This window comes from Chiloscyllium plagiosum, unplaced genomic scaffold (assembly GCF_037043375.1).
Source record: "Chiloscyllium plagiosum isolate Xiang-an unplaced genomic scaffold, Cpla_swu_hap1 HiC_scaffold_45, whole genome shotgun sequence".
NCBI classification, from domain to species: domain Eukaryota; kingdom Metazoa; phylum Chordata; class Chondrichthyes; order Orectolobiformes; family Hemiscylliidae; genus Chiloscyllium; species Chiloscyllium plagiosum.
In genome coordinates, this window is record NW_028270183.1 from 90,779,221 (window position 1) to 90,851,309 (window position 72,089).

Sequence of the window (72,089 nt, forward strand, 5' to 3'; positions counted from 1 at the left end):
GAGAGTTCTCGGCCTTTTCTCGTTGGAACGGCGAAGGATGAGGGGTGACTTGATAGAGGTTTATAAGATGATCAGAGGAATAGATAGAGTAGACAGTCAGAAACTTTTCCCCCGGGTACAACAGAGTGTTACAAGGGGACATAAATTTAAGGTGAAGGGTGGAAGGTATAGGGGAGATGTCAGGGGTGGGTTCTTTACCCAGAGAGTGGTGGGGGCATGGAATGCGCTGCCCGTGGGAGTGGTAGAGTCAGAATCATTGGCGACCTTTAAGCGGCATTTGGATAGGTACATGGATGGGTACTTAACCTAGGTTAGAAGTTCGGCACAACATCGTGGGCCGAAGGGTCTGCTCTGTGCTGTATTGTTCTATGTTCTATGTTCTATGTTCTCAGCCAAGGCTCTTTCTTGCCCCCCTTTTCACACTACTGATTTCCTTCTTCCGTAGACTCCTGTGTCCCTTATATACCTCCAGGGATTCCCTTGATCCCTGTTGCCTCTATATGAGCCACGCCCCAAGTTAGAACTTGAATCTATGGACCAGTTTTGTTCCTCTCCATATCTATTTGAAACTTAATTGAACTATGGTTACTGGTCCCAAGGTGCTCCTCCACTCTTAACTCAGTCATCTGTCCTGCCCAATTTCCTAAGAGTATTTCGAGTTTTGCTCCTTCCCGAGTAGGCACGCTATATACTGCTTGAGGAAACTTTCCTGACGCATTTTACAGTTCTACCCGTTCAAATCACTTAACACTCTGGCAGTCCCAGCCTATGTTAGCAAAATTAAACTCCCCAATTATGATAACCCTATTGCTCCTCAGGTCTCCCCTCTCTCCCTGCATATTTGTTCCACTCATTCCTGTTGACTATTTGGGGGCCTATAGTACAACCACAATCACTACACCATCCCGTTCCTATTTCTTAGCTCCACCCACAGAGCCTCACTGGATGATCCTTCAGTTATTTCATCTCTGATTACTGCTGTGGTACTCCCCTTAAACAGAAATGCAATTTCCTCTCCCCTCCTCCCATCGTCCCTGTCCAGTCTAAAGTACCTGTAACCTGGTCCATTGAGGTGCCAGTCCTATCCCTCCCTTAGCATTTTTTTCAGTAATAGCTGTACTATACCAGTCCTGCGTACCTATCCATGCGCTGAGTTCGTCGGCCTTACCTGTCAGCCCTCTTGCATTGAAATAAATGCAATTTAATCCAAAAGGCATTACTTTCTCTGTCGTATTCGAGCCGAACCTATTTCTTCAACTTACTATTTCTGATTGCTGCATCTCCTTCCAACCTCACACTTGCCTCCCTGCTCTTGAGGATACCACCCCCCTGCCAATCTCATTTAAACACTCTCTTGTAGCACGAGTAAAGCTGGCCGCCAAGATATTGGTGCTTCGTCCATTGCATGTGGCACGGTCACGGATGGGAATAAAAAATTACAGCGCAGTGCAAGCCTTTTGACCCTCGATGTAATCTCCCTCTTAGGAGATTTGCACTGTTAATTTTTTTAATGTTTCTCTTAGCTCTCGGTAATCACTCTGCATGACCTCATTCCTATCTCTACAGGTATCATTTGTGCTAACGTGCATAATGACTTCTGGCTGCCCACCCTCCCCCTAGAGAATATTCTGCACCTACTCAGAGACAGCCTGGACCCTAGAACCTGAGAGGTCTCACACCATCCTGGATTCCCGTTTGAGGCCATAGAAGCTCCAATCTGTTCCTCTAGCAATCAACTCTCCTATCTCTAAAACCCTGCTTACTTTTACCCTTTCCTGCTGTGTCCCAGAGCCAATGGTAGTGCCACTAACATCGCTAAATGCTGCTTTCCGCTGAACAGTCAATGCCCCCAACAGTATCCAAAATGGTATACTTCCTTTCAAGGGGAATGGCAACAAGTGATTCCTGTACTCTCTGCCTATTCCCTTCATCAGTCGTGATGGTCACCCAGCTACTCTTTGCTTGGAACATGACAGGGAGCAAGGAAAGTCTGTTTAATTAAATTGTTAACATTTAAATGCAACAGACCTTACAAGTAAGCGTGATGAACTCTGGGTGTGGATCTTTACGTGGGACTGGGATATGATAGTCATTACAGAAACATGGATAGGGGCAGATCTTGGGTGTGACCACCGCACTAAAGCACTTATCTTTCTCCAGCTCCCGAACACAATCACCAAGGAGCTGATGCTGGATGCATTGCCCACACGTGTAGTCATCAGGGACGTTGGCAATCTCCCTGAGCTCCCATATCCCGCAGGAGGAACGTGCGACTCCCCCAAATGCCGTCTGGACTGCTGCAAGACTAAAGATAAAAGTACCTAGAGCTTGCTTGTACATTTTGCTGACCTGTTGCTCACTGAAACTTATCAAACCAAAGCCTTACTACTTACTCTGCTACCGACAGATTGGTAAATGTATCGATACAACAAAGGTTGTTGGAGTTGTGGATAATTTGGAGGGCTGTTGTAGTTTGCAATGGGACATTGATATGATCCAGAACTGGGCTGATAAGTGGCAGATGGATTTTAACCTTGAAATGTGTGAAGCGATTCATTTTGGAAGGTCGAATTTGAATGCAGAATAAAGGCAGGATTCTTACTTTGTGGAGGAACAGGGGGATCTTGTGTCATAGCTCCATCAGAGTTGCCACCCAGGTTGATAAGATTGTTAGGAAGGTAGATGATGTTTTGATTAGCAGGGGATTGAGTAGTATAAAGTGTTGGTTGGACGTCAAGGGCCAAAAGGTTAGTACTGTACTCTAATGTTTTATGTTTCTGTTTCACCCAGCTTGTGGATTCTTATTAATTTTTGAATGTGTCATGGAGTAGTGTGTATGAGAACATTAAGCTTTTTAGGGGCGTTAGGCCAAGATCACCAGTTATGGTGTGCATTGTTACAGTCACCTGAAAGACAGTTCAATATGTGTGTGTCGAACTACACCAGACAGAATCTGTCAAGTTCAGTTATTAACGTGATTCATGACTTGCCACTTCTTGCTGTTTTCTTCAGATACATTCTGCTGGGTGACCCATGTATTAATCTCTGGCCATCCACAGAGATGTACAATTTTAGTTTGATACTGGTGAATGTAAAGGTGCCATTTCTTAGATACGGTTTTAGAGGTTTCTTTGTGAGACACGATGTGGTGCAGAAGACTGCAAACTTGTTAACGTCTTCACCCAGTGTCTGCTTCAGGTTTCAGATGCATGGAGTCTGGGAGACAGGCCAGATATCATCACCATAAGTGACTTGTGTGATGTGATTCTGACACTCCATACCCATTCATCTGCCCCCTGGGCCGGGCTCAGTCTGAAGATGAATTTGTAAGGCATGGTTGTTGGCCAGTCATTGATCTAATTTGGACAGCATTTGTACCTACACAGAGATTAGTGATAGCCTGATGGCTAGTTTCTCCCCGACCCAAGGTGGAATCCAAATAATTTGTTGCGAAATAATGTTTCAATGACTGCCCTGACCCAGATGAATGACAGCACTCCATCCACTCCAGGAATTCCTAAAAATAATCAAAAACACCAAAATAGAGGAAGACGAAACAACGATCTCATTCGACAGAACAGCAAAGTTCACCTCCATCAACATCGACCTAGCAAAGGAAACACTTACCACACTTTTAAAAGAGACCACCACAAATACCCCAACAACCATCAATCACATTACCAACGAAAACATCATGAAGCTAGTGGACCTGTGCCTCACCACCCACTTCACCTTCAACAACATACACTACAAACAAACCAACGGCACACCCATGGGTTCTCCGCCATTAGGATTCATAGCAGAAGCAGTAATGCAAAGACTAGAACAAACAGCCCTACCAACCATCAAACCAAAAATCTGCGTCCGCTATGTAGATGACACCTTTGTCATCACAAAATGAAACAAGATAGAAGAGACATTTAGCATCATCAACAACACCCTCACAGGCATAAAGTTCACCAAGGAGGAAGAAACTGACAACAAACTCGCATTCTTGGACGTCACCGTCGAAAGAAAGGACAACAGAGATCTACAAACCTGCATATACAGAAAACCGACAAACACTGACCAAATACTTAACTACACCAGCAACCATCCCAACACACACAAACGAAGCTGTATCAGAACACTATTCCAACGAGCCACCACACACTGCAGCACAGACAAACTTCGGAAAACAGAGGAGAACCACCGATACAACGTATTCGAGAAGAACGGATATTCAAAAAATACAGTGCACAGATTCGTGAAGAACAAACCACGACAAGCAGACCAAACACAGCCAGAAACCCTAACCACCTTACCATACATCAACGAAGTTTCAGAAATGACAGCCAGACGACTAAGACCCCTCGGAATCCAAGTAGCACACAAACCCACCAACACTCTCAAACCAAAACTAACAAACTTAAAAGACCCAGTGCAACCCATGGACAAAACCAACGTCATCTACAAAACTCCATGCAAGGACTGCCACAAACACTACGTAGGACAAACAGGAAGAAAGTTATCCACCAGGATACACGAACACCAGCTAGCCACAAAAAGATACGAGCTTCTCTCCCTGGTAGCCCTACACACGGATGAAAAAAAAAACACCAATTCGACTGGGAGAACACATCTGTCCTGGGACAGGCTAAGCAAAGACATGCCAGAGAATTCCTAGAAGCCTGGCACTTCAACCACAACGCCATAAACAAACACATAGATCTCGATGCCATCTATCAACCCCTCAGTAAACGAACAGGAAATGGAATCGCCACAATCCCTAGGAAACCCATCCAGGACAAACATGTAAATAGAAAGCAGAAGACAACAGCTTCGCTTCACTTGGAGGTCGCCACTGATGATGTTACCTTGCCAGGTAATGAAACGTCTGGATATCAAACCTACAGCTCAGCGAGCAAACCTACACCCAGGGAGGAAGCTCTCTGGATAGATTTAAGAGCAGACCATTGTCTTACTCAGTATCACAGACTACTGTGACTGAATTCCAATCTTTCAAAATCCATTTTCAACGTAAGTTATGATTGCAAGCTGATGAGTTTACTGATCTGAAAAATAATCAGATATTTGCTAAGTTCATGAATTGGGCAAAACTGTGAAATATGATTATTCATTGTTCAACCAAACAATAATTGCATCATCTCTGGAAACAAATGGGTTGATGTTATATTTATGGAACTAAAATACAAAATCCTGTCAAAATTATAAGATACAAAAATAAAGAATGTATATTTATTTAATATCGAACAAAGAACGTGATATCGGACTATATTGGTGATCACAATTACATATGCATTGTCAGTATTCAAATAAATACATCGTCGCTCCAACATTTGGAACGTGGTTGGCTTCTGAATGATTATGTTTTCAGAGAGAGAAAACGATTGAACATCATAGAGAAATAGCTTTCTTATACATTTATATATAATCAATCAGTTTAATTTCTCACCGAAACGTGTGAGTTTCAGCTATTTACCAACAGTTAAGAAATGACAATAATTCAACATGCACTGTGAATATTGATTAAATAAATGATTTGTGTTATTAAATTGAAGTGAACAATAATTTGAAACCTTGCCATTTTTAGAATGAATGGTATTTATCCAACTCCGAGGTCTTGTGCTGACAATCTTGAAACTGGGACACTTAGATGCTGTAATGCCAGCTAAGAGAAATTGAGTATTCTTATTTTACCCTGTATTTCTTTCAAAGTTCTGTGCACTACAATAAGTTCACTTCTTTCTCTCTTCTGATCAATGAAGAGTAAATCTAATTTCTCGCATCTTTAACTACATCCTTATTCCAGTTATCTTTCTGATTATTTAAGGTTACTGGTATTCTTCTGCAAAGTAATGAAGGGTGTGTGTTTGTGTGTGCGTGTCTGTGTGCGTGTCTGTGTGTGTGTCTGTGTGTGTGTCTGTGTGTGTGTGTCTGTGTGCATGTGTGCGAGAGAGAGAGAAAGAGAGAACACTCCACTGTAATGTCTGAATTACACCCAGTGCCTCATGTAAAAGAGGTAAGGATTAGGAAGGCAGTATAGATTAAAATGTGGTTAAAGAGCTAGTTCATTTTTGAAGGTTTCAGATTTTTGGATCATTGGGATCTATCCCAGGACAGGTGGGAGCTTTAATAAATGAACAGGTTGCACGTTAACTGGAGGAGCATCAACATCCTGGTGGGGAAGTTTGCTAGTGCAAATTAGGTAGATTCAAACTCATAAACCAGGAGGCTGGGAAACAAAGCAGCAGGTGAGAAAATAAATAGACGGTAGAGGTGAGTAGGACATCAGGTACGGTCAGTCTCATGTCCATGCTGCGAGAAGGCATCAAAAAGTCCAAAATGTGAGTTGGAGGTTGGAATAAATGAAACTTAACAAATGAAGATGGGACGTGTTGGTGTTGTTAACGAGTGAGGTGTGTGAAATCAGGAAGCTCGTACTCGAGAAAATATTAAAGGGGAAAGACAAATCAAAATAACTTATTTAAAAACTTTGTGCATAAAAGCACACAGTATTTGGAATAAAATTGATGACCTGACAGTAAGTACAGAGACAAATGGGTATGACCTAGTAAGGATGACTGAAACATGGTTACAGGAAGATCAGGATTCGACAGTGAACGATCCATGGGTACTCAATGTTCCGAATGGATAGACATAAAGGCAATGGAGGTGGAATTGATGAATTGATTATAGACGATATCAAGTATATGTTAAGAAATGGTATTGGCACGAGGTAACAACATGAAAATCAGTCCAGGTGCAAATAAAAAGCAAGGGAAGAAACCTCTTTGGAAGAGTAATTTTCAGCCACCGTCTCCCCAAAGTACTTCTGAGATCGGAAATAATGAGGGCTCCTGACAAGGTAACAACGGTGGGATAAACGTGCATATTGAATCAATTAATCAATTAATCAACTAGGCCAGGGATCGGCTCCAAGTACAAATCGTAGAGTATATGAAGGATTGTTTTTGAGAGCACATATCATGGAACCAACCAGAGAGCAGGCTACTTTAGATTTGATATTAGGAAGGAATGAAAAACGATCTTGCAGTTAAGGATCCTCTTGGAAGGAGTGAACACAACATGATGCAGTTTCAGGTTCAGATTGAAGGAGAGAGGACAGAGTCACATTCGAGAGCCTTATTGTTGGGCAATGATATTTACAGTGGCCTAAGGAAAGGTTTGGTGTGGGGTGGGGGTGGATGCGAACAGTCAAAGGCAGGGAAGGTGAAAAAATTACCAAATACTTAAGGGGATACTAAATACCTCTCAATTAATGTATGTTCGTGAGAGAAGAGGAATTGCATTACAGAGAAACAATATCCATGTCTAGGTAAGGTAGTCAATGACAGCATGAGGGCAAAAACTACGGTAAATCATACTGCACAAATTAGTCATGCTCGGAGGGATTGGGTAAGGCAGTAGCCTAATGCCTTATAGCTGAACTGTTCATCGAGAGACACAGATAATGTTCTGGGAACCTGGGTCGAATCGTGTCATGGCAGATGGTGGAATTTGAATTCAAATTTGGGATGAACAGACTGATGGTGAACATGAATAGATTGTCAGGAGAAGCTCACAAGTTTCACCAATGTTCTATTGGAAGGAAACTACCAAATTACCTGGTCTGACGTACATGTGACTCCTGACCCACAGTAATGTAGATCACTCCTAACTGCCCTCTGGGCAATCACGGATGGACAATAAATGCTGGCCAACGTAGCATTGCTCTCTTCCTGTGAATGAATGAAAACAAAAAAAAAATAAGTTTCCTCAAAGGGTTAACACACAACATTAAAAGAAGCTATGACAGGAAACGAACAGAAACATAAACACTGATACCAGAAGGTTTCACTAGTAAATAAAAAGGAAATGCGTAGTAAAACTAAGTGCTGGCTTTTTTCAGGATGAAACTGACATGTTAAAAATGAGAAACTCAAAAATGGCAGAGGCACAAAAGCAATGCTTTCTGTTTTCACAAACTACCCTAAAACTGTAGCTCCTACAGAGGATCTTGTTGGGATTACTGTTGTTTTTCATTTTTATAAATGACCTAGATGACGGCATAGAATGATGTGTTAGTAATATTATGGATAATATTAAGGTGGTTGAAGTGTGGATAGTGCTGAAGGATGTTGCAAGTTACAGAAGGGCATAGATAAGCTGGGAGGTGGCAACCTGAGTTTAATGTGAAAAGTGTGAGGTGGTTCGCTTTGGAAGGATCAACAGGAATGAACAATACTAAGCTAATGGTAAGATTCTTGGCAGTGTCGATGAGCAGAGAGATCTCAGTGTCAATGTACATAGATCGCTGAAAGTTGCCACCCTCTTTAATAGACTTGTTAAAAAGGTGTACTGCATGTTAGCTTTTATTGGTAGAGGGTTTGAATTTTGAAGCCACACGATCATACTGCAGATGCACAAAACTCCATTGTGGCTGCACTTGGAGTACTACGCATAGTTCTGCTTGCTGCATTATTGGAAGGACTCAGAGGCTTGGAAAGGGTTCAAAAGAGATTTACGAGGATGTTGCCTGATCTGGATGGAAGATCTTATAAGAAAAGTCTGAGTTATTTCGGCTGTTTTCGTTCGAGAGAAGAAGGTTGAGAGGTAACCGAATTGATCTATATAAGATAAACAGAAGGTGAGATGGGGTGGAGAGTTTTATGAAGCTTCAAGTGTATTATATCATTAAGAGAGTTGAAAGGTTCGCCAAGGGCCAAGGGCTTAGCATGCACACAGAGTAGTGGGCAAATTAAAATGCAATAATTGGTAAAACAGCTAGCAGTATCTGGGTTACTATGAGACAAAAACAAATTCAAATTCAGCCACTCAGTTTAAATTCTGCCCAACATACCAAATGCCAATCAAGTTTGTATTTAGTATTTTGACAATATTAAAGCCAATGAAATGATCCAATGTTTTGGTGTATAAATATCAAACAATTTGAACTATTAGCCAGAGCGACAAAGACCAGCAAGCCGCCAATATGTCCAGCAGAAAGATCTGCTCTCTGACAGGTACCTTTCTGAAACAAAGACCTGGGAAGCAGAATTCTCAAGAACAAGAAAAGAAGACAGGAATATGGAGAAAATTCGACAGCTGCCTGGCTTTGAAATAAGATTTTTTTTAAAAAAACTTAATCAGCAATTTTTGATCGGACTATTATTATCGAGGTGGAGGTAAAAGATAGCTTTAAGGTAAAATAGTTGTAAATAGTTGTTAGATAATATTCTCTGTTAGACTTAAGGAATAAAGTTGTTAATTTTTACTTTAAATATTAATTTCGGGATAGCTCTTTGCCTCTGGAATTTTAACAGATTACAGCACGGGGTGAATCCTTTACGTGTTGCCGGTTTAAATTAGCAGAGGGGTGTACCCCGGGTCGTAACAACAGTCAGAGTCTTTTTCCTCGGATGGTGATAGTTATCATGATAGATATAGTTTTAAATTTGAGGGGTGTGATAGTTATAGGATAGATGTCAGAGGTAGTTTCTTTACTCAGAGAGTAGTAGGGGCATACAGCGGCCGCCCTGCAACCATAGTGCACTCACCAGCTTCAAAGGAATTTAAATGTTCATTTGATAAACATATGGATGAAAATGTCGTAGTGTAGAATAGATAGACTTCAGATTGGTTCCACAGTCGGCACAACATCGAGGGCCGCAGGGCCAGAACTGTGCTATTATGTTCTATGTTCTATGATTGCTATGACCAGGGAAAAACGTATTAAGTAAACTAATGGGATTAAAGGCAGATAAGTCCCAAGTGTATTAAAGGAGCTAGCAGCAGAGATAGTAGATGTATTGGTTGTGATATTGAAAAATGACTTGGATTGTAGAAATGTGCCAATGCATTGGAAAATTGCTAAATGCCATTCTTATTCACAACGGAGATAGGCAAAAGATGGGACACAATATATCAGTGAGTTTGACCTCTGAGTTGGGAGGTTGCTGGAATCAATCATAAAGAAGGAAATAACTGAACACTTGGAAAAACACAGATCATGTCACCAGTTTCAGCAGTTTCAAGAAGGGTAGGTCATGTTGGACAAATCTGCTGGAGATAATTCAGGATGTAAACAGTAAGTTGTATAATCGGGATCCAATAGATGTCGTATCTCGAGACATTCAGAGGCATTTAGCAAGGCGCTACATAAACGACTGATCGAGAAGGTTCGTTCCCAGAAGTTTCCCGGCAGAGTATTGGCTTGGATAGAGGATTAGCTGACTGACAAAAGGCAGAGAATTGGGAGATGGAGAAGTCAACATGGCAAGTGTATGGAACTGAAAATGACCATTGAGATTAGAATTAAAGAGCGTTGACCATTCTTTTGCGATTTATTATTTTTTTCTGCAGATGCAAAGGCTGGAAAGTGGGAAACGGGGCTGCAAGAGACCAAAAATAAACTACAGATGCTGGAATTCAAAAAAGACAAACAGAAGGCTGGAAGAACACAGCAGGCAAGGCAACATCATGAGGTGGAGAAGTCGACGCTTCGTGTTTACACCGTTCTCCACCGCCTGATGCTGCTTGGCTTTCTGTATTCTTCCAGCCTTCTGCCTGTCTATGATAGAGCTGTAAAACATGTTTGCATTACTGCAAACTGACAATTTGGACATGGTGTAAAAAATATTGCATTGTCAACACCATTGGAATGTGGCCACAATCCATATTTTTGGCAAAAACGTCGAAGAATATAAAGATTGAAAAGCTAAAAAAGGGAAGATATGAAATGGATATCAGTCTATTGGTGCGTAAAAATGGCGAACTTGTAAAGTTTTGGGCAATACCATGATGACCTTTGAAAAGGTAAGGTGCTTTTCGGTGATTGAACAGAAACATGAACGTCTGTGGGTAAGCAGTTTGCAGGTGCCCATTTGACAGAATGGAGCAAAACCGATCAGTTGTCAGACCAAAGCAACATTTTTACCCAGGCAACAATTCAAATTCTGCCAATTAATTTAAAAAGGCACTTGGAGACTAAGGGTCCATTTTCGAGTTAATAATCTGAAAACAATCATATTAGAAGGATTTCTTGTGTCAAGGAGGTATATAAAACAGATGCAATTGAACAGAGGGGGTAGAGTCAACTGCCATCTGAAAAGATGATGACAGGAAAGAAATATTGGGGTCTTGCAAGAAATTTCCATGCTCGGTATAAGAAGCTCTATCCATCAATAAAGGCTGAGCAAATATTCTTGAAACCAGAAAACAACTGAGAAAGCATTTCAGACAGAAAAAGATGAGGGAATAAGATACAGATATTTCAAGTGAACCCATTCTGTGAAACCTTTGAGAAACTAAGTTTTTATTTATTGTTCTTACTAATAATGGATTTATGAGTGGAATCTGTATTATTAAAACAGCATATAAGGAAGATCCAGAATAGATTGTTATTTACAGAGTGATGGTTCACTTTTTCAGAGATTCGTTCACTGTTAGAGTTAGAATCATAGAATTCCTACCGTGGGGAAACAGGCCCTTTAGCCGAACAAGGACCACGCTGACGCTTTGAAGAGTAAACCACTCAGATGCATGCCTCTACCATATTAACTTCTGACCAACCTACACATCCATGAACACTGTGGACAATTTAGCATGGTCAATTTACCTAACCTGCATATCTTTGGATTGTAAGACGAAACGGGAGCGCTGAGAATGTGTCAACTCCACAAAGACATTTGCCTGGTATCGAACCCGGATCTCTGGCGGTGTGAGGCAACAGTGTTAACCCCTGAGCCACCGTGCCACCTCTTAACAGGTAAATAGTTACTTGATAATTACAGAGTGCGAGAAAGGATTCCATTGCACTGAACCACTCCTTTATAACAAGCTGGTATCAAAGTGCTACATCACTTGTCACACTTCCTTACCATATTGTAAGGCGAGGAGAGATCTTCGCTGGGTGTATTGGTTTTAATTATCAGATGGATGTTGATCTCCACATCATAATATTATAGAGAACTCGAGGTGGGTCAAGTGAATGATATATTGGTATATGGAGTATAGCAGGAAAAATGTGTATGTGTTTGAATAGATTGGTGGTGTGAATAGAAAAACTGTGTATTATTCCAATGGAGAGATTGCAAAGCTGAGGTACAGGGGAATCAGGCACCTGGATCACAAAAAAAGCACATTGCTTGCGCATCATACCGAGGCAATATAAATTTTCAAACCTTTTGAAAGAGAATATATGGAGAAGTAGGGAAGATTTACTACTGCTTGGCAGGGTAATGGGGAGACCACATCAGGAGAACTGAGGGCATAATGACATGAAAAGCAGTCCAGAGAAGATTCACTCAACTGATTCCTGTGATGAGCATTTATCTCTGGAGGAAACATGGTCAGACTGGCCTTGGATCTGTTGGAGTTTAGGCAAATGACACATGATCCATTTTAAACCCATATAATTCTGAGTAGTATATTCAAATTGAATGCTAAACCAATTTTCAATTTGTGCGAGAGATTTCCAGAAATGGATGGACTGCTGAAAACTGGAGAATATCCCAGTGAAGGAGTTGGTGATTGCTTTAACCATCTCATAGGGTTCTGCGTCTGTGGGAACTCCCCTCAGAGAGAGTAAGACATTAAATATTCTTAAGACACCGGCAGACAATTTATCGCTAATAATGATGCATGAACGTTATAAGGCATAGCAGGAATATGTGTTTCAGGCCACAATCAGATCATCCATGATGTTATCACATGGAGGGCTTGGTTCAAGTTGTCCAATCACTTACTCCTGATCGTAGTTTCTACGTTGCTATTGCCTTTAGATACTGACAAATAATGAAGACATTCTCAAGCGCACAAAGGTTCTCCCTTTCAGAATGATGAGCATTACTTGCAAATTTGATTTTTAAACAGCACTGCGAAAGCACACGTAGAAATTTCATGGATTTCCGGTAGGATCAGATGCTTAGGCAAAGTAAAAGCCTAATTAAAACTGCGTTAGAAAGCAGATCGGTTAAAATGGATGCCGTCAGTAGTGCAGATCCCTTTCAGTTGTTCTTGTGATGCGAATTCCGTTGGCAAGACCAGCATTTATTGCCTGTGTCTTATTTCCACTCAGAATATGGTGGTGAACCCCAGTGATCTTCGTATTGTAGGTACACTAACTGATATGTTTCAAAGAAAGCCACAGGACTCTGAACATCTGACAGTGAAGGGACAATGGTATTGATTCAAGTCAGGATGCTGTGTAACCTTGGAGGTTGTACTCATCACCACATGATGTTCACAGCAATGAAAATAGTGGGACTACATCTTCTGTTATTAAATGCATAAAGTCGTACGGCATACAAACAGGCCCTTCAGCCCAACAGGTATATGCCAACCAAAAGCTAACAAACTGCAATAATCTCACTTGCGTCCAGATTATAGCCTACTCTGCCCTGGCCTTTGAAGTGCTGAATCAGTTGCTTCTTAAATGCTGTTATCTTGTATTATCTGTGTCTGAGTTGTCAGTTGGTTAATAATTTATGCGTGAAATGGATTCTACAAATAGATCACACAATTTTAGAGACAGTGACAGGCTCATCAGATCAATAAAACATCTGCATTGTTCAACAATTATTAGAAAATTGAGTTTTTAAAAAAACATTCATATGGGATTTTAATGAGGTAGACCGGCTTTAATTGCCCTTGAGAAGTCCCAGTACAGCTGGTGTTGGTAATTCACAGTGCTGCTGGGACTGAATCTGAGAAGTGCATTTGTGTGTCAGTATTGCAGCGAGGCAGTATTACTAACTACAAATGGATGTAGTGCATAATTAGGCCCCTGCTTTCTCTTCGACAACAGCTATTGCATCTGTATTCATCCGGGCACCTGAGGGTCTTCTCTGGGCCACTCCCTGCTTGGTGCCATGTAAATACTGGAATTTGGTGAACTTTAGGAGGTGAGTTAGTCACCACAGAATTGCCAACATCTGAAATGCTGTTTTTTTGCATGGCCAGTCCAGTTGAAGTTTTGACAGATTTTATACTCTGGATATTTGTCATTGGGTATTGATTATGTCACAGATATCAATAGAAGGCTTTTAGATTCTCTCCAATTTGAGATATTTATTGTCTGGTCATATGAAAGAATTATTCTTGTTTGCCACTTATCAGATAAATCTCAATAGTGTTTACATATTTCAGAAGAGGGGAACAGCCTGCTCCAGTACCAGAGGATTGTAAAATGGTGCTGAAGAATGTGTTTTGAGTTGAATTGGGACACTGGTGTTTTCCTACCCACTCAACATTTTATTTGGAATCACACGTTCAAGTCACAGAAACATGGAATTGAATCAAGGAAATAGTTAGCAAAATCATTGGGCCTTGCATATTGGGTTGGGGTGGGGATGTGAATGCTGTGATGAACAACAGGCAGGAAATCACAGGAAGCGAATACCTGTGAACGAACTTAAGCTGCCCCCATCTTCCACATTCTCACCATCATCATTTATGAATATCACAGAAAAACCTTGATTTTCTTCCGGGTCTCCAGATGTTATTCACAGAGGAAGAATGAAGAATTCCAGTCTCGTGCTGTTCTTATTTTGGGGAATTTACAGAGTGATGTAGTTCAGTTCTTTTATGACGGGCCGGAAATAACATTTGAACACAGCTGAACCTACTTTTACACTCTGCCACCTCTGCATGTTTTATTTATAAAGCTTGCAAATAATTTAGGAAAGACTAGGGTTTGGCACCTTGCACTGGAACATTTGTATTTTCCGTGACACTGGAGTATGCCCTGTGTAACATTCCCAGCAATAGTCAGAGCTGAAAAAAAATCGCAGGATTTCTGGACTCATTCTTTTTTGTTTGAAAAAGCGAATGTGTGAGGATAAAGACTTAATTAAATTGCACCTAATGGACACACTGCAGGAGATCAGATCATATTCTTACATCTTCCATGAATTGGAAGCAAATTATTGGAACAAACGCCCATTGTTGCACATACTGTAGAAACAAACGTTTAAAAAATGTTGAGGCACCACACTAAGGGGGAAAAAACGTGTCGTCTGCACTTGATGGAGATACAAACATTCAGAATAATTAGACAATCTGAACAAGAATCAAGCGATAGAAAAATATATAACAAGTCTTTTCTCAGATCATGACCCCATCATGGCACATCAGTCCAATGTATCAACTACGATAATTTACCTAATTTCTCCTGGTGATCCCCAAGCCCCCAACCCACAAACATACACACACGCTGCCCTTCCAACCCACACCAAATGCCCCCCAAGCTGATGGCCCTCTGATAGCAGAGGTCGCTTCCATCTCCTACACAAAATCCACAAACAGGACGACCCAGGCAGACTCACTACTTCAGCCTGTACCTGCTACGAACAATTCATCTCTTCCTACATTGAATCAATCTTTTCCCCTGGTCTAGTCCCTGCCCATGTATTTCCGTGATTCCTCTGACACTCGACACCAATTTCAGAATTTCCATTTTGCAGGCACCATCCACCTCCTCTTTCCAATGAATGTAAAATCCCAATACACATCACCCCCCCCACCCACCCACCCCCACGAGGATGGTCTCAGGGCTCTCTGCTTCTTCCTGGAACAAAGACATGAACTGCACCCAATCCCCAACCCTCCACCAACTGGCTGAGCCCGTCCTCTTCCTCAACATCTGTTTTTATCATTCCCATGATCATTCCAACTTTGCCTTTTCTATACATCTTTTCTCTCTTCTGGTGTATCTTGTGCCCCACCTCGTGATTACTGTTTGGAGGCCTGTACAAGACTTCAACTATGTTTGTTTTATTCACCTGTTCCACGCCTCAATTCTACCCACACAGATTCTCCACCATCTGACCCTAGTGTCACTGGTTCCCATTATATCTCTCTCAGTCCCTCAGTCCATCCGTCACTGCATGCAGCCTTTCCTCGAGCCACTCCTGACACTCCCCAAAACTCATCACTTGGCAATGGATGCTCCCATGCAGGGCTGTTTACACAAAGACAGTGGGCACTTTCTGATCCACTCGGAATGCTTGAAAAAAACCTTACCATTGGAAGGAACACAAAAGCTAAAATCCAAATGAATAGCAAGGCAGAGTACACATGCTGAATGACATCCATCTGCTCTCTCTCTTTCTGGTCTTTTTGACCATTTTCTGTTTATCCTTGTCCATCTGCAAGTAGATGGTCCATACGTTATACTTGGCCAAACAGCTTTGGTAGAGGTGATAGATATCAGATCCTGTGGTTACTGGACTGATTCAGTGGAATCCTCTTTCTCAGTTAATGAACTCACACTTAAGTATTTATTTTCAAGTCTGTCCATTTTAAACAAAAAGTCTTGGCGGAGTTGTGCTGAAATGATATTTAAATTTTAGAGACACAGGACTATGACATGTGGCAGTGAGATTAGGAATAGGAAAGTAGTACAGTTACATGTATATGGGCAAAGAGCTGGTAGAGGAGGCAGTACTTCTGACATGTGTATCATTGGGATTCCCGGTTCGTTAGGATATACACGAGAAGGACGGGATGGACCTTAATTGGCAGCAATCTCTGATATCTGGGTCATTGGGATTCCCAGGTCTGTAGGATATACACAAGAAGGCCGGGATGGACCTGAACTGACAGCAATCTTCTGGCAGGAATGTTTGTTATTGTCACTCAAGAGTGTTTAAACTTGTGTGGCCGGCCGGGGTGGCGGGGCGGGGGGAGGTGGAGGAGGACAGTGGGAACCAGAGCTGTCTGTCCACAAGTACAGTGTCTGAGAAGGATTGGCGACTAATCCCAGTACAGCTAAGACCAACAACAAACAGGCAGAGGTACAGACCACAATGGGCCTGGCAGTCTGAAGTGCGCTGATTATAATGTGAGGAATATGACAGTCGAGACCAATGAACTTGGAGCTTGGGTGAGTATATATTACTGCGATGTTAATATTACAGAGATTTGGTTGAGAGCGAGGGGCAAGACAGATGTCAATCCAGTGGGTCCAGAGAGAGTTGTATAATAAACAGTGAGTGGCTGGAGACAGTTGATTAATCTAAAATACTTATCCAGCACTTTACTTGAATTGGAAAGAGTGTTTGACTCAATGTACGGATTGAAGGGACAAGGGAGGCAACTGGAATTGTCTGTTTGCAATATTTTCTGTTTTACCGACAATCTTTTGCAATCTCCTATTATCAGAGGCAAGGTGCTAACGTCGATAGAAGCTTGGCTGTCTTACAGAAAGCAGAGAATAAGGATAAAATTGCCTTCTCAGGATGGCAGTAAGTGACAAGTATTGTCCTACAAGATTCGGTGTTGGGATCACAAATTTTCACTTTATACAGTTAAAAATCTAGATGAAGGAACTGAGGGCACGCTGGCTAATTTTTAGAGTTAGAACGACTACAGTGTGGAAACAGGCCCTTTGGCCAAATAAGTCCAGACCAACTCTCCGAAGAGTAACCTACCCAGATCCATTCCCCGCTGACTAATAGCTTATTGCATAGACAATTTAGCATGTCCATTTCACAGAATCCATTTGGACTGTGCGAGAAAACCAGACCACCTGGAGGGAACCCATGCGGACACGGGAAGAACGTGCAGACTCCAAACTGACGGTCACGCAAGGTGGGAATTGAGCCTGCGTCCCTGACACGGTAAAGCAGCAGTGTTAACCACTAAGCCACCGTGCCAAATGCAGCCGGATGGTTAGACAATACAAAGACATGTAGAGGGACAGATAACATTGAAGAGGTGGAGAGCTTGCAGAAATGTGCTCCACCGAATCTCCTCAACTTCCCACACCTCTGTACTTGATCCCTACTCTTCCTACCGCAGCAAGGATAGACCCTCATGATCCTCAACTTCCACCCCACCAGCCTCCAGATACAACTCATCATCTTCCACCATTTCCGCCGCCTACAATCAGACCCCACTACCAGAGGTATATTTCCCTCGCCACCCCGATCAGCATTCTGTGGAGACCATTCCCTCTACTACTCCCACATTAGGCCCAAACCACCCCGGCCCCATCCCCACCCCCACCAAGCCAACATCTACTCCCGGAACCTTCCGTTGTCAACGCAAGTTGTGTACAATCTGCGCCCACACCTCCCCCTCACCTCCATTCAAGGCCCCAAAGATTCCTTCTATACCCTGCAGACAATTTTCTGTGCATCCAAACATCTCATCTAAGGTGTCCATTGCTCCCTCTCTCCTCTACATTGGGGAGACAGGATGTCAACTGATGGAACGCTTCAAGGAACATTTCTGGGACACACACACCCAACAATCCCACTGCCCTGTGGCTGACCACTTCAATTCTCCCTCCCATTCCACCATGGACATGCCAGTCCTAGGGCTGATCCACCCCCACACTCAAGCCACCCAACACCTGAAGGAACAACATCTCACCTTCCATCTTGGGAAACTCAAATCAAACGATATCAATGTCAATTTCACCAGTTTCCTCATCTCACCTTCCCCTCACATGATCTCGGGTGTAACTCTCCAACTTGGCACCGCCCCCTTGAACTGTCCAACCTGTCCATTTTCCTTCCCATGTGTCCGCTCCAACTTCTGCTCTGACCTTCAATATCACCACCCACCTTCATATAACTATCGCCTGACAAGGTACCATTCCCCCAGGCTCACCCCCTCCCATTTAATTTTCAGCCCCCTTCCACCCACCCCACTCATTCCAGAAATGTTGCACCTCCTTCTCCTCAGATGGTGCGTGACCGGCTGTGCTTTTTCAGCACCACATTATTTGACTGTGATCTCTAACATCCGCAGTCCTCACTCTTTCCTGCAGAAGGATGTGGACAGGTTAGGGGAGTGGGTAAAGAATTGGTCGATGAAGTAGACTGTGCGAAAGTGTGAGGTCGTGCACTTTGCCAGAAAGACGAGAGGCATGGATTATTTTCGATAGTAGGAGTAAAATCGGAAATCTGAAATGCAAAGAAACTTGGGAGTTCTGATACAGGAGTCTCTCAAGGTCAACTTGCAGGTTGTCAGTAATTAGGAAGGTATCTGTCACGTGCAATTGTCAAGTACAATTCTCATAATATATCCCTGTAGTTTGCCTGTTATAATCCATATTGTCTTAAGCACATTTTCCTGTCAGATTATGGACTATAAAAGTTCTCTCAATTTTATAATCACTGATCATTAATTACAGGCTGTGTGTTTCAATTTATACAGGGAGAAGCTGATTTATGTGGGTGACACAGTGGTTAGCACTGCAGCCTCACAGCGCCAAAGACCCGCACTTAATTCCCACTTCAGGCTAACTGTCTGTGTGAAGTTTCCCCATTTTCCCCGTGTCCGTGTCTGCAAAGGTTTCCTCTGGTGCTCCGGTTTCCTCCACAATCCAAAGATGCGCATGTGGAATTGGCCACGTTAAATTGCCCGTAGTTTTAGGTGAAGGGGTAAATGTGGAGCAATGGGTCTGGGTGGGTTGCTCTTCGGAAGGTCGGTGTGGACTTGTTGGGCTGAAGGGCCTGTTTCCACATTGTAAGTAATCTAATCTAATCTTATTACTCCCATACCCAAGGCAGATTGAATGGTTACACACAATCAATCTACCATCTCCAACATTCACTCCCACATATCCCATGCTGAATTTGTAGATTTTAAACGTTATTTTGAATTTTAATAAAATCAATATTGAATTAAAAGGGGTTAACTGGAGTAATGTCAATCTCTGTAGATTCTAATTATCCCAGTGGAGGGTTTCTAGCGTTAAATAATAAATGGGCTCTGTCAATGTGTTATCTCATATTATGAGAGGGAGTATCAAGGACAGCACTAACAGGGATCAGCAGCTCCAGAGAGAAGGAGAGGAGAGATCAGAATTTGACAACATTAGACTGGAATGTTCCAACGATGGATAGAATCTAAATACATTCGACTCGAATGTTCCAACAAGGATTAGAATCTGAGAACATTCAAGTGGAATGTTCCAACAATGGACAGGAGTTTATACTCGGGTCTTTACTACCTTTCTCAACCATGGATATCATTAGCATCACGGATCGAAAATATCCTTTGGATCATTCAAAGTGGTTACTATCCCATCTTCGCTGTAGTTGGTGTTCTGGGTAAGTCATTCTCTTTGACTGTTAAACTGAATTGAACTGAATTTCTGCTCATGACGTGTAAATTTTAGTAAAGTAGAAATCGATGTCTTCAGTTCCAATCAAAAACTCCTTTTCATATAAATTGCATAAAGCAAATTACTATTTACAAATTACTCACTGATATATGAGAAGGAACCAGGCTGTTCTCAAACTCCATAATCCTTGTTGTCCTGCACAGATTGACATCTCCATATCCTCCCCACATCCTGTCCAATGCTACCATTATGATATCCCAGTCTCCTCCTCAACCTCAGTGCAACTTCTGAATGAACTGTCGTTTGTGCTTTTGTTAAATCCGATACATCTGTTTCAAGTCTCTTCAAATCACGTGTCCATTACAAAATAATTGCACTTGAGATATTTAAATTGTTCTCTGTACATAATCTGTCAGATGTAAAACAGTGTATTGTGCTCAAGTCATTGACTCATAATCTACAGCCATCGAATAATAATCCATTGATATCACATGAAAGAAATTGATATAATTAAATTGAAAACATAATTTGTGAGAAAAAGCCCATTTGCTTGCCTCTTGTCCTTTAGAGAAGGCAATGGGTCATCCTTTCCAGGTCAGGTCTCTGGTGTGACTGCAAACTCGCAGCAATATGTTTTACTCTTTACTGTCCTGTGGAACAGCTGAACAAGCCACTCAGTTCAAGTTTCGCATAACATGCTGGCCTGACCAGGACTGCATACATGCTGTGAGAAAAGAACAAAAGGAAAGATAGCTCCCTTCCTCTGTCTGTGTCCCGTATTCCTACAGCTCATTTCCATTCAGGTAGGTGACCATTCCTTGTTTTAGGTGTATCTATCTCTTTGAAATTCTTCACAAGAATGTGGTTCATCTCCATCTCTGGTGCTGGCTTTATTGATGCTGATGTACAGATGTAAGGACCTTGTAAATTCCACATCAGTCTCAGGGCATAGAGAAGGTATGAGGATTTCACACCACAGGAAAGAAAAAGAGATGGCAAAGTGAGGGAATGGAATTATTGTTATCAACTCTGAGAGTGTTATTGAGGCAGCATTTAGGGTATTGGGGACAGGTTTTCTTTCCTTTATAAGGAATGATCACCTCGTCACAGAGAGAGTGTGATGAGTATCAGCAGACTAATTCCTGGAATGATGGCACCATGAGGAGTGAGTGAAGATTAATCTTTAGCACTGTGAGGGGAATGGACAATCAGTCATTATGTTCTAAACAGACACTAAGAACGTGATAAATTCCATTGTTTGTTTGTTTTTTCCTCGGATTATGATTCACGACAGTTTAAGTACCTCTGAGAACATTTCCCCTACTTCACCCCTGCTCTCCATTTTGATTGACAGAGAGAAGTGCAGGCTTTGCATAAACTCTCTCCACATTAATAAAGCGCATTCGGTGCGTGTGATTCTGTACTGAACGTCATGTTATCCACAACCCCACAGTAGCCACAATACCATCACACTAAAACAGTTAACTCTTCCCACCAGCTTTTGTCCTCGATGGAGAACATGGGTGTGCCTTCTCGGAGATGGAAAATGCCTCCTTGAGACTTGGCACAAAGTATTTGGCTTCCCTCCTCACTGGCAGCAAACTATATTATAATAGCACACGTTCCACATGCAATGGGGACATGAAGAACATCATGGAGCCGTCTCTGAGTGCAGTCTCTGCTCCATTGGTTAGTTATGTTGGAGCATCAATGATAAACTCCTGTTCCTGCATAAGCCCTTAAGTGAATGAATGGCCTCTCTCTGGTCCCATTGAACATGTTCAAATTGTCTGATTGCATTTTTCTGTTTAACAGTTAGATGCACTAACCAGACTGCTTCTTTTCCTGTGTAACAGGCAGAAGGATTGAATGGGTTGTCCCTCTTCTTGTTTATTAGTTTCGATGGGCTGAATGGCTTCCACATATCCGTGTGTAACCAGCTTGCGATGCGAAACGAACTCCTCTTTTAACTGTGGAAATATGTAGTGTCTGGCAGGACTATCGCATGAATGCTACGGGCACTTTAACAGCACAAGTCTGAATGTTGTCTGGGTCTTGCTGCACAGACACGCTCAGGAGCTGACAGGGGACAAAAGGTTCTGAACATTGTCTAAACTTCAGGGACCATCCTAACTTCTGATCTTCTGGTGGAGGAAACACATTGATGCAGCAGCTGGAGATGTTTGTGCTAAAGAAGCTCCCCTGAGGATCTCCTGAAGGGATGCCCTGGGACTGAAAGGATTGATGTCCACTAACCACGAACATTTTCCTTTGTGCTACGGATTATCCAAACCAAAGGAGATATTGTGGTTGATTCTCATTAAATTCAGTTTAGTCAGCGTTCCTTGATACCATACTGAGTCAACCCTTGCCTTGATATCAGGGACTGCCACTCTTGGCTGGGCTCCTGCGTTCACCTCTTTTGAACATGCCAATAGGTCATTGTGTCTGTGTGGGAAGTGTTTTATTCTCACAAAGGCTAATGAATGTCAGGAACTATCAGGACTAGAGTGTTCGGAGATCTAGATCACTGAAAGTACTTACAGAGGAGGTAAATTGTTTTTTGCCCTCTATCATTGAGTTGAGTGGTGTGAAGAATTGGGAATTGAATGCAGTTGATGCTGACAGTGGTTCAGCCATGATGGTATACAATGGTATGGCAGGATTGACTGGCCGAATTTCCTGATCCTGTTCCTTATGTTCTCATGTTCTGTAACTGGAAAGTTAATGGTTGTAATTTTCCTGAATGTTCTGTTATTGAATGTTGCAATCAGAGAGAGCAAAGTATTTTGTGTATCATCTCTGAGTGATGTCTGTGAGCTGTATTCACAGTGAATCTGGGTCTAAAACATGACCAACAAATGAAGCACAAGTTGCAGAGAGGAGACACTCTGTAAAGAGACCAGAGGAGTCTTTCTAACTCAGCCTGGATTTCCAAATAACATATTCCAACCCACAGCAAACCGTGAGTGTCAGTCTGGATGGACTGAATGATATCCTGTGTTACTGTGGACCAGGTAATTGGAGCAAGTGCCCTCCATCTGCTGCTGTGCAGGGGCTGAATAGCACATTGGAACACATGAGTGAGGAGCAGGAGTGGGTCATTAGCTACTTTGTCACTGCTGTACCAGGGACTAAGATCGTGCCTGATCAGGCTGTGGTCTCAGCAGCACAGTATGTGCACTGTTTTCCTTCTCTCACTTGTCTATCAAATATTTAACAGACACAACTTTGAATAAATGCAAACACCCAAGCATCACAAACTTCTGCGGAATGGAATTCCCATTTGTACAGCCCTTTCAGAATTTCTCATTCGTGTTCCAACCAATGTTGTAGAATCGCTGATTCCTTTTGCAGCCCCACTCATTACTGCTGTTGTACAAAGTACCTTTCATTAGCAAAAAAAAGCTTTATAATTCGATGAAATGTTTATATGTGTCTGCATAATTTTAGAAAATCGGTTGATGTCTTTATTATATCTGTGTGAAAATCAATGTCACGATATGGGGTGAAACCCTTCTGCTAATTTAAACCAGACACAAAGAAAAACTTACCTTATCTCGTAATCTGTAAAATACCAAGTGACAAAGAACTACCAACTTCCACGATTTATAGAAAGCAATAGCAGTTTATTCTTTAACTCCAAGAGAAAAGAGAATATTAAACAACAACTTCCTGCACTGTAATCATCCTTGTCTGATCAATTTATCTAACTCACACTCTACAGCAATATACTGATCGGTTAAAGCTACCCGATTCAGATTTACAAAAAAAAAGAATTTCAAAACTAGCGAGTTACGTCGATTTTCCTGTGAATCTTCCTCTGTAGGATTTCTTGAGTCTTTTCTTAGTCTTCTGCTGCACTGATTTCATAGGAACAGGTACCTTTCAGTGAGGGATTCTGCAGGCAGTCTGCATTTGTTAGAGCTCTTTGCTGCTCTGGCTAACTGTTCAAAATGCCCAACTTTCTACTCCAAAACATCGGATTGTCTCATTGGTTTGATATCATTAAAATTCAAATTCATTTGGATTTTGGTATCATGGGGCGTAAGTTAAACTGATTAGCTAAATTCGACTTTGTTGTATACCATAGCACTCAGCTCAGCTATTTGTTTCAGCCAAATGTTACTTTTTAAAAAAATGTTTCAGCACACTCTGTGCTTGTTAAGCCCTTGCCAGATTTCACTCTCTTTAAAAGGTACAGTGCACGCCTATGCATTCATAATAATCAATACATCTTATACTTAAAATTTAATCCGCAGTTTTACACAGCCTGACAAGAGAAAATATGTGTCCAGCTGATTTTTCCCAAACTCGGGAATCTTCTGATCCAATACTGAAACCGATAATGCTTCTTATCAAAAGGCCTTCCGGGAACGTGTGTACAGGGAGCAGGAGAATTGTGTTTCCGGCGCATCCCTGATGGAGGGCTTATGCCTGAAACATTACCTTCCTGCTCCTCGGATGCTGCCTGACCTGCTCTGCATTTCCAATGCCACACTTTTCGCCTCTGACCTCCAGCATCTGCAGTCTCCCTGTCCAGATGCAGTAAAGCATTCCCACAATTAAACCCGCTACCCTTTCCCAGAAACAACATCAATCCAAACCACTTGCTACAACTGCAGACTAACTTCATGGGGTAGGGGAAGCAGGAGGCCATTCAGCTGCACCAGTGAGAATGCTCATGGCTGATCCCAGTGTGTCTGACTATCCTTCTCCTGTCTGTTCCCAATAAACATTGACTCTCCTGTCCAGCAAAGAGCAGTCAAGCTCAGCCTTGAATATCTTCAATAACGAAGTCTTCACTGCTCCGTGAGGATGAGGACACCACAGACCGCACAAAACTAAAGGGAAAGGGACATCCTCATTCCATTGCAGGGCCCATTAGTTTAAAACTGTGTTAACCTAACATTAAATCGCCACCTTTCTTGAAACATAAGGACAAAATAGTTAGGAATAGACGTAAACCATTCAGCCCTCTAAACATGTCCAATATTACCACTGACTCTTTCCAATCAAATATGTATTAAACTCATTCTCCACTCCTGTCGCAGGAAGAGAATACCAGATAGCATAACACAACACGAGCATTTAAAAAAGGAGCAGAATTAGGCCATTCAGGTCATCGAGACTGAATGCCATTTAATAACGAATTTGAGGTTTCTCAACGTCATTCTCCTGATTTCTCCCTGCAACCTTTGATGTCCTTATTCATCAAAAACCTACCTCTGTCTTATGGACGCAAATGTCCATGTCTCTGTGTCTGTATGTGTGTGCGTGTGTTTGTTCATGTGTTTGCGTGTCTGTGTATTTCGGTGTATACATTTGTGTGAGGGAGTGGAGAGAATGCGGTGACACTTATCCTGGCAGGACGGGGATACAGAATGTCCTTATTGCTGAACATTCCTTCCGATCATCTCAGCATCAAGGTGTGCCTCCCTGAACATCGTGTCCAATTCTGTCACTAATAACGCCACACACCCTGTCCCTCAGATCCCACAGAATCATTTTGGGAGGATCTTAGCAAGGAGAAACAAACATTGGTGTGTTATGTCGTGCAAAACTGTCGTGCAAATTTTGTGTATCTTGTGCTCTGGAAATGTGATATTGTGGGTGCCGCAGTAACTCTGAATTATCTCAAGTTGCATCTAAATTGCGTTAACTAAGTGACTGCTCATGCTGTGAAAAATAAATTCCAGAAGTGTATCAAGTAGATTGAAGAATATTTTGTGATCCAAACTAGAGACCAGGTTAGTTTCGATTTGGTGCTGTCTGGTCAGAAGGACTAATTGATAACCTTGTTCTGAAGCAGCTTTGGAGGAATAGTGACATTAATATGTTGCATGTTACACGGTGTCTGAATACAATATCGAATGTTTGAATATTCTGGTTAAACATCATGGAAGCCTGGCGGCTGGAGAGTCAAGTTTGCTCCAGTGAATTGGGGAAGTACAATATAGCATTAAGTGGGAAACAAGCAATGGTTATTAGAATCATAGAGTCTTAAAGCAGAGAGAGACAGACCCGCTAGTCCAAACTGGTCCATTCCGAGCAACATGTCCATTCACATGAACCTCATTTCCCTGCCATTGCTCGTATCCTTCTAATTTGTTCCTATACATGGATTTGTCCAAATGCCTTGTAAATGTTGTCGATGTACCCGCCTCAACAATTTCTGCTGGCTGCTCATTCCATATATGTACAAGCCTCTGTGTAAAAATTAGTTGCCCCTCGGGTTCCCTTTTACTCTATCCCTTCTAATTTTAAACTGATGCCCTCTCGTCCTTGATGCCCAACTCTGGGAAAAAAAAGATTGCATATGCACTTTTCCGTGCCTCTCATGATCTTATACATTTCCATAGGATTTCCCCTCAGTCTCTTACAGTGCAAAAAAAAAATGATCAAGCCTGTCCAAACTCTCCCTATAAATCAGGCCATTGAGTACTGGAAATTTCTTCTGCATTATTTCCAATTCAATCACATCCTTCGTGGAGCAAATTGAATAAAACCGAACACAGTAACCCAAGTGTAGCCTCACCAGCGTCCTGTGTAACTGCACATAACTCACCAACTTCGATGTTCAATTTCCTGACTGATGAAGGCCAGCGTGCCAAAAACTTTGTTCATTGCCGTCTACCTGTGATTCTATTTTGGTAAACCGTACACCTGAATTCCAAGGACCCTCTGGTCAACTACACTCCTTAAGTCCCTACCATTCACCATGAAACCATGAAACTACTACGTTGATTTGACTTTTGAAAATGCAACTCCATTTGCCATTTCTCTGCCCACTTCCCCAGCTGATCTAGGTCCTGCTGCAATTTCTGATAACTTTCCTCACTCTCCACTATACCGACTATTTTAGTGTCATCAGAAAAATTACTAATCAGGCCTTGTACACATTTCCCAACACAGACACATGTTTGACAACAAACTGAAAAGCAAAATCTCTGCAATGTTGTTTTGAAGTAACTTTATCCAAATATTATTCGAACTCAAGACAAAAGGAGAAAAAAATGAGTGTTTGGCACAAATATTATTCAACTCATAGAGTCATGCAGCACAGCGACAGACTCTTTGGCCCAAACTGATCCATGCTGACCCAAATATCCCTCCATGGTAACCCCATTTCCCTGCACTTGTTCCACATCCTTTTAAACCTTCCCTATCCATGTATTTGTCCAAATCCCTTTTAAATATTTTAATGTAAATGCCTTAACCACTTCCACTAGTAGCTCATTCCACAAGTGTACCACCCTCTGTTGTTTTCTCCTTTTATTTTTTCCCCCTTTTATTGTTTCCCCTCTAACCTTAAACTGATGCCCTGAAGTCCTCGATTCTCCATCTCCGGGAAAAATTACTACAGCCAGTCACTGTATCCATGCCTCTCATGATCTTGTAATTTTTTTAAGAACCCCCAACAACACGCACCCCCCCCCCAACTCCCTCATTCTCCTATGCTCCAAAGAAAAATGTCCTAGCTTGTCCAACCTCTCCCTGTAATGTAGACCATTGGGTCCTGGCATCATGCTTGTAAATTTCTTCTACAATCTTTGCAGTTTAATAACATCCTTCCTTTACCTATGTGAGTAAAACTGAATACAACACTACAAGTGTGGCCTCACCAACGTCCTCTATAACTGTAATATAACTTCCCAAATTCTATACTCCATGCCCTGGCCAATGAATGCCAGTGTGCCAAAAGCCTTCTTCACTGCCCTGTATACCTGTGACTCCATTTTCGGAGAATCATTCACCTGAATTCCAAGGTCTATCTGTTCTACTACACCATTGAAGGTCCTGCCATTCACCATAAAATTCCTACCTTAATTTAACTTTCCAAAATGCAAAATTCATTCTTACCTATATTAAACTCCGTTTCTATTTTTTGGCCCACATCCCCAGCTAATCAAAGACCTGCTGAAATGTCGGAAATCGTCCCTCACTCTCCACAATACCACCTATTTTAGTCTCATCAGCAAACTATCTAATCATGCCGTGTATATTCCTAACAATACCAGTGATATAGATAACAAACAGCAATGGTCCCAGCACCAACCCCTGAGGTACTCCACTATTCACAGACCTCCAGTCTGACAAGCATCCTTCCACTATTTTCTTTTGCTTCTTACCATCAAGCTAAGTGTGTATCCAATTTGCTAGCTCCCCTTGAATTCCATGCGATCGGACCTTCAAGAGCAGCCTATCACAGGAACCTTATCAAAGTCCTTACTGAAATCATTATAGACTACGTCGACCACCCTGCCCTTATCAACCTTCCTGGTCACTTCATCGAAGAACTCAAACACATTTGTGAGGCATGATCTCCAGCTCACAAAACAATGCAATCGTTCCAGTTTAAAAACAATCATTAATACTTGTTATTAAAATAAATAATAATGATTCCTAATCAAATCCTGTCTTTCAAATTGCATATATACCCTCAGAATTATCTCAAGTAACCTACCTACCACAGATGTTAGGCTTACTGGTCTATAGTTCCCAGGTTTTTCATTGCTTCTCTCCTTGAATAAGGAAACAACCTTCCAGTCTTATGGGACCCCACCTGTAGCTAACGATGATGCAAAAATAACCACCAGGCTCCCCGTAGTTTCTTCTCTCGCCTCCTGCTATGTTCAGAACCAGGTGATTTATCAACTTTCATGCATTCTAATACATCTGATACCTCCTCAACTGTGATATATCCAAGATACCACCACGAAGGTCCCTAAGCTCCCAAGTCGTCATGTCTTTTTCCACAATTAACACAGAGGAGAAGTGGTAATTGAAAACTTTGCCTATCATTTGTGGTTCTACATGTCCAATTTGGTCCTTGAGCTGTCATATTCTCATGGTAGTCATTCTCTTCGCTATAATATACTTAACCTCTTTGGATTCAGCCTAATCTTCTCAGCCAAAGCTATCTCTTACCCTTTTTTGCCCTCCTGATTTCCTTGCTCAGGAAACTTCTATATTCCCCTGTATATGTCCAGGTATCCCCTTGATCCCAGTTGCCTGTACCTGAGCCACGCCTCCGTTTTCCTTCAAAGCCTCAATAGCTCTTGTCATCCCGGGGTTACTCTTCCTGCCAAACTTGCCCTTCACTCTCACTGGAACATACAGACCCTGAATTCTAGCCAGCTCACTTTGAAATGCCTCCCACTTGCCAGAGGTCCCTTTGCCTGCAAACTACTCCAATCAACCCCTGCAAACTCCTATCGAATTCCATCAAAATTCGCCTTCCCCAAGGTTGAACTTGCACCTTTGGACCGATGTTTCCCTCTCTATAACTACTCTAAATTTAATACAACTATGGTCATTGGCCCCAAAGTGCTCCCCCACTGCCACCTCAGTCACCTGCCATGCTCTATTTCACAAGAGTAGGTTGAGTTTTGCCCTTTCCCAAGTAAGTCCCTCTCTATATTGCTTGAGGAAACTTTTCGGAACACACTTAATCGGCTGACCCAATCTAAGCCCTTAATCCTGTGTCAGTCCCAGTCTATGTTAGGAAGATTAAAATCTCCCACTATGACTATACTGTTGCTCCCGCAAGTCTCCCCAAATCTCTCTACATATTTTTGTTTTTCTAATTCCCCATTTAGGGCTCTATAGTACAACCCCAATAATGTCACCACCCACTTCTTATTTATTATCTCCACTCACAAAGCCTCACTAAATGATTCATCAGTTATTTAATCTCTGATTACTGCTGTGATACTCGCCTTAATCAAAAATGAAACTCCCCGTCCCCTCCTTCCACCGCCTCTGTCCCACCTAAATAACCTGCACCCTGGTACAATCTTGTCCCTCCCTTAGCCATGTTTCTGTAATGGCTATAATACTCCAGTCCCACCTACCTATCCACGACCTGAGTTCATCGGTCTTACCTGTCAGGTCTCTTGCATTGAAACAGATGCAGTTTAATCCGACAGGCATTCCTTGCTCCCTGTCGTGTTCCACTTCACTTTAATGTTTCTAATTACTGTTTTGCCTCCAGTCTCGCACTTGTCTCCCTGTTGTTGAGGATCCCACACCGTCCCCCACTCCAGCCAATATAGTTGAAATCCTCCCTTGTAACACTCGTAAACCTGCCCGCCAGGATATTGGACCCCCAACAGTTCAGGTACAACCTGTCTCTCTTGAACAGGTCATCATTGTCCCAGAAAAGATCCAATGATCTAAAACTCTGAATCTCTGCCCCCTGCACCAATTCTTTAGCCATGCATTCATCTGCCATGTCCTCCTGTTCTTACCCTCACTAGCACGTAGCACTGGAAACCCGCACATGGTCTTGGCTTAGATCCTTTTCTCCTAGCTCTCCATAATAACTTTGCAAGACGTCATTTCTATTTCTACCTGTGTTATTGATACCAATGTGCACAATGACTTCTGGCTGCTCCCCCTCCCACTTGAGAACGTATTGCAGCAGCTCGGAGACATCCTTGATCCTGGCACGTGGAAGACTACACATCCTGGATTCCCATTTGCTGCCACAGAATCTCCCGTCTTTCTCTATCACTATCGAGTCTGAATAATTACTTCTGAAGTTATTCTGCTCGCACAACCTTCTGACAATGTGAATCCTACCTGGAACAATTCGATTTGGCTGAATCCCCTGTGTTTCAGGCAGGGAATTCCTGTGCTTCAGACATTCCAATGAATCCTCATCATGAATCCTCCATGAGTGATAAAATAGAGTGCACATTTTTTTTTTAGCTCGCACATATTGCTGTGACGAGGGACAGGGAAAGAGAAAGGGAGCAATAGAATGTGCCTTCTCAGATAGGTTACATTTTTTCCACCACTAAGTTGAATCACTAATGTTATCAGACCCCAACCTGGACCATGTGAGGTCTCCTTGAACATTGTCTGAACTATATGACTCCAACACATACTCTGCTCGATGTAGGTGCATCGTTGCTGCTGTCGTACACAGAATCATTTCATTAACAAAAAATGGCCCTACTTGATTTGAAGATATGTTTATATGTTCCTGCATAATCTAAAAATAAAACGTTTAATGTCTTCACAATATCTGCGTTAAAACGAATGTGTCTTACTTTTAAAGATGTACGGAAATTGTTAGAAAAGCTCAGCAGGTCTGGCACCATGTATGAAGAGAAATGAGAGTTAACTTTTCTGGTCCAGTGACATTGCCACAGAACCTGTCTTATTCTTAAATTACTTCCCCAGTTTTCTTCTCCCACACAAGTGGAAATATACATCAGGTATTCACCAGCTGCACTCTCCTCATAATATTATATGATCAATAAGAACATCTCTCATTCTCAGGCCGAAACAGTTAACCTTCATAACATAATGTCTTCGTAACAAGTCCAAGTAAAGAGAAACATGTTTGAAAAGTTTAAAAGCAGTTTAGCTTTTGGATTTGATTTTTGGTGATCAAAGCTTCAAACAGTACATCAGATGTGATCTCAGCAATGCCTTGTACCAATGTAGAAAAACATTGCTAAGATCAAAGCAAACAGCATCATTCGTTTACCTTTCAAATCACTTGCTGCATCTTCAGAGTAACTTGATGTGATTCATGTGCTAAAGCACACAAATACATTTGCAACACCGAGATTTGCATTCTCTCTCCATTTAAATTATTTACTGCTGTTTTGTCATTTCCCCAAAACACGAAGTTCCAGTCACCCACATTGTACTGATTTTCTTTTGTCGCAGGTTTACTCACTGCCCTCCCCTGTCTGTATGCCATTGCAGATGCTCTGCCTCCACTTGACATCTTATTGTATGAGCAAACTGAGCTCCAATCCATTCAGCCCCTTCATCCAAGGCATTAACCTTGATTTTAAACTGTTGATAAATCCACACTGATCCCTGAGGAATTCCACTAGTTACATCTTTCCAACCTGAAAACAAGTAATTCCCTCTACTTTTCATTTCTGGCTAGCTAACCAAGGCTCCCCTGCCACTGTGTAACTGCCCAGAAAGGTGAATGGCCTCCTCCTGTTCGGTGTAGTCAATGGGTTGAATGACTGCATTCTCTTCCTGTGCAACTCAATAGACGCACAGAATGGCCTCTTCCTGTCTCATTATAACGATTCTGACTGGCTGAATGAGGTCTTCCTCTCTCTCTCTCTGTACCAGCCTCGAGGGGTAAATTGGGAGAACAACATGTGGGATAGGAGTAGCAGTTTATCATTCGGCCCCTCCAGCCTGCTACTCAGTTTATAATCATCATGGATGGTTTGCTTGTAGCTGACCAACCCCTTCCTGTTTGTTCGCAATAAATATTGACTCTCCTGTCCATCAAAGATCAGTTAAGGTCAACCTTGAATATCTTAAATGACCCAGTCTTCACTGTTCCTGGGGATGACAGCAACACAGATGGCACAGTCCTGCTTCATGGCAGGAGACAGTGTGGTCGTGGAGGGATGTGTATGTGTTTCTGTGCATATCTGCTTCATGGCAGGAGACAGGGTGGTGGTGGAGGGTTGTGAGTGTGTGTTCCTGTGTATAACTGTTTAAAGACAGGATGGTTTGATTGTAGCTGACCAACCCCTTCCTGTTTGTTCCCAATAAATATTGACTCTCCTATCCATCAAAGATCAGTTAACGTCAGCCTTGAATATCTTAAATGACCCAGTCTTCACTGTTCCTGGGGATGACAACACCACAGATCGCACAGTCCAAAGGAGAAATAAGCCACCTTACCTCAAACGAAAATGGGAGACGCTTTTTTTAAAAAACTGTCCTAACCTCACAGCAAGCCACCTCCTCTTTTCAGAAATAAGGGCACAACAAATATGAACAGAAGCACACCATTCAGCCCCTCAAACGTATCCCACAGTCTCATTGACTGTTCAATAAAGTATTCACCAAACTCAGCCTCCATTGCACCTTGGGAAAATATTCCTACCATCTTAAGGACATACAGCATAGGAAATTGAAATAAGGACATTTGACCCATCAGGTATACTTTGCGGTTGTGTCCTGCCTAACATGTTTCTTAAAACAATTCTTCCGCCTTCTCACTTTAATTCTTGACAGATGTTTTATTCAAAAATTATATATCTCTGCATTAAAGACATGACTGTACCTGTGTCTCGATATGGCGATATATGTGTGTGTGCGTGTGTGTGTGTATATTTGCTTATGGCAGGACACAGGGTCGTCGTGGAAGACTGTGCGGGTGTGTTTCATTGTATATCTCCATAATGGAAGAGGATAGGGTGATAGTGGAGGGCTGTGTGTGCGCTTCTGTGTATATCTGTTTAATGGCAAGAGAAAGGGTGGTGGGCTTAGTTGTCTGTGTGTGTTTCTGTGTATATCTGTTTAATTGCAGGAGACAGGGTGGTCGTGGAGGGGTGTGTGTGTGTGCGTTTCTGTGTATGTTTCCTTAAAGGCAGGAGACGGGGTGGTGGTGGAGAGAAGTGTGGGTCTGTGTGCTTCTGTATCTCTCTGTTTAATGGAATGAGACTGGGTGATGGTGGAGGCTTATGAATGTTTTTCAGTGTATATCTGTTTAATGGCAGGAGATAGGCTAGTGTTGGAGGGTTTTGTGTGTGTCTGTGCCTGTTCCTGTGTATATCTGTTTAATGGTAGGAGACAGGATGGTGGTGGAGGGTTTTATGTGTGCGTTTCTGTGCATATCTATTTAATGACTGGCGACGGTGTGGTGGTGGAAACTTGTGTGTGTCCGTTTCTGTGTATATCAGTTTAATGGCAGGGTACGGGGTGGTGTTGGAGGATTGTGTGTGTCTGCGTTTCTTTGTATATCTATTTAATGGCAGGAGACAGCTTGGTGATGGAGAGATGTGTGTATGTTTCTGGGGTTTTATGTTTAATGGCAGGAGACAGGGTAGATGTGGAGGGTTGTGTGTGTGATTCTATGTATTACTGTTTAACGACAGGAGACAGGATGATTGTCGGGGGTTATGGGTATGTGTTTCTGTGTGTATCTGTTTAATGTAAGGAGACATGTTGGAGGGTGGAGAGATGTGTCTGTGATTTTCTGTGTATATCTGTTTATGGCATGTGACAGGTGGTGATGGAGGGTTGCCTATGTGTGTGTCGGTGTATAGCTGCTGAATGGCAGGAGGCAGGGTTGTGTGGGATGATTGTGTGTGTGTTTCTGTGCATACCTGCTTGATGGAAGGAGACAGGGTGGTGGTGGAGGGTTGTGTGTGTTTCTGTATTTCTTGGAGAGGTGCTAAATAAAGATTTCACATCGGTTTTCACTCAGGAAAAGAATATTGTAGAAAAAAAGAATGAGGTACGAGATATTAGACTAGAAAGGATCGAGGTTAGTTACGCACAGGTGTTATCAATTCAAGAAGGAGTGAAAGTAGAGAGGTCCCCTGCGCCAGATGAGATTTATCTGAGGATTCTCTGGGAAGCTAGAGAGGAGATAGCAGAGCCTTTGGTTTGATATTTGAGTCGGCATGAGAGACAGGTTTAGCAACTGAGGACTGGAGGATTGCAAATGTTGCGAAATTGTTCAAGAAGGGCAGGAGAGATAACCCAGGTAATTATAGACCAGTGAGCCTTACTTCTGTTATTGGAAAAGATCATGGAAAGGATTATAAGAGATAAGATTCATGATAATCTCGCAAGGATCTTTTCATTGGAAAAGATGCAGAGGGGATTTACCAGGGTAGATAGTGAAATGCTTATTGCTGGGACGATGACGTCAGTTTGTACTAGAGGGCATAACTACAAATTGAGGGGTGACAGATTTCAGACAGATGTCAGAGAAAAGCTCTTTACGCAGAGAGTGATAAGGGCGTGGAATGCCCTACCTGTTAATGGAGTCAACTCAGTCACATTAGGGAGATTTAAACAATCATTTGATAAGCACATGGATGATTTTGGGATAGTGTAGTAGGAGGAGCTGAGAATACTTCACAGGTTGGCGCAACATCGAGGGCCGAAGGGCCTGTTCTGTGCTGTGTAGTTCTATGTTCTATCTGTTTAATGGCAAGAGACAGGCTAGATGTGGAGGGTTATGCGTGTGTCTGTGTATAACTGTTTAATGGCAGGAGACCGTGTGGTTCTGGAGGGTTGTGCGTGTGTGTTTCGGTGCATATCTGTTTAATGGCAGGAGACAGAGTGATGGTGGAAGGTTGTGTGTGTTTCTGTGCATAAATGCTGAATGGCTGGAGACACAGTGGTGGTGCATGGATGTGTGTGTGTTTCTGTGTATATTTGTTTAATGGTAGGAGACAGGGTGGTGGTGGAGAGTTGGGTATATCTGTTTCTGTGCATATCAGTGTCATAGCAGGAATCAGGGTGAGTCTTGAAGGGTTGTGTGTGTGCTTTTCTGTGTACATTTGCTTAAATGCCGGTGATAGGGTGGTCGTGGAGGAAAGTGTCTGTATTTCTGCGTATATCTGTTTAATGGAAAGGGAGAGGTTGGCGGTGGAACGTTGTGCGTGTGCTTTTCTCTGTACATTTGCCTAAAGGCAGGAGCCAGGGTGGTGGTGGAGCATTGTGTTTCTGTGTATATCTATTCAATGTCTGCGAACAGGGTGGTGCTGGAGAGTGTGATGTGTGTGTGTGTTTCTGTGTGTATCTGTTTAAGAGCAGGAGACAGGGTGGTGGTGGACGGTGGTGTGTGTGTGTGTTTCTGTGTATAACTGTTTAACGGCAGGAGACAGGGTGGTGCTGGAGGGTTGTATATGTGTGTGTTTCGAGGCATGTCTGTTTAATGATAGGAGACATGGTGGTGGTGGGTTGTGTGTGTGCGTGCGTGTCGGTGTATATCTACTAAATGGCAGGAGTCATTGTGGTGCTGGAGGGATGTATTTGGGTGTTTCTGTGTATATCTGTTTAATAGCAGGAGACAGGGTGGTGGTGGATGGCTGTGTGTGTGTTACTGTGTATATCTGTTTAATGGCAGGAGACAGGGTAGATGTGGAAAGTTGTGCGTGTGTTTCCGTGTACAACTGTTTAATGGAAGGAGACAGGGTGGTGGTGGACGATGGTGTGTCTGTTTTTCTGTGTATACCTGTTTAATGGCAGGAGCCAGGGTGGTGATGAATGGTTGTGTGTGTGTGAGCATGTCGGTGTATATCTACTTAATGGCAGGAGACAGGGTGGTGGTGGATTGTTGGGTTTGTGTGTGTGTGTGTATATCTGATTAATGACCGGAGGCAGGGTGGTGATGGGTGATTCTGTGTGTGTTTCTGTATATATCTGTTTAATGGCAGGAGACAGGGTAGGTGTGGAGGGTTATGCGTGTGTTTCTGTGTATTACTGTTTAATAGCAGGAGGCAGGGTGGTGGTGGAGGGTTGTGTGTGTGTGTCGGTGTATATCTGCGTATGGCAGGAGACAGGGTAAGGATGGCGGTTTGTTTTTCAAACTGGAATACTGGAGCAAACCGTGATCCACAGGAAAATGTGTTGGATCCACGTTTTTTTGTCATTTCTATAAATGATTTAGGTGAGTATTACAGAAGGCATGATTTGCAAATTTGCAGATTACATCAAGATTGGTTGGACATTGGACAGGGTTTGTATAATGGTTAACACTCTAAGATTACAAAGAGACCTTGATCTGTTGAAGCAGTGGATCATCGAGGTGCACATCAGAGAAACAGACCTTTTTACTCATCCAAGCTGACCAGATATTCTAAATTATTCTCCTCCCATTTGCCAGCATTTGTCCCATATCCCTCTAAACCCTTCCTATTAATATACTCATGCCTTTTAAATGTTGCGCTTGTACCAGCATTCTGTACTTCCTCTGGCAGTACATTCCCTACTCGTACCACCCTCTGTGTGGTAAATTTGAACTTTAGGTCCCTCTTAATCTTTCTCTTCTCACCTTAAACCTGTGCCTTGGACTTTTGGACTCCCATACCCTGGGAAATGGACCTTGACTATTCATCCTTCACATTTTTTTACAAACGTCTAGGAAGTGGAGATGTGACTCCAATCAAATGGAATCTGTGTTTTCTGTCATCCCAAGCCAAAATTCTGAAATTCAATACTGTCATCTCTTCCTTCTCCATCAAATCACAATTCCAAAATCATTTAAATCAACATGATCCAGACTCGGGTGACTGTCCGTGTGGAGTTTCCACAATCTTCCCTTGTCTGCGAGGGCTTCGTCCAGGTGCCCTGGTTTCCTCCCACAATCCAAAAATGAGCAGGTCAGGTGGATTGACCATGCTAAATTGTCCTTTAGAATTAGGTATATTAATCATAGGGAGATGGATCTGGGTGGCTTGGACTTCGAAGGATCGGTGTGGATTTGTTTGGCTGAATGACCTGTTTCCACACTATAGGGAATCCAATCTAAATTCTGATATATAGAGAAACATCTCTGTGTGATTTGAAACTCGACCTTCAGGCTCAGAGGTAGGGACACTAATACCAATCAGCAATAGCCCCTAAAGCTGCAACATGACTCTCCTGTGTGTTTGTTCATCAGCCTCTTCTGACATGCTGACACTTCCACAACAGGCAGGACTTGAATCCAGATCATATTTTAAGTGTCAGGTTTCAGCTATGTATGCATTTATTAAATTCTGATTAACATGATTAAAAGACACAGGCAACAGTTCTCACTGTTAAACAAATGAATGGCACTAGCTTCAACTGTAGGATGTTGAGTTCATGTGCTCTGCATCGAGATAAACCATGAATATTTATAAATGCTTGGCTATGATTTCCAGCTTAAATGGCTATTATCTGTAATCTGCAATATTCCAGAAAGAGTTCCTGCAGACACACTCTGCCCTATGAAGGATCTGGAAATGATATCAATGCTGAATAGCAGAGATGAGGAAATGGCACAATTTCTGGCCAAAATGTACCGGTCACTATTCCCAACTTCTAAGTCGTGGCTTCCCTCTTCCTAAAATCATTCATTGGTACAAGACAACTGTTTACTTTGCAGCCTCTCCTTACCCACTCCTCCCTCTGCCTGCGTAGGCAAACCAACTCTGGGTCTTTGGGAAACTCAAGGTGGTGTTTGTAGGCCTTCTAGAGAGGTGAGAGTCTTTTAGACCTGAAGGAGGAGGGTGAGGGGTAGTAATATCACTCACTGGGCTGAGGTGTGGTAGATGGAGTTTAACTTGGAGAAATGAGAAGTATGACATTTTGGTAAAATAAACAAGGGGAGGGCTTATACAAATAATCGTAGTGCATTGGTAGTGTTGTAAAATAGAGGGATCCGCAGGAGCAGGCCTAATTCTTGGAAATTTGCGGGAAATATGGACAGGGTGTTTAAAGTGCTTTCATTGCTCAGACCTTTGAGGCTACAAATTAGGAAGGCATGCTGCGATTGTGGAGGACATTGACAAAACCTCTTCTGTAGTAATGTGTGCAGTTCTGTTATAGGAAGGAATTTATTAATCTGGAGATAGTTCAGAAGAGATTTATCAGAATGTTGCCAGGAACATCTCATATTCTGCCTCAGGAGCCTACAAGCACGCTACATGAACATTGGATTCACTGATTTACAAATCTCCCCTCCATCACCCAGATTTCAGATCCAGCCCTCCGACTCAGATTCGCCCTCTCAAGGAAACAGAACTGTCCATCTTCCTTCACACCTATCTGCTCCACGCACCCCACTGACCTATCACTGTCTCCCTCCTCCTTCGTTCACGTATTGCCTACCTTTCACTCAACCTCATCCCCACAACCCATTTACATTCAGTCCCCTTCTCTTTCCCCAGTCCTGAAGAAGTGTTGTACCTGAAACTTTGACTCTCTTGCTCCTCGGATGCTGCCTGACCTGCTGTGCCTTTTCCACCGCCATGCTTTATCCACACTGAATTCTCCAGCATCTGCAGTATCTATTGTCTCGTAGGTACAATTCTCTGTTAACATATCCATGCCTGTTAGAACCTCACATTAGCTTAGACACATTCTCTTTTCAAATCATTTCCTATAAAAGTTCTCTCAATGTCTTACTGATATTGTAATGTCTGAGCAGCAATTACAGGAGGCATGTTCCCATTTATAAACAGGGAAGCATGTTGATTGTCCGATAACCCTCTGGTATTATTCTCCTATCGAAGGCAATTGACCTACCAGCCTCAACATTTGTTCCCTCAGTCACCCTCACATATCCCATCCAGAATGTGTACATTTTAATTAATGTTTTGAATTTTAATAAAAAAGTATTGAATTGAAAGTTGTTGGCAGGAGCTATTTGTTCAGCGAATGTAATTGATGTCAGTCTCTGTGGATTCTAAATGTGTCTCTGTAGGGTTTGTCTTTTCTATTAATTAGGGACTCGATTCAATGTGTTATCCTATAGTATGGGCTGGAACATCACCGACTGGACCAACAGGGATCAGCAGCTCCAGAGAAAGGGGGGAGGAGAGATCAGAATATGACAACATTTAACTGAAATGGTCCGACAATTGACAGGAGTTTATCCGAGGGTCTTTACTGGCTTTCCCAGCCTTGGATATCATTAGAATTGCAGATTTATGATGTACCGTTGATTGTTCAAGCTGGGTCTTATCCCAACCTAGCGAAAGTTGGTGTTCCTAGTAAGTGATTGTATCTGTCGGTTAAACCAGGTTAAATTGAATTGCTGCTCATATTATTTAACATTTGGAAAGATAGAATTCAACGTTTTCAGTTCCAGTCAAATATATCTTTCCTTACTATTTATAACTAACAAATTGGTATTTACAAATTACCCACCAATATGCAAGGACGAACCAGACTTTTCTAAAACGCCATAATCTTCCATCCCTGCACAGATCTATATTTCCATCTCTTCCCCACTCACTATTCCTGTCCAATACCAACACCATGACACCCCAGTCTCTTCCGCAGCCTCAGTGCAACTTCTGTGAAAACCATCAATTATGTATTTGTTAAATCCGGATTCACCTGTTTCAAGCCCCTTCTAACCACGTGTCCATTACAAAATAATTGCACTTGACATGTTTAACTTGTTCTCTGCACAGAATCTGTCAGATGGGGAGACAGCACATGGTACTCATGTCATTGACTCATAACCTAGAGCCACTCTGTTGGTATCTCATGAAGGAAATTGATGGCATTGAAATTAAACCATGATCATTAGTTTTAAAAAGCCCACCTGCTTGCTTCAGAGAAGGCAATGGATCAACCTTTCCTGGTCCGGTCTCTGTGTAACTGCAAACCCACAATAATGTGTTTTACTCTTTACTGTCCCCTGGAACAACTGAACCAGCCACTCAGTTCAAGATCAGCATAACATGGTGCCCTGATCAGGGCTGCATACATCCTGTGAGAGAAGAACAAAGGTAAAGAAAGCTCACTTCTTCCGCCTGTTTCCATTATTCCTTCAGCTTATTTCCATTCAGGTAGTGACCATTCCTTATTTCAAGTGCATTCTTTCTTAGTCTCTCCCCGAGAATGTTGTTAATCTCCATCAGCACCTCTGGTGCTGGCTTTATTGATGGGGCTGAATGGTCCCATGGAACAGTTTCAAGGGTCTGATTGGGCTCTGCCTTTTCCTGTTTAACAGCTTAATGTACTGAGCAGACCCCTCCTCTTCCTGTGATACAGATAGGAGGATTAAATGGGTTGTCCCTCTTCTTGATATGACCATTGGTATCGGCCTCAGACTGGGCCATTTTCTAGAAAAAATGTGCGATACAGAAAGTTGAACTCATAACAAATATTAAAATGATAGAGTGACCCACATGTTCTTCTGCGTTTGAAGTTACTCTGCTCACACAAGCGGCTGGTAATAGGATTTCTTTCTGGAACAATTGGATTTGGCTGAATCCCCTTTGCTTCAGGCAGTGGAGAGATTCCAATGAATACTAATCAGGAATCCTTCTCGTGTGGTAACGATAACTCAGGGATTTTATGGGCGCACATTTTGTTCTCGGTCTGAATAAAGTAAGAGAGAGGGATTTTGTGTTTGAACATACAATAGTGTCAACTGAACACTAAACTGGGCCATGTGCACTCTCCATGAACATTCTCTGGAATGGATGATAATTGACTATATGCTGGGGCGTCATTGCTGTTGTTGTACACAGTGTATTTCATGAGCAAAAAATGTCCCCGCTTTATAATCTGATGACTTTTTTATGCGTCTGCTAATTTGTAAATATTGGTCGATGTCTTTTATAATATGTGTTAATATCAGTACATCTTATTCTTAAAATTTATTCTCTACCTTTACTCTCCTTAAAAAGAGAAACCATGCATCCTGAAACACTTTTCAGAGAATCATGTGTGGTTCAATAAGATTTCTCATCTAATATCTAAACCGATAATCCCCTATAACAAAAGGCCTTCAATCCAGGAATGAATGAAGGGAAACGTCTATGAAAATCTTCTTAAAGAACTACATCCTGTCTTAAATTTAGGGGATCAAAACTGCACACAGTGCGTCAGGTGTGGTCTCAACAATGCCCTGTACAGATGCAGTAAAACATTCCTCACTAAACATGATACCATTTGCCAGAAACAGCATAATTCCATTTATCTTCCAAATCACTTGCTGTATCTGCAGACTGACTTCATATGATTCATGTCCCAGGAACATGGAAACCGCCTATATCACAGAGTTCTGCAATCTCTCTCAATTTAAATTGTTTGCAATTGTTTTATCCTTCCTGCCAAAATAGTCAACTCACGTTATGTTATTTCTGCTGAAGGTTTGCTTACTAATCTTCCCTGCCTGTATCACATTGCAGACTCACTACCTCCATTTAGCGACACATTAAATGACCATCTTAGTGTACGAGCTAATTGAGCTTCAAGCCATTCCTTCCCCTTCCTCCAGATTTTTAATACAGATTATTGATCATTGATGACTCCATAGTGATCTCTGAGACACTCCACCAGTTACAGCTTTGCAGCCTTTGAACCTTTATCTTTTCTCTCTGTTTCCTGTAAGTGACAGATTGTCTGTTCCTGTGTAGCAGTTCAGGCGGGTTGAATGACCTGCTCCTGGGCTGTGTAATGTACTCAACGAGCTGAATTACTTCATTCTATATTCCTGTGTAACTTCTTCGAGGGGCAGAATGGTCTCCTCCCGTCTCATTATAACGATCCTGTCTGACTGAATGGGGTGATCCCCTACACTGTAACAGCATCGATAGTGGATTGAGGGAACAACACATGGGATAGGGACAAGAGCATATCGCTGTAACAGCCTCGAGGGTGGATTTAGAGAACAATTCATGGAATGGGGCAGCCGTTGGCCATTCGGCGGCACCATTCAGAATGCTCATGTCTGATCCGACTGTGTTGGATCATCCGTCCCCTGTCTGTTCCCAGTAAACATTAACTCTCCTGTCCAGCAAAGATCAGTCAAGCTCAGCCTTGAATATCTTCAATAAACAAGTCTTCAATGCTCCCTGAGGATAAGGAAACCACAGATAGAACAACACTGAAGTTAAAGGACAACGTTATTTCATTGCAGGACCCGTCAGTTTAAAACTGTGTTAACCTCACATCAACCTCTTTTCAGACATAAGGATACAATAATTAGGAATAGACATAAAGTACTCAGCCCTCCAAACGTGTCCCACTGACTTTTCCAATCCAATGCATTTCAAACCAAGCCTCTGCTTCGGTCTCAGAAAGAGAATGCCTGATAGCGTAACGCCATACAAGCATTTAAAAAGGAGCAGAATTAGGCCATTGGGCCTATCGAGTCTGACATGCCATTCAATAATTTCTTATATGTTCCTCAATATCATTCGCCTGCCTTCTTCTGAGGATCCTTGATCCCCTTATAAATCAAAAACTTATCTGTTTGTGTCTTAGTGACACGAGTGTGTGCTTGTGTGTGTGTGTGTGTGTCCGTCCATGAGCTTATTATCTGAGTATTTTCGTGTCTACTTCTGTCTGTGCATCAGCTTCTGTGTTTCTATCTGTGTTTGTGTCTATTTGGGTGCGACTGTGTTTCTCCCTGTGTGTTTCTGTGTATGTATGCCTATCTCCCTGTATGTATTGTGTGTGTTAGTATATTGGTGTTTTAACAAATATTTCTGTATTTTTCTATGCCTGTATCTCTGTTCAATGTTGTTTTGAGAGTGAGAGAACTGACGTTGGAACTGCCAGTGGGTTTAAAGTGAGAATTGCCCTTTACTGAACATTGCTCCTTACGTGGTTGGTGGGATGTGGATGTTTCAGATTCTTCACATGAATCGTCCTGGTTCTTTTCAATCTGTGTCAGTGCCCTTCCTTCATGACGTCACCATACTTGGAAAAAGGCTATCCCTGTCCGCCCTATCTAACCCTCCGATTATCTTATATGTCTCTATTAAGTCACCTCTCAACCTTCTTCTCTCCAACGAAAACAGCCTCAAGTCCCTCAGCCTTTCCTCTAAGACCTTCCCTCTATACCAGAAAACATCCCAGTAAATCTCCTCTGCACCATTTGCAAAGCTTCCACATCCTTCTTATAATGCCGTGACCAGAACTGTACACAATACTCCAAGTGCGGCCACATCAGTGTTTTGTACATTTGCAGCATAACCTGATCATTCCGGAACTGGATCCCTCTATTGATAAAAGCTAAAACACTGTATGCCTTCTTAACAACCCTGTCAACCTGGGTTGCAACATTCAAGGATCTGTGTACATGTACTCGAGATCTCTCTGCTCATCTACACTACCAAGAATCTTACCATTAGCCCATTACTTTGCATTCCAGGTACTCCGACCAAATTGAATACTTCATACTTGTCTGCATTAAACTCCATTTGCCACCTCTCAGCTCAGCTCTGCAGCTTGTCTGTGTCTCTCTCCGTAACCTACAGCATCTTTCGTCACTATCCACAACTCCACCGACCTTAGTGTCATCTGCAAATTTACTAACCCACCATTCTACGCCCAAATCCAGGTCGTTTATAAAAAAGTGACGAATAGCAGTGGACCCAACACCGACGCTTGCGATACACGACTCGTAACTGGACTCGAGGATGAACATTTTCCATCAATCTCCACCATCTGTCATCTTTCAGCAAGCCAATTACTGATCCAAATTGCTATATCTCCCACAAACCCATTCCTCCGCATTTTGTACAATAGCCTACTGTGGAGAACCTTATCGAACGCCATGCTGAAATCCATATACACCACATCAACCGGTTTACTCTCATCGACCTGTTTGGTCACCTTCTCAAAGAACTCAATAAGGTTTGTGGGGCACGACGTACCCTTCACACAACCGTGCTGACCATCCCTAATCAAATTAATATTTTCTAGATGATTATAAATCCTATCTGTTATAACCTTTTCCAACACTTTACCAACAGCTGAAGTAAGGCTAACTGTCTATAATTATCAGGGCTGTCTCTACTCCCCTTCTTGAACAGGGGGACCACACTTTCTATCATCCAGTCTTCTGGCACTATTCCTGTTGACAATGATGATTTAAAGGTCAATGTCAAACGCTCAGCAATCTCCGCCCTGGCTTCTCAGAGGATCCTAGGATAAATCCCACCCGGCGCAGGGGACTTATCTATTTTCACACTCTGCAGGATTTCTAATACGTCTTCCTTGTGAACATAAATCCCACCTAGTCTAGTAGCCTGTATCTCAGTATTCTCCTCGACAACATTGTCGTTTTCTAGAGTGATTCCTTTCGAAAAATATTAATTTAGTGCTTCGCCTATCTCCTCTAACTCCACACACAAATTTCCACTTCTATCCTTGATCGGCCCTAATGCTATTCTCGTCATTCTTTTATTCCTTAAATACCGAAAGAAAGCCTTAGGGTTTACCCTGATCCTATCCACCAACAATTTCTCATGTTTCCTCCTGGCTCTTCTGAGCTCTCTCTTGAGGCCTTTCCTGGCTATCTTTTAACCCTTAAGTGACCTAACTGAGCCTTCACATCCCATCCTGACATAAGCCTTCTTCTTCCTGTTGACCAGAGATTCCACTTCCTTCGTAAACCATGGCTCCCGCACTCGATAGCTTCCTCCCTGCCTGACAGGTACATACTTATCTCGAACACACAGGAGCTTTTCCTTGAATAAGCTCCACAGTTCTAATATACCCATCCCCTGCGGTTTCCTTCCCCATCCTATGCTTCCTCAAACTTGCCTAATGGCCTCGTAATTGCCTTTCCCCCAGCTGTAACTGTTGCCCAGTGGTATACACGTATCCCCTTCTAGCACAAACGTAAACATAACGGAATTGTGATCGCTATAACCAAAATGCTCACCTACTTCCAAGTCTAACACCAAGTCTCATTACCCGTACCAAATCTAATGTGGCTTCGTCCCTTGTAGGCCTGTCTACATATTGTGTCAGGAAGCCCTCCTGGACAAAACCTTACCCATCTATAGTACTCGTACTGTAGTGTTCTCAGTCAATAATTGCAAAGTTGAAGTCCCCCATGACAACTACCCTGTCTCTCACTCCTTTCGAGAATCATCTTTGCAATCCTTTCCTCTACATCTCTGGAACTATTCGGAGGCCTATAGAAAACTCCCAGCAGGGTGACTTCTCCTTTCCCGTTTCTAACCTCAGCTCATACTACCTCAGTTGACGAGTCCTCAAACACCCTTTCGGCAACTATAATACTGTCCTTGAACAACAATGCCACTCCTCCCCCTCTTTTCCATCTTCTCTGTTCGTACTGAAACATCTAAATCCTGGAACCTGCAATAAGCATTCCTGTCCCTGCTCTATACATGTCTCTGAAATAGCTACAACATTGAAGTCCAAGGTTGATCAACCCATGCTGCAAGTTCGCCCACCTTATTCCGGATGCTCCTGGCGTTGAAGTGGACACACTTCAAACCAACTTCTTGCTTGCCGGTGCCATCTTGCGTCCCTGAAACTTGATTTCGGTCTCCCTACGCTAAACTTTTTCTATACTCAAACTATAATTTTAGTTTCCATTCCCATACTGGATTAGTTTAAACGCACCCCAACAGCCTTAGCAAATCCGCCCCCACCCCCCACCCCCACCCAGGATGTTAGTACCCTTCTTGTTCAGATGGAATTTATGTTGTAACATTATTAGAAACACTACTCGGGTAGTGTCTCCCACCCCTCCTCCTTCTCTAACCAAACAAAAATGTTCTGTGCGCCATGTTGGTAAGGTAACGAGTTTATTTTTTATTCCTTATTTTTCAACAGTCTCTTTGGGAATTTAGAACAGTGGGAATGGAGGTTAGTGAAGTTGAAAGTTCCTCCTGTAAAATGTGGGAGGTAAGGGTCACCACTAGTGTCCCTGCTGACTACATCTGCGGGAAGTGCACCCAACTCCAGCTCCTCGAAAACCGCATTAGGGAACTAGAGCTAGAGCTGGAAGAACTTCGGATCATTCGGGAGGCAGAGGGGGTTATTCAGAGGAGTTACAGGGAGGTAGTAACTCCTTAGGTACAAGAAATAAACTGATGGGTTACAGTCAGGGGACGGAAAGGGAGCCGGCAGGCAGTGCAGGGATCCCCTGTGGCCATTCCCCTCAACAATAAGTATACCGTTTTGGATACTGTTGGGGAGACGACTTACAGGGGAAGGCAATGGGGCACAGGGCTCTGGCACAGAGTCTGTCCCTGCTGCTCAGAAGGGAAGGCGGGAGAAGAGCAGAGCAGTAGTCATTGGGGATTCCATAGTTAGGGGGACAGATAGGAGGTTCTGTGGGGATGAGAGAGACTCACGGTTGTTGTGTTGCCTCCCAGGTGCCAGGGTGCGTGATGTTTCTGATCGTGCTTTTCAGATCCTTAAAGGGGAGAGGGAGCAGCGCCAAGTCGTGGTCCACATAGGCACCAACGACATAGGTAGGAAGAAAGATGGGGATTTAAGGCAGAAAGTCAAGCAGCTAGGATGGAAGTTTGGGTGAAGATTTGTAGCTCGGGTGCTCGTTGCTGTGGTTCTGTTCGCCGAGCTGGAAGTTTCTGTTGCAAATGCTTCGTCCCCTGTCTTGGTGACATCCTCAGTGCTTGGGAGCCTCCTGTGAAGCGCTTCTGTGGTATTTCCTCCGGCATTTAGAGTGGCCTGTCCCTACCGCTTCCGATTGTCAATTTCAGCTGTCTGCTGTAGTGGCCGGTATATAGGGTCCAGGTCGATGTGTTTGTTGGTGGAGTTTGTGGATGAGTGCATGTTTCTAGGAATTCACTGGCTATTCTTTGTTTCGTTTGCCCTATAATGGTAGTGTTGTCCTAGTCAAAATCATGTTGCTTGTCGTCTGCGTGTGTGGCTACTAGGGATAGCTGGTCGTGTCGTTTCGTAGCCAGTTGATGTTCGTGGATGCGGATCGTTAGCTGTCTTCCTGTTTGTCCTATATATTCATACATGCGCAAAACTAATGTAGTGTACAAAATCCCATGCAAGGACTGCAGAAAACACTATATAGGACAAACGGGAAGACAGCTAACGATCCGCATCCACGAACATCAACTAGCCACGAAACGACATGACCAGCTATCCCTAGTAGCCACACACGCAGACGACAAGCAACATGAATTTGATTGGGACAACACTACCATTATAGGGCAAGCGAAACAAAGAACAGCCAGGGAATTCCTAGAAGCATGGCAATCATCCACGAACTCCATCAACAAACACATCGACCTGGACCCAATATACCGGCCACGACAGCGGACAGCTGAAACTGACAACCGGAAGCCACAGGGACAGGCCAGTATAAATGCCGGAGGAAACACCACAGAAGCGCTTCACAGGAGGCTCCCAAGCACTGAGGATGTCACCTAGACAGGGGACGAAACGTTTGCAACAAAAACTTCTAGGTCGATGAACAGAACCACAGCAGCTAGGATGGAAGCTTAGAGCTAGTTTGTTGCCTGTGCCATGTGCTAGTGAGGCGAGGGATAGGGAGAGAGAGGAGTTGAACACGTAGCTACAGGGGTGGCGCAGGAGGGAGGGCTTTGGATTCTTGGATAATTGGGGCTCTTTCTGGGGTAGGTAGGACCTCTACAAGCAGGATGGTCTTCATCTGAACAAATGCTAAGGCTATTGGGCGAGTTTCACCATCCCCCCACCCCCCACCAGGATATTGGTACCCTTCTTGTTCAGATGAAGACCATCCTGCTTGCAGAGGTCCTACCTACCCAGAAAGAGTCCCAATTATCCACGAGTCTAAAGCTATCCCTCCTGCATCACCCCTGTAGCTATGTGTTCAACTCCTAGCTTCCATCCTAGCTCCCTGAATTTCTGCCTTAAATACCACAGGGATCAATGCTGTGTCCCTTTCTATTCGTAATTCGGAGTGCTGGTGTTGGACTGGTGTGGACAAAGTTAAAAATCACACAACACCAGGTTATAGTCCAGCAGGTTTATTAGGAGGTACGAGCTTTCAAAGCGCACTATCACCTGATGTAGAAGCAACGCTTTGAAATCTAGTGCCTCCAAATAAACCTGTTAGACCATAAGCTGATATGTTGCGTGATTTTTAACCTTATTATTTGGGATATTCATAAATGATGTCGATGTGAATATGGAGGAGGGTGGGGAGGAGTGTGATAAGTAAGTTTGTGTTTTACACAAATATTGGCCGGGTAGTCGGCAATGAGGAGGAAGGCCTTATATTGCAGGAAGATATAGAAGGAATGGTCAGAAGGGTAGACGAATTGCAGATGGAATGTAACCCTGATAAATATGAGGTGATACACTTTGGCAGAATGAACCATACAGGGAAGGTCTCAATGAATGGCAGCACACTAGGATGCTCAGAGAGTGCTTCTCAACACATCAATGAATGTGACTGGACAGGTTAATACACAAGTTGACAAAGCATACCGACCATAAACATAGCCTTTGCTCATCGAGGCATATATTATAAGTGCTCGGCCAGGTCTGAGTACTGTGTTTAGTTCTAGTAGCGACATAATTCAGTAAGGATGTGATTGCACTCGCGGGGAACAGAGAGCATTCACCAGGATGTTCTCTGGGAAGGAGCATATCAGCTATTAAGAGAGGCTGGATAAGCTCAGGTTGTTTACCTTGAAGCAGAGAACGCTGAGGGGGATGTGATTCAGTAGGATGAGATTACAAGGGGCATGAAGAGGGTGGATAAACAACAGCTGTTCCTTTTAGTCAGAGGGTCAAGGACACGAGAGCACACTTTTGAAGTGAAGGGATTGAAGTTTAGTGAGGACCTGAGGATTTTTTTTTAACCCGGGGGTGTGGGGTCTGGAAAGCACTTCCTGAGGCAGGAGTTGTCAAGGTAACCACACAACTGTTAAAATGTCTCTGGACGAGCATTTGAAGTGCCATAACATTCCCGACTGTGTACCTCGTGTCGGAAATTGGGGCTAATGTAAACTGTGCTGTATTTCTGATGGTACAGTGTCTATGCTCCTGTGAGTGTATGGCTGTGGAAGGTCAATCATTGAACAGCTAAAGACAAGATTGATGGGTTTCTCAAGAGCATCTCAACAAGGGTTATAAGAGTGAACTGGTAATAGCTTCTAAACATATGTCAATGACAACATTAATGGCAAAATTAAGGTAAAAAGGTTCAGCTTTCTTACAGTCTGATACCAGGAAAAGGGAATAGAGTGAAATTAGAGACTAAACAGTTTTAGCGAAAGTATTGGGACTGAGTGCATGGTCATGGTTTTAGAATGGGAGAGCTGACAGGAAACAGTGAGTAGGAATAAAGCAATTTTGATTTTAGAAAGGAAGGCTTGGAGGATATAGCAAGGATCGGGGTTTGGGATACAGCTGTTCCCATTATACGTCATATGATTGGTTGGACGGTTCAAATGCAATATTCCCACGTTTGCTGACAGCATGAACCGATGTCGTATTTTGACTGGTTGAGGAGGATGCAGAAAAGCTCAACGGTAATTGAAGCAAGTGGAGTGAATGGGCAAATACATCGCAGATGGAGAGCAACGTGGGTAGATGTGACTTTGTATATTTTGCTGGGGGCAGTAGAATGGCAGCCGGTCGTTTCAAAATGGATTGGCTGAAAAATGTTGATCTATAAAAGGACGTATGCTCGCTTTTCTTGTTTCCTTTTGTGCAGCCCTCTGAGGTCCATGCAGGGAAGTGAGCTCTGAAGCCATAAGTCAATACTGGGAATGGCATTGGAAGGCTGACCAGTGTCCATAGACCCACCAAATGGGTAGCTGTAACATTGGAAAGGATCTGGGATCTCCCTGTACACCAGTCACTGAAAGCAATATTGCAGGCACAGAAAGCAGTTAGGAAGATAAATGCTGTATTCACCTTCATTATATGGGGGATTTGAGTATATGAGTAAGAATATCTTGCTGCAGTTGTACAGGGCTTTGGTGAGAGCCCATCTCGAACATTGTGCAATATTGTGTGCAGTTTTGGTCTCCTTACCTAATAAAGGACAAACCTGACATTGAGGGAGTGCAGTGAAAGATGACCAGACTAATCCCTGGGATGATAGGCTTGTTGTGGAAGCAGAGTTTGGGGCGACTAGTCCTGTATTCCATGGGTTTTAGGAAATGAGTGGCAATCACAGTGAAATATTTAAAACTCTGACAGGGTGAGACAGATTGGAAGCGGAGATGATAATTCCCCAGGCCAGGACGTCTAAAACAAGAACGTCTAAAACACACTATTAGGTACAGGCAGGTCACTCTGCAGTGAGATGGGAATAAATGTCTGCACTCAGAGACTGGTGAACCTGGGAAATTCTCTCCCACATCAAGCTGTGGAAGCCAAAGCACTGAATATTAATAAGGCTTTCTCAACACTAAAGGAATAGGGAGAGAGCAGGAATATGGTGTGAAGATAGAGGATCAGATACCAATATAGGTTGTTTGCCAATAACGCAGTATTTGTGTTCCTGTGCAACACTGTGTTGTAGAAAATCGTGCAATATTAATAATAAGGCCAATAGGAAAAAGAGGGTAAAGGGTGAACCCCCCAGATATGAGTAAAAACCAAAAAAAGTTAGTCTCACGCACACACACTAGTACAGTCTAAGTAAATCGTTAAACCATGCATTGTAATGAAATAGTGCAGTAAATGTAACACTTTCGCACTACAGTCACTGACTACAACCCTATACCTTTCACCAAGCTCTTGACCAGAAAGCACGCAAGCCGACTGACCACGTGATCCTGGCACGGAATTCCAGTTCTCCTCAAGATTCTCCCCCTGGTTTGAAATAAAGTTCCTTCTAAGTGTTGACTACAATTCCCAGTTTCAGATTAAGGTTCAAGGCTTGCAGAGCGGATTACATTCCTGCTGTAGCTGAACACACTGAGGGTGTATTTTGCGGACAGAGGATCCTGAGGCTGGGATTTGCTGTTCAGCAGGTGCTGGGTATGGAATCGTGTCACAGTAAACGTGAGCTCGCTTTCAAAAGAAAGGTGTGCAATTCACAAAACACATTGCAGCCAAATTATGTTTAATAAACACACGTTTTCAGAGAACTCCATATATATTGAATGGAGGAGCAAAATTGATGGACCGATGTTTAAACATACTAAGGGATATGAACACTGTGGGGAAAACTGCATTGACAAGATTTCTCCATGAGCTAGAATGGGGAAGGTCCAATGCGTCGAATGGAATTCGCCTTTCCTGATGTTTCTGTACAGTCTGCGGAGAAGGTCTGTAACTGTTGTCACAAGCTTTCAAACATTAGGGAGGCAGCATCTGTCCGGTCGACAGCACTGTGTTTCTATTCCTTTTCTGAAACCAAGCTTGTTGCTGGGTGTTCTGCCTCGGTTTATCCTTTAAGACCTCGGAGCATTTTGATACAACTGAGTGTCTTGCTTGATCATTTCAGAGACTGTTGAAGAGTTTTATCACATGTCTGTGTGCTTGAAGTCACTTTTAGGCCAGACCAGGAAAGCACAGGAGATACACTCCCTGAAAGTGCATTGGGGAAGGGGTTTGATGTTTATAATCGACATTGGATTCCGGGTCACTGCTACTGACACCAGGTTTCATTTCTCGATATTTTATTAATTGTTTTTTAACTTCCACCAGTGGCTAGACCAGCAACCTGTTCTAGATTAGCAATCCAGTGACATTTCCACAACAGCACCATTTCCACATGGGGACCCATCGGAAACCACACTGAGCAGGTGCTGCTTGACAGCTCTGTCAACAAGGACTCCCACCAATGTGACTATCGTGATAGAACTGAGGACGTGGGATTGGTCAGATTGCAATTATTCTCCTCTTAGAGGACTGGATATAGATGAGTAATTTTCCATATTGCCAGGGAGATGTCAGAGTTGGAGCTGGAATGAACCAGCTTCCCCAAAGGACACGGCTTCATATGCAACACAAGCCTTCAGTCCTATTTCAGGAATGCTGTCAGGGCCCAATGCCTTTGGGGTATTTACTGTGTCTCGCTGTTTCTTCATGTCACGTGCGGCGAATCGAGTTGATTAAAAACTTGCATCTGTGATTCTGTGGGCATCAAGGCGAGGGTGAGTCAGATCATCGACTCGACACTTCTGGCTGAGGGTGGTGCAGATACCACAACCTTGTCTTTTACACTGATGTACAGTACTGTTTCATTACTTAGAATAGGGATATTTATGGAGACCTCTCCTCCAATGAGTTCTTTAACGTCCATCGACATTTATGCTTGGATGTGGCAGAACTGCAGAGCTTATATCTGACCTGTTAGTCTCGTGCTAATTTACCCCTCTCCATCCGATGTTAGTCCTGCTGTAAGGAGTCAAATGCGTTGTCATTAGGTTTAGGTACACATGGTTCGACTGTACAATGTTCACTCACATTCGTCACTGAAACATGGATCCGTTTGATGGCAGTGGAAGACTGAAGGATTATCCGGGGGAAAAAATTACAGATTGTGGCTGAATACGGTTCTGCTTGTACGTCTGCTGTGGTCTACAGCATCACATGATAACTCAGTTTGAGATACAAAATCTTCAATTCAATTCTACTGACTGTCCCCCACTTCACACAGATACCCATTCACTCATCAGCTCCGGACACAGTGACCTAACCTGGTTTCTGATGTTGTCACCTTTTCATAGACTCATTGTGCTGAGGTTTTCTCCCTAGCGTTACGCCTCCACTTTGTTACAATACTCAAACCTTTAACATATGCATCTGAATCTTTTCCTTTCCTGTACAATCATCTTCTGTGTTTGGTCTGAATGTGTTTCCCTCTGGTTTACTCCCTGACCATGATTAAGAGCTCCGTAGTGTCAGTGATGCCAGCCTTATGCAGTTTCAGAACCAATGCATTTGTGCACCATGCATTATAGTTCACTTCCTGTTGTAAGACGCTCCATGCTGGACAAGACGTTTGAGCAGCTTTGACCCAAGGCTTTGGAATTTGTTCAAAACAGAAATTGCTGAAGAGCTAAGCAGGTCTGGCAGCATCTTGTGAAGTGAAAGCAGAGTTAATCTTTTGGGTCCAGTCACCCTTTTACAAAGCTCCCAGTTTCTCAAGCAATGTTGGCCTCTTTATTTCCAGTATCCATTGTTATTTGTTTAATTGAAAAATTGTGTGGTGCCTCTTCATTTCTGGAGAAACTCAACATATGTGAAAGCATCCGCAGAGACAGAGAAACAGAGTTAACGTTTCAAGTCCAATGTGACTCTTCTTCAGAACTGAAAAGGATTTGAAACTGGGCTTTTTAATCCGTTGACAGAGGTGGGGGATGGATGACAGGGAAAAGACTGTGTGGCAAAAGGTGAATGGACTTTTAGCTGGGGTGAAATAGAAAGTTATGTAAATTGAACTTAAATTAAGGTGTGTGTAGGGGAAAGAGGTTCCCTCTATTGAGAGCAAGATAAAGAAGACACAGCTACACAAGGGCACAAGGAGACCAGGAGGGAGAATGTGGACCATATGGTATGACACAGACATGACAACAAATACCTTTTCACTGTCGAGATCGTCACCCATTCAGGCAAAGAATTTCAGGTGTTTACATTCTTATTGGCACCAGTAAGAGTTTCATGCTGCCTTAATATTGTAACATGGAGAAAAACAAATCGAAGTATTAAGTTTGGGCTGAGTGTTGTTTACCTGTAGTTTTTATTACTGTGTCAAATTTGCAGTGTTTATCTTTAAATGCTTGTTCATGAAGCTAGTAACAGATGGAGTGTAGGAGGTTGAGGGGTGACATTACAGAAGTGTATGAAATCATGAGAGGCATGGAGAGGGTGAATAGCCAAGGGTTTTTCCACAGGGTAGGGGAGTTGAACATAGAGGACATTGCTTTAAGGTGAAAGGGGGAAGATATGAAAGGGGACAAAGGGGCAACCTTTTCACGGAGAGGGTGGATGCGTGTATGGAATCAGCTGCCAGGCAGAGAGTGGTGGATGCATGCACAGTTACAACATTTCAAAGACATTTGAACACACGTATGAATGGGACATGTTTTGCGGCATATGGACCAAATGCAAGCAGATGGGACTAGTTTAGTTTGGAAAACCTGGCCAGCATGGACAAGTTGGATCAAAGGGTCTGTTTGTGCGCTATATGACTGTATGAATCTAGAAAGCGAGGGAAAACGAATAAAAGATATGATGTAAGCAAATTGTCGAGAAATATAAAAACAAGCATCTCGAGTTTTTCGGTGCATATAAAAAAAGTTCAAGATGAGTGTGCAGGGTATGATTGGGGAATTGGCTAGAGGGAACAGGCAGATATCTTACACCAGTATCTGACATCGTTCCTCACAGAGAAGGTATTGTAAGTATTTCAATGATGTAATCCAAATGGTACTATGAGGGAATATCATGAGCTGTTGTTATCAAAAGAAACAAGATTTTTAACAAACAGGTAAGACTAAGGGTGGACAGGTCAGCAGTAATTTATAGCTGGTTTAAAATAAGTGGTTGCAGAGTGACTGGTGGCACTGTGTGAAATATTCCATTACTCTCTGAATTACAGGAATGTTCCAGCGAAACTGGAGAACCTGCAATGTGGCGTCTGTCTTCAAGAAAGGAGCGAGACAGAAAGCAGGAACCATTTAGCCGAACCATTAAAGCTGGGAATCTGATGGAGTCTGTTATTAAGGAAGCAATTGAAGGGCATTAAGAAAAATTTCACGCAGAGTCAGTCGGGTTTTGTGAAAGGGAAACTGTATTTTGCCCTGTAAAATCATACAAAGATTTTTGGAGATCCCTGAGAATGTCACAATCGGACTTGATAAAGGGGAACTGGTAGACACGAGGCTTTACACAGATTTTCCAGAAGGTATTACAAAATAAAGGTTCTTACACAAAACAGAGGGTCTTAGAAGGACGGATAATGTATTACCATAGAATGACGATTGGTGAGCACATAGAAATCGGAGGGTCAGGATTCATCGATCTTTATGATAAAGATGTATCTACTGGAGTACCAAAAATATCAGTCTGATAACTTCAGTTATTTACAATCTACGCTGATTGCCTGATGGCGCGATCTCAGTACCACATACATCCGAGTTTGTGGATGACACTGAGAAACAAAACGCAGGTTTTTACTTAATGAGGAGGATTCCCAAACTAAAGAGCAGTACAAAAGAATTTGCATGTTCCTTTGTGTGATTCATAACGTCAGCATGCTGATGCAGCAAGTAACTAGGTTGGTTCATTAGGCGGGTTCCTGGGGTTGAAGGGTTGAATTGTTGAGTGCATCTAAAATGGTGAGGCGAACATACATTGTGGTTGAAATGAATGAAGGTGATGTTACTGAAACGTACAAGATACAGAGGAGGTTTGACGAAGTAGATGCTGAGAACGTGGCTCCACACCTGGGCATAGTCTCCAACTCGAGGACATAGAATAAGGGATATCGATTTCAAACTGGGATGTAAAAAAATGTCTCCTCTCCGAAAGTACTGAATGTCAGGAAGTCCCTAACACAGAGAGTTGTGGGGGCTGAGTCACTGAATGTATTTACCGACGCGGTGGATTGGGTTTTGACATATCAACTAGTTGAGGGGATACAAGGGGTTAGCAGGAAAGTGGAGTTGAACCGTGGAGCAAATCAACCATTTTCTTATTGAATAACAGTGCAGGTTTGAGGGGCCGAATGGCCTACTGCTGTTCCCATTTCTTACGTTCTTATGCTTTTGGAATGTCATGTTGTACAATGTTATATCGAGGGAGAGCAAAGGACTTGTTTGAGTTAATCCTGGGTGGGTTAGGGGGCTGCATTCACCGCGTATCTGGGTCTGTAAAGTAACCGAAATCTGGAGCAGAAGTTACAGAGAGGGGAAGCCTGGAAAGAGGGATTGTGGTTGGAAGTCATTTCCTGACCCAACCTTGATTTTGCAAGTATATTTCCAAAACTACACCTTACTATCGCAGTGCTTCGATCTGCCACTGTCTAGCAGTCTGAAGGCTGAATGGAACATCAGAACACAGGGCTAAGGGACACGAGATGGCCATTCGGCATTTTGACACTACTCCACTAGTAAATAAGGTCGTGGCTCATCTCATGGTGGTCCCAGCTGCATTTTTCTCTCCATGCAACGTTATCCCTAATTCACCTGTCTAGGGACAATCAGTTGAAGCCAGCCTTGATATAATATAAAGGTTCAGCCATCTTAAACTTCTGGGAAGGAGAATTCCTGCGTGAAGAAATTTCCACTTTGTGAATTTCTTCTCACTCCTGTTCTGCTTGAGGTTGGAGACTGTTACTGTTTCATTTTCTAGTCCCACTCATCCACTGCTCACAACAAATTTTAAATGTAACCAGATTGGTGATATGGCAGATAATAAAGGTCTAAGACTGGGTCAGGTTCAGTGATAGGAACAACTCAGGTAGATTTCCTTAGTCAGGAAAGTAACAAATAGAACTAACGGAGGAGAATAATGGGTTTGTGGTTAGTGCTTTTGCCTTACATCACCAAGGAGCGAGGTTCATTTCCAACCTTGGGTCAACCTCTATGTGGAGTTTTAACAATCTCCCTGTGTCTGTGTGGGTTTCCTCCCAGTGCCCCAGTTCCCTCCCACAGTCCAAAGATGTGCAGCTTAGAGTGGATTGGTCATGCTAGATTGCCATAGTACCCAGGGATATAGAGGTTAGGTGGGTTAGTCATGGGAAATGCAGGGTTACATGGGGGGAGGTCTGGGTTCGATGTTGCTTGGTGGGTTGGTGTGGACTTGATGGGAAGACTGTCCTGCTTCCACATTGTAGAGGTTCTATGACAATGATAACAAGTTTTGACTATACAAACACCCAGTGGGTATCTACCTAATTCACTCTCCTCTTGTATGTTTTAATCAGATCGCCTCTCATTCCAAGAGTAAACTGTTAAAGCCTCTATAATATAAGCCCTTCATCCCGGGAATACTTGAAGTGAAACATTTCTGAACTGCTTCCTATGAAATGATATTGTTTCTGAGGAAAGGAGACAAAAACAAATCTCACACACAGATGACTTTTAACTTTGTTTTCTCAGTGTTGTGAGTCTTTGTAACTCTCTTCCCCGCAGAGTATTGAAGGCAGATATATTGAATATTTCTGAGGCACAGGCAGAAGATTCATAAATAAGAACGGAGTCAAGGATTATCGGGAATGGGCAAGAATGTGCAGTTTCGGGTACTGACTGGTACAATACCACAATGCTCCAGAACATCCAGGTACATAATGCAAAACAGAATTATAACATAGATTAAAAAGTTAAAATGCTAACAATGATAGAATAGAGTTCCAAAAACCATTGGGCTGCTCTGTCATTAGAGGGAGACCACCCGTGGTGGTTTACCCTGAGGGTCACTACACCTCGGATGATGGGTTGAAGGTGACAGAAACTCCCCTTCATGGTAACCTCTGTCAGTGTGGAGAATTGAACCTGCGCTGTTGGCCTTCCTCTGCATCACACATTTGTCGTCCGCCCAACCAACTGAGTGGGAGGCTGTGTAACTGTTACAGACAATACAGTCACAGAGAAATAGCAAGAGAAACTTTCATAAAATGGTAAAAGGGTACAATTCAGTTAAAGCTCAAGATAATGGCTGAGGTTAAAAACGTTCTCTGCTGGAAATTGTATTTTATAACGAGACAAGTGTTTGGAAAGTGTCTTTGCCTGAATACAATAAGGTGAGACAAGTGAAATAACCAGAATTGCTAAATGTGATTGGATATCAATAACCATAAAATAAGTGTATACATTGATTGTTCTGTGTAAAGTGTACTTAACATTACGTAGAAGTATAAAGCTGATGGATATATTGTTTGGAGAGTCCGTCCACATGGAAAATGCCCTGGAACTGGCACTTGACGAAAACCGGGGTAAAAGTGCCTGAGTGTGGTCTGCTCAGTGACAGGAACCCAGAGGTTTGATTGACAGAAATTTTCCTCTAACATGGAGCTGAGAAAACCATAAGTTAATCTAGAGTACGCTTGAAGGGTTGAATGGCCTCATGTTGGAATGAACTGTATGTGATTTGAGTAGTGTACTTCTCTACTCCTTCGAATTCTATGTTACCTACTGGGGCATCGACGTTTTCCTGAAAATGGGAATTATTTGGAACATTATCTGGAGTATTCCATATCTGGCACTCTGTCAACATGTGGCGGTATTGCAAAGGCAACAGGGGGAGAGAGAGAGAGAGAGAGAGAGAGAGAGAGAGAGAGAGAGAGAGAGAGAGAGAGGCAGGGAAGGTGCTTCATGCAGTAGTGAGAGAGTTGGAGTGTGAGCCTTGTTCCCGGGCTGGTGCTGTAACAGCTATACAGTAGTGTGAGGGAGCAGAGAGAATACGGTGAACCTTATCCTGACCAAGCAGGGAAGGTTACTGGTGCTTGTCCTGTGTTGCTGGACATTTCTTCAGACTGCAGATACTGCGCTGAGTTGGGTGGGGAGCTCAGACCACGCTCGGTGGGTCTGTTGGTGCAGCCTCCGCTGGGAATAGAATGGTCCTTCTCTGTACTCGCCTATCCAACAGGAGCTCCGTACTCCTGTTGAAGAATCATGGTGTAATTGCCCATTTTCTGCCCTGCTCGGGGTAGCTCCGAGCTGATAAAGTTCAACTGTGTGTCCATTGGCCTCTTAAAGATGGCACCATTCCCCGGGGTCATGGAGTATTGGGGGCATCAGTGCGATGGCGAGTACCTCCAGCCATGATGGGTGAGAGACTCGGGCTGGTATTGAATGAAGGGGATACCATGGGGTGGGGTGGCTAGTTAATATGGTGAGTTCGATAAGATAGCACCATACTCTGTCACACTCAATAAGATAGCACAATCACTCTGTCACACTCAATGAACATGTCACTGAGACAAATTATTGTTAGATTCAGCCCAATGAGTCGAAGACTCTGCTGACCCCACACCCAGTTACAAAGTTGCAGAACAAATGCTCATCCAATACTTTCCAACTTCTGAAAAGACACTACCATCCCCTTCATCCATCATTCCTGGGAATAGTGTCTCATGTTGCAGGATAATGACGAAATATCTTCATTTCAGCATTCTGAAACCTGTGGTCTTACGTGATATTTTTTTCTCAATCTCCCTTTCTCTTTTTCCTAAAATCCTTTTGTTTGTTGGTATGTAAACTGATTCCCCCGCCATCTCTCTCTGGCAGGGAATAAGGAATAGGGAATATGGACGATGGAATAAGGAATGTGTATCGGAGTGATAATGTAACTGGACGGGTAATTCAGAGGCACAGTCTATGACTCGAAAGTCAGTGTTTGCAATCCTCACACAGCCGATAACAGAGCTTAAATTCGAATGGCAAAATTTGGAATGAAACCTAATTTAATTAATTGAAAACAGAAACCAGCTGGGTTTATTTTAATGTTTCACTGATAGCCTTTGGTAAAGAAACTTAACGTTATTGCCCATTCTGGACTAAGTGTGTCTTTAGATCCACAACAAAATGGTTGGGTCCATATTGTCTTGACAAATTATCTCACAGTCAAGGGAAATTATTGATGGGCAACAAATGCTGCGCTTGCCATTGATGCTGACATCCCTTGAAACAACAGCATTAAAATAAACCAAGGAACTGTGAATGCTGGAGATCTGAAATAAAATTCTCAGCGTCTGAAACTGTTGGAGAATCTCAAAAGGTATGGCAGGCTCTGTGAGGAGAAACACAGATAACGTTTCGAGTCCAGTGACCCTGCTTCACAACGGAAAGCATCTAAGAGATAATATTATTTATCCTGGATGGTTGAGCTGGAGGGAGATGGAGGAGCATAAAAATGTGTTGCTGGTGGAGCGCAGCAGGTCAGGCAGCATCCAAGGAGCAGGAAAATCGACTTTTCGGGCATAAGCCCTTCTTCATGAATGAGGAGGGTGTGCCAAGCAGGCTAAGATAAAAAGGTAGGGAGGTGGGACTGGGGGGAGGGGCGTTGGGAATGCGATAGGTGGAAGGAGGTTAAGGTGAGGGTGATAGGCCGGAGAGGGGGTGGGGGAGGAGAGGTGTTGAAGAAGATTGCAGGTCAAGAATGCGGTGCTAACTCTGAGGGCTGCTGCTACTGAACTAAAAGGAAAATAAAATGGTAAGTTATTCTCACATGTCCTTTTTCCCAAATTCCTGAATATCACATCCATTTAAATATCTCCCTGTTTGAAGTGAGTCATGTTCCCATTGACTCCCTTCTCTGATTGTGATGATCATCTCCATCGGCAATACTGGTGCTTCCCTGATAGTTGCCGAGATGCAGAGAAACGTAATATTCCATTGTCAACTGCTTTCGACAGAGGAACTGTGCAGAGTTGCAACTGCTTTCTCAGCCAGTTAGAGAAACTGAGGAGAGAGAGGCATTTTCTACACTGAATGGGTGCACCATGGGTGTGGGGATTTGACTTGCTCCTGTCATTGGAAACTCAGCGGAGTTTTTATGGATGGTGTTCCCGAGTTTGTTTTGTTAGCTGCTGGGTTCATTCAGGGAGAACCGAGGGTCTGGCGACCGCACTCTGGACACTACATTTACAGAGTGTCTGGGTCCATGGTAAGTAAATGGAGCTGTGACTACACAGAAGTGAAGTTCTGTAAATAGGAGGAGGTAGGCACTGCACTATCCTCCCCGGGATTTCCAGGAACATTTGGCTAAGCTGCTCTCATTCCAAGTATAAAGTTTGAAAACAGTTTGATTAATATATGATGTCGTCACTGAGCTGTGTCCCCTTCTTCAGTATAACATGTAGGCTCACACCAGGGACAGGACTGTGCTGACACTCACCATGAAGTGAACTGGAATGATTATGGAACTTTCCAGCGCAGGGGTGGGTGGCCGATCCATTATTTCCGGAGTGCAGTCCTCTGATGTATCACTCGCTGATAGAATCCATCTGCCCCGCTGAGAGGAATATATTGGCTCTGTCTCCACCGTGGAAGTTACAGAATCAAACTAGGAAACAGAATGGCTGGTGTAAAAGGTGAACAGCAGGAAATTAGAATTAATAAAAAGCATGTCTTTGAAAGTCTCGTTGAACTGACGGTTTGTAAGATGATGCATCTGATAAGCTACTTCCACGAGTATTAAGGAGGTAACAACAGAGCTAGTAAACGATTTATTGATTATTTTTCAAAGCTGCTTGGATTCTGGAAATGATCCTGCAGACTGGAAAGCAGCTATAGTGACACTAAATATTTAAAACAGATCGGAGTGAAAAAAACAGAAAACTAGATACTGGATAGCTTGATGTCAGCTGTGAGGATAAAAAAAACACAATTGTAGCCTGTTATAAGAATGTGACTACTTAACACTTGCAGAATAATTACTTGATTTGATAGAGTCTGCCCAGATTCAGGAAAGGGAAATGATCTCTGATAAAACGCTGGGGTTTGCGGAGATTCTCCATTGTGACATCAACAATTGAGAAACAATGGGAGTGGAGTATTCGAGTTTTCAGCAGACGTTTGACATGGATGAATACAGGTGAGTGGAGAATGTTAGAGTCCATGGGTAGGTAGGGGTGGAATATATGCCATATGGATTAAAAATTGGGTAATGGAGATACGAGAAGTGTCGTGTTTTTCTCTGGACTGAAGTCTTGTTGGGTATCAGATGGATCACTGTTTGGAAAATAGTGGTTCACATGGTATTTAAACGATTCAGATGGGAACAGCAAATATCATTATTCAACATTTATATTTATTAAATGGTGAGAGATTGGGTAGTGCTGTTGTTGAAAAGGAGCTGGATGTCCTTGGTCGTAAGTCACAAACAGAATTCTTACGGCACAGGAAGTAGATAATATGTGGCTCTTCATGCGACATGATTGAAGTACCAGAGTTAGTATATCTTTCCCAATGGTATTGTTTTGTGGAGGGAGTATTTGGTGCATTGTGTACAGATCTGTTCTGCTTTATAAATAATGGTCTTTGTCACCGAGACAGTGCAAAGGAGTTTCAAAAGACTGAACCCTGGCATGATAGTACCAACAGGGGAGAGTGCAGTAACTGTGTGTTTAATCTGTAGCGCTGTGATAGAATAAGAAGTTGAAACTTGATGGTTATGTACGGACACTCATTATGTCTCAATCACCTGAATAGGGTGAAAATTCCATACATTTCATTGGATGTTTGATTCCCGATAGTTTACATGCATCTGCAGAGCTCCCATGTCGATTGATAGAGAGGTGCAGGCTCTGAATGAACTCTGAACATTTTAATGCACAGTTACTGCGTGACACTGCATTGATTGTCATTTCTACACAATCCTGTCAGCAGCTAAAATAACTTCATTCTGAAACAGTTAGCCATACCCCAGCAGCTTCTGACCTCCATGGAGTCCATGGGTCTGCTTTCTTGGAGATAGAAGACAACTTGGAGAATGGCTGAAAATGTCGGTTTCATTCCTACTGCCAGTAAGCCATATTTAAGTACCATTTTAGTACAATGAGTAATTAAGCCACGTAGTTCAATTTGGAGCAGTCTATCTGTGCATTTCTTGCACTATTTGTTTGTGATGTTGGAGGATCTCTCAGATCTTCCTGTTCTTGTGTTAGTGCCTTGAGAAGCTGAATGACCTCTTCCTGTTCCGTTACAAGTGATTCCAAGTGTGAAATGGTTTCGTTCTGATCCCGTGTAAGTGACGTGTGGGAGTGAGCATATTTCTTCTCTTCTTGTGTAACTGGAGGAGGGACTGAATGAGCTATCATATGTCTTGCAGAGTAGTTTTGATGGGCTGACAGACTTTCCCATATTCCTGTGAACCCAGATTGAGGTGCTGAATGAGCTCCTCCTTTTACTGTGGAAGCATACAGTGCTGTTCTATGAATGTTACCCAGACTTTAACAGCACGATATTGAATGTTGTCCAGGTATTGTTGCATATGAACACAGATGGCTTCAGGAGCTGAAGGGGGATAATTTGTTCTGAACATTATGCAAACTTCAGGGATATCACCACTTCTTCTCAGTTTGGACTCAATTGGCTGAATGGCCTCCTTCCACACTGTAGGGATGGTTTGATGATAAATTGGAGATGCCTTGTCTAAAGGAGCTACCCTAAGGATCTCCGGCAGTGATGTCCCACGGCTGAGATGATTGATGCCATCTGATAATGAACATCTTCGCTTGTGCTGTGAATGACTCCAGATAGTGGAGCGATCACAATCAATTCTTATTAAGTGCGCTTTTGGTCAGGTTCCTTGGTGTCTTCCTCAGTATAGCACTGAATTTGTGCATCCTGCATTATTGTTCTCTTCCTGGTTTATGGCGCTATATGCTGAATAATGCGTTTGAGCAGCTTTGACACATGTCTTTAAAACTTATTCAACATCATAAATTGCTGGAGAAACTCAGCAGATTGGCTGCATCTGTGGAGACGGAGAAACAGAGATAATGTTTCAAGTCCAGCATGACCACATTTCAGAACAAAGGTGGACAAAGGATGATAGAAAACAGAGCATGTGGAGGTGCAATTCCACAAAGGAGGGGCTTTTGATTGTGGTGAAAGAGAAACTGACGTAAAATGGGTCTAAATTAAAGTGTGAATGGGAGAAATGGGTTGTTTGTATTGTGCATAAGATAAACAAGACACAGACAAGATCATTAGGAGACCAGGAAGCAGAATGCATGAAGGTTATTGAAATGTGAAGCAATGAGAGTGTCATGGTTATTCCTACAGACAGAGTGAGACTGTTCCTCAATGCAGTCTCTGTTTGGTCTACCCAGTGCAAAGGAAGGTAGGGAAAACAGGAAGCAGAATGCATGAAGAATGGAGAACAGCCATAATGGAGTCAGGCTGTGAAGTTATGGAATTGAATATTAACTCCTATAGGTGGAAACTACCAAAGTGCAAAGTGAGGTGTTACTCGAGCTGGGGTTATGCTTCATTGCAACATTGCAGCAGCCCAGCCCTGATACGTTAGCATGAGAGCAAGGTAGGTTATTGAAGTATGAAGCAACGAGAGTGTCATGGTTTTTCCTACAGACAGAGTGAGAGTGTTCATCAATGCAGTCTCTGATTGGTCTCCCCAGTGTAAAGGACACTGTATTGTGAGCAGCAATGAGGGAGACTGGATTGAAAGAGTACAAGTGAAATGCTGCTTCACCTGAGAAGTGTGATTGGGTCCTTGGACAGCGAGGAGGGAAGAGGTGAATGAGCATGTGTTGCAGCTTCTGCATTTGCATAGGACGGTGCCATGGAAGGAGTGGGGAAATGTTCGGGGTGAAGGAGGGTGTCACAGAGGGAACAGTCCCTTTGAAATGCTGACAGTGGACGGGAGGGAAAGATGTGTTTGATGGTGCTGTCATGCTGGAGGTGGTGGAAGTGGCGGAGGGTGATTCTGTGAATGTGGATTCTATCATTGTTCTGGGAAGGAGGGGACAGAGTGAGGGCAGAAGTGAGGGAGATGGGACAGTGACAGCTGAAGGTCCTGTGCACCGGAGTTTGGGGTTTCTGGTTTCCAGTAAAAGGAGGTTACATCACAGGCAGCTCACTGGAATGTGGCATCATCAACCAGAAACAACAGAGACGGAGAAACTGGGAGAATGGAGTCAGTCTCCCCTGATCATGTGTTCAGCCGCATGCAGAAGTTCCCCTTGAATGACTGAAAATAACCAGACATCTAAATTGAGGATTTCTGTCTCAACCTGCTCTGAAGCGGGATGTGGAAGTAGACCCAGAGGAAGGTCAGTTGGTGTACATGGGCACACATTCAAGCAAATATTCCATAATACTCAGAAATTATTGTTTTTGTTCAAAAACAAGGGCTCGATAAGAAGATGAACCACCCATGGTTGACAAAAGCTGTCAAAGATGCTATTCAATAACAATTTGATGAGTGTTTGTGTCGGGCCGGGTTTATGATGTTTAGTTTAAGGAACAGAGCAGATGCTGGGCATGCATTTCAGCTGTGCTTCCTGAATTACCCCCCAGAAATCCGTGCCATTCCTGCTCCATCCTCTTCCTTTCTCGTCTACCCTTCCTGATCCCAGGTTCTTCCTCTCAAATTACAGAGCATATTCTCTCATTCTGGACCCTATCCACTTCACCTGAAGCTCTTCCCTGCATTCACATCAAACTGCGTTTTGTGCTGCCACTTTACCTCTGGTCTCAGTGTGGCTCGACCTCTCCATTCTTGCTGTTTTAAACCTCCCAGTCACATCTCATTCTGGAAAATTTTCTTCTTGCAATAAACCTAATTGAAAACACCTCTCCCCTTTTACACTGAATTCACAGTTAATCCAAATTTCCAAAAGTATACTCAGGCTTCACCTCACTCTGCTAAATGCAACTGCATGCTCTCCGTCTGGTATAATAATTCCGTTTCTCACAAAGATCTAGCCAGAGAATTGTTTTCACTGTAGGCATCATCATCCCCTTTCGACAAAGGAATTCAGGTGTTTAACTTCTTCTTGGCACGAGTAAGCAGTTCATGCTGCCTTAGTATTGTAACAGAGAAAAAAAATCACAATATAATGTTTGCTTCCCTGTCATTTTGGATATTGTTTCAACTTTGCAGTGCTAATCTTGAAATGATTGTTCTTGAAGTTCGTATCAGATGGAGTGTAGGAGGTTGAGGGGTGACATTCTAGAAGTATATAATATCATGAGTGGCATGGATAGGGTGAATAGTCAAGGTCTTTTCCACAGGGCAGGGGAGTTCAACATAGAGGACAGAGGTTTAAGGTGAAACGGGGAAGATTTGAAAGTGACAAAGAGGCAACGTTTTCACGCAGAAAATGGTGTGTGTTTGGAATGAGATGCCAGAGGAAATATGGTAGATGCAAATACAGCTACAATATTTCAAAGACATTTGGACAAATATATGAATAGGAAATGTTTAGAGGCGTATGGGACACGTGCAAGCAGATGGGACTAGTTTGTTTCGGAAAACCTGGCCAGCATGGACAAGTTGTACCAAAAGGTCTGTTTGTGTGCAATATGACTGCATGAGTAGAGAAAGCGAGAGAAAAGGAAGCCTTTGCAATTAAATTGGCAAGAAATATAAAAGCAAAATTTCGAGCTTTTCCGTGTGTATGAAAACATGTTCAAGGTGAGTGTGTGACCTTTGGTAGAAGTAAAGTCGGGAAAGTTTATTGAGGACATTTGGAGGGTGTGACTGGGGAATTGAATACTGCGAAGAGGCAGATAACTTACACCAGTGTTTTACATTCATTCCTGACAGGGGAAGGCACTGTAAGCATTTTAATGATATAAACGAAATTGTAAATGAAGGGAGTTCTTGAACTGTCCCTAACCAATAGGAACGAGTTTTTTTTTAACAAACAGATAAGACTAACTAAGGTCAGCAGTAATTCAAAACTGGCTTTAATAGGAGTGGTTACAGAGTGACTGGTGGCACTGTATGAAATATTCCATAGCTCTCTGGATTGCAGGAGTGTTCCAGTGACACTGGAGAACCTTCAATGTTTCGCCTGTCTTCAAGAAGGAAGCGAGACAGAAAGCAGGAATCATTTAGCCTCACCATTATTGCTGGGAATCTGCGAGAGCCTGTTATTACGGAAGGAATTGCAAGGCATTTAGAAAAGCTTCACGCAGAGTCAGCATGGTTTTCTGAAAGGGCAACTATATATTGTCTGTAAAGTCAAACAATGTTTTTCTAGAGATCTCTGAGAAAGTAACAAGTGGACGTGATGAAGGGGCACTTGTGGACACGAGGCTTTCCAGAGATTTTCCAGATGGTATCACAAAATTAAGGTTCTTACACAAGACCGAAGCTCACAGTATGATGGATAATGTATTAGCTTTGCATGTCGCTTGTTTAACACATAGAAATTGGAGAGTCAGGATTAATCAATCTTTCTGACAAAGACGTATCTACTGGAGTACCACAAATATCAGTCCGGTAGTTTCTGTTATTTACAATCTTCACTGATAGCCTGGTGGCGGGAGTTGAGTGCAACACACATCCGAGTTTGGGGATGACACTGAGAACCAAAACGCAGGTTTTTACTTAATGAAGAGGACTCTCAAACTAAAGAGCAGTACAAAGGGCGTGTTTCTGTGAAAGAACCATAAAGTCAGCATGGTGACGCAGCAAGTAACTAGTTTAATTCATTAGGCGGGTTTCTGGGATAAAAGGGTTCAATTATTGAGTGCATCTAAAATGGTGAGGCGTTTCTGCATTGTGTTTGAAATTAACGAGGGTGATATTACTGAAACGTACAAGATATAGAGGGGGCTTGACAAGGTAGATGTTGAGAATGTGGTTCCATTCCTTGGCAGAGTCTCGAACTCGAGGGTATAGATACAGCATTAGGGATATCGATTTCAGCCTGAGATGTAATGAAATGTCTCCTCTTAGAAGATCGTGAATACCCGGAATTCCATAACTCAGTGAGTTGTGGGGGCTGGATCACTGAATGTATTTACCGACGGGGTGGATTGGATTTTGACACATCAGCGAATTGAGGGATACAAGTGGTCAGCAGGAAAGTGGAGTTGAACCGTGGAGTAGATCAGCCATGTTCTTATTGATTGACAGTTCAAGCTTGAGGGGCCGAATGGCCTACGCATGTTCCCATTTCTTAGGTTCTAAAGTTTTGCTGTTGGAAAATGGTTATTTTCCCAGAAGTCGTGTTATACAAAGTTGCATTCAGGGAGAACAGAGGGTTTGTTTCTGTTAACATTGGGTTGGATTGGGGGCTGTATTCACAGCGAATCTGGGTCTGTAACATGACCCACATTTCGAGCAGAAATTACAGAGAGGGGAAGCCTGGAAAGAGGGTATGGGGGCGTGAGGGTCACTTCCTGTCCCGGCTTGCATTTTCCAAGAACATTTCCGAAATTACACCTAACCATCGGAGTGGCCTCGATCTGCTCCTGTGTCGCAGGTCCAAAAGGCTGAATGGAACATCAGAACACAGGGCCGAGGGACACGAGGGGGGGCATTCGGTCCTTTGACACTACTCCACCAGTAAATAAGGTTGTGGTCCCATTGTGGTCCCAGCTGCACTTATCTCTCCATGCATCATTATCCATGATTTACCTATCTATGCAAAATCAGATGAAGCCTGCCTTCATACAATATAAAGATTCATCCATCCCAAACTTCTGGGAAAGAGAATCCCCACTTGAATGAATCCCCACTTTGTGAGTTTCTCTTCACTCCGGTTCTGACTGAGGTTGGAGGGTGTCACTATTTTCTTTTCTCGACCCACTCCTCCACTGCTCACAACAAATTTTAAATGGAACCAGATTGGTGAATGGCTGATGATAAAGGTCTCAGACTGGGTCAGGTTCAGTGATAGGAAGAAGTCAGGCAGATTTCTTCAGTCAGACGCAAGTAACGTATATATCTAACAGAGGAGCACGAAGGATCTGTGATTAGCACGGCTGGTTTCAATTCCAACATCTAGGTTAGACTGTTGCTGGAAAAGTACAGCTGGTCAAGCAGCATCCGAGGTGCAGTAAAATCGTAATTTCCGGCAAAAGCTCTTCATCAGGAATGGATGGGTTCAATTGCAACCTCGAGTGAACCTCTATGTGGAGTTTGAACATTCTCCATCTGTGGGGGTTTCCTCCCAGTGCCCCAGTTTCCTCCCCAGACCCAAGATATGCAGCTTCGAGTGGATTGGCCATGTTAGATTGCCCACAGTGCCCAGGGATGTGTCGGTTAGGTGGGTTAGTCATGAGAAATATAGAGTTACATGGAGGCAGGTCTGTCTGCGATGCTGCTTGGTGAGTTGATGTGGATTCGATAGGCAGACTGTCCTGCACCCACACTGTACAGATTCGATGACAATGACAACAAGTTTTGACTACACAAACACCCAGTGGGCAAGTTCTTGATCCGCTCTCCGCAAGGATTTGTATATATCAATAAGAACAGCTCTCGTTCCAAGAGTAACCTGTTAAAGACTTCATAATATAAGCCCTGCTTATACTTTATGAGGCACAGACGGAAGGTTCATAAATAGCAAAGGAGTCAAGGATTATTAGGCAGGAATATACAGTATGGGGGAAATGCTTACAGTGGTACCAAATGACACAGATTCAAAACATGCAGTAATATAATGCAAAACAAAATTATAACATAGAAACAAAATTAAAATGTAGCAGTGATAGAGTACAGTTCAAAAGGCCATGGGACTGCTCTGTCATTAGAGAGAGGCCACTCGAGCAGGTTTAACCTGAGGGTTACCAGACCTCGGGTGATCGGGTGAGGTTGAGAGACCGTCCTCTTCATGGTAACCCCTGTCAGTTTGGGGAATTGAACCAGCGCTGTTGACCTACCCATGCATCACAAACCAACCGTCCATCCAACTAACTGTTACAGACAGAAACAGGCACAGAAAAAGGGCAAGAGAAACTTTCATAACAAGGAAAAAGGTACAATTGAGATAACAAGATAACAGCTGAGAATAACATCGTTCTCTGCTATAAATAGTACTTTACAACAAGAAGCTCTCTTAGGCTGAATACAATACGGTGAGACAAGTGAAATAATCAGAATTATCAATTGCAATTTGATATCGACCTCCACAAGTAAGTGTATATTTTTGATTGGTCTATCTAAAATGTGCTTACCATTACATAAACGTATAAAGCTGATGGAATATATATAGAATATATTGTTTGCAGACTCCATCTTCATGAGAAATGCCCTCGAACAGATGCTTGAAGAAAACCGGGGTAAAAGTGCCTGAGGGTCGTCTGGTCAGTGACAGGAACCCAGGGGGGTTGGATGACTGAAAGTTCCTGTAACATAGAGTTGCGGAAAGCATCAGATCAATTGCAATCTTATTAAATGCTAGAGCACATTTGAAGTGCTGAATGGCCTCATGATGGATTTGCATAATATGTGATTTTAAAAAAGCATATATCTCTACTTCTTCCCCTTATGAGTTTCATACTAGGGCGTTGACATTTTCCTGATAATTGGAATTATTTGGAGCATTAACTGGAACATTCCATAACCAGCACTCTCCAGAGTATTCTATCGCGTTGTGGTGGTATTGAAAAGGCGAGAGAGAGAGGGTGAGGCAGAGAGGGAAGCTGCTGCATGCGGCAGAGAGAGGGGTGGAGCATGAGCCTTTTTTGGGGGTAGGTGCTATAACAGATATACAGTGAGCGTGAGGGAGTAGACAAAATACGGTGACCCTGATCCTAACCGAGCGGGGAAGGTTATTGATTCTTGTCCCGTATTGATGGGCACCTCTTCAGACCAAAGATGCACTGAGCTTGGTGGCGAGCTCAGACCATGCTCGGTGGGTCTGGTGGTGTGCCCCCACTCTGGGAAGAGAACGGTCCCCCTCTGTACTAGCCCAGCCACCAAGACCTCCGTGCTCCTGTCGACTAACCGTGATGTAATAGCCCCTTATCTGCCAGCTATGAGTAAACTGTGCAGGGCAGCTCCGAATTGAGAAAGCTCAAACGTCTGCCTATTGGCCTTTTAAAGATGGCACCAGTGACAGGGATAACGGAGTATCCAGGGTTATCCATGAGATGGTGAGTACCTCCAGCCATGATGGGTGGGAGAATCGGGCTGACATTGAATGTAAGGGTTGTTAATGAGGTGCGTTCGATAAGATAGCACCAGGAAACTAGCTCGGATTCATGCAGAGAATCCCTCTGTCATATTCAATGAAAATGGCACTGAGACAAATTATTGTTAGATTCAGCCCAATGAGTCGAAGACTCTTCTGACCCTACTCCCAGTTACAAAGCTGCAGAACAAATCCCCATGCAAACCTCTCCGTCATCTGAACTCACATCACTATCCTGTTCACCCATCATTCCTGGGAATATTGGCTCACGTTGCAAGTTACCGTTGAAATATCTTCACTTCAGCATTCTTAAACCTGTGATCTTCCATGAAATTGTCTCTCAATCTCTCTTTCTCCTTTTCTCAAAATGCTTTTGATTTTTGGTATTTAAACTGATTTCCCTAACATCTCTCTCTGGAGTGAGTTGCACACCCACAGCACCCCTTGCCATGTTTCAACGGAGCTGTAAATGGATGGGGGCTGTACATCCTGTTATTTCCAGCATGGGCTGCAAGTTTCCCCACGCTGGGCCGCGATCTAACACCGTGTCACTGAGCAATGTACTGGGGTGGGGTACATAGCCCAACATGCTGGGAGGGTAACTTCTCCTGGTTTACGGATCAATGCACTCGGATGGTGTACACAGTCTTACATGCTGGGACGGTAACTGCTTCTGGTTTACAGATCAAAGCACTGCTATTCACTTGACAGCTCCCCAGACTGAACAGATAACTTGTCAACGTTTATCGAGCAAGACACTGGTGTGGGCTGCATATCACCCCATGCTGGACAGACCGTTTCGTCCAGCTTTCTGAAGCAATGCACTGATGTTGTCTGTACTCTTCCCTATGTTGGACAGATTGATTAGTGAGAGCTGCACAGTATTCCATCCTGGACGGATTGCTGAGTTGTACTGAACCTGGTCTGCACAGTGTTCCGTGCTGAACAGATATCTCACCTGGTCTTATATGTGTCTGGCCTGGATCTGAGGTGGATTGTGCATCTGATATAATTCCTGACCGAGTTATGACTGGTCCAGCTCGGCGCATCCAAATGTCAAACTCCGTGTTTCTTCAACTTATTGTCCATTAAGTAATTCCCCAATTACAACATGAATACCTGTCCTTGCTATGGAGCCGAGCAAAGGCTCCTCAACATATATGAAGAAGGTAGTCTCGACCCAAACATTTTCTTATTTTAAAGTTAATTGTCAGGTGCTGTGTTTCAGATGCAATTCGTTTGAACAAAATATTCGACATTAAGCAACACACAATTTAGTTAAACTCAGTC